Source organism: Symphalangus syndactylus, chromosome 17, assembly GCF_028878055.3.
Source record: "Symphalangus syndactylus isolate Jambi chromosome 17, NHGRI_mSymSyn1-v2.1_pri, whole genome shotgun sequence".
Taxonomy (NCBI): domain Eukaryota; kingdom Metazoa; phylum Chordata; class Mammalia; order Primates; family Hylobatidae; genus Symphalangus; species Symphalangus syndactylus.
Genome location: NC_072439.2, coordinates 37,028,268 through 37,096,762, shown reverse-complemented (window position 1 = coordinate 37,096,762; position 68,495 = coordinate 37,028,268). Strand labels below are relative to the sequence as shown.

General features: G+C 50.8%; 4 protein-coding genes across 8 annotated transcripts; 2 read left to right on the top strand and 2 right to left on the bottom strand.

Annotated features, from left to right (window-relative positions):
* Positions 1-397: 397 nt before the first annotated feature.
* On the top strand, positions 398-7,645 carry LOC129465487 (keratin, type II cuticular Hb6). Its single transcript, XM_055247600.2, has 9 exons — positions 398-766; positions 1,589-1,797; positions 2,615-2,675; positions 3,435-3,530; positions 3,743-3,907; positions 4,165-4,290; positions 4,562-4,782; positions 6,721-6,752; positions 6,892-7,645. Exons 1-9 carry the CDS (start codon positions 398-400, stop codon positions 7,071-7,073), a joined length of 1,461 nt encoding a protein of 486 aa, XP_055103575.1. The 3' UTR covers positions 7,074-7,645.
* Positions 7,646-12,802: 5,157 nt separating this feature from the next.
* Positions 12,803-19,902, bottom strand: KRT83 (keratin 83). The gene is made up of 9 exons (XM_055247514.1): positions 19,456-19,902; positions 17,650-17,858; positions 16,404-16,464; positions 16,175-16,270; positions 15,353-15,517; positions 14,962-15,087; positions 14,399-14,619; positions 13,818-13,849; positions 12,803-13,320 (listed from the first exon to the last, which is right to left on the bottom strand). Exons 1-9 carry the CDS (start codon positions 19,837-19,839, stop codon positions 13,133-13,135), a joined length of 1,482 nt encoding a protein of 493 aa, XP_055103489.1. The 5' UTR covers positions 19,840-19,902; the 3' UTR covers positions 12,803-13,132.
* Positions 19,903-40,063: 20,161 nt separating this feature from the next.
* Positions 40,064-53,386, top strand: LOC129466844 (keratin, type II cuticular Hb5-like). Of its 4 annotated transcripts, XM_055250832.2 has the most exons (10): positions 40,064-40,483; positions 43,083-43,291; positions 45,037-45,170; positions 45,246-45,279; positions 46,065-46,075; positions 46,655-46,821; positions 47,042-47,167; positions 48,806-49,026; positions 51,816-51,847; positions 52,580-53,386. In XM_055250832.2, exons 1-10 carry the CDS (start codon positions 40,064-40,066, stop codon positions 52,729-52,731), a joined length of 1,506 nt encoding a protein of 501 aa, XP_055106807.2. In that variant the 3' UTR covers positions 52,732-53,386. The 4 variants fall into 4 exon arrangements, with proteins under 4 accessions (XP_055106807.2, XP_063478371.1, XP_063478370.1 ...); XM_063622301.1 differs by lacking the exons at positions 45,246-45,279; positions 46,065-46,075 and having other exon boundaries at positions 45,037-45,107; positions 46,604-46,821; XM_063622300.1 differs by lacking the exons at positions 45,246-45,279; positions 46,065-46,075 and having other exon boundaries at positions 46,628-46,821.
* A 5,296-nt stretch (positions 53,387-58,682) lies between these two features.
* On the bottom strand, positions 58,683-66,205 carry KRT85 (keratin 85). Of its 2 annotated transcripts, XM_063622298.1 has the most exons (9): positions 65,710-66,205; positions 63,684-63,892; positions 63,028-63,088; positions 62,789-62,884; positions 61,972-62,136; positions 61,523-61,648; positions 60,920-61,140; positions 60,144-60,175; positions 58,683-59,723 (listed from the first exon to the last, which is right to left on the bottom strand). In XM_063622298.1, exons 1-9 carry the CDS (start codon positions 66,127-66,129, stop codon positions 59,530-59,532), a joined length of 1,524 nt encoding a protein of 507 aa, XP_063478368.1. In that variant the 5' UTR covers positions 66,130-66,205; the 3' UTR covers positions 58,683-59,529. The 2 variants fall into 2 exon arrangements, with proteins under 2 accessions (XP_063478368.1, XP_055103571.1); XM_055247596.2 differs by lacking the exons at positions 63,028-63,088; positions 63,684-63,892; positions 65,710-66,205 and adding an exon at positions 63,089-63,344.
* Positions 66,206-68,495: the final 2,290 nt, after the last annotated feature.

The following is a 68,495-nucleotide window of genomic DNA, read 5'->3' as shown; positions in this document are numbered from 1 at the left end:
AGAGCAGCAGCTCTGCGCCTTCCCTTCCATTCCAACCTGAGTCACTGCCCACTCCTTCGTCCAACGTCAGTTTCCTCAACTGTGTATTGGGAGGTTGAGGTGGGTGTGCGGGACATGAGTTGGTCCTTTGAAGAAGAAAACTGCAGTATAGGCAAAGGATCATAAACATCTGGCTGCTTTGGGGCACCAATTAAGCACATTAAGTGGGGAGCGACAGCAGCTAAACAACCCAAGCCCATAAAGCCTTCTAATTGCTCCGACCCACGTGGTCACAGTCTCCCCACTTATATAAAAGGCCTACAGAGGTGCAAGTAGTGAACGCCTGACGCCCCGACCACTGTGCTCTCCATTCGGACGTCTCCATCCTCAGAACCTCCTCTCTTCCCCAAAAAGCACCATGACTTGTGGATCTTACTGTGGTGGCCGTGCCTTCAGCTGCATCTCGGCCTGCGGGCCCCGGCCCGGCCGCTGCTGCATCACCGCCGCCCCCTACCGTGGCATCTCCTGCTACCGTGGCCTCACCGGGGGCTTCGGCAGCCACAGCGTATGCGGGGGCTTCCGGGCCGGCTCCTGCGGACGCAGCTTCGGCTACCGCTCCGGGGGCGTGTGCGGGCCCAGCCCCCCATGCATTACCACCGTGTCGGTCAACGAGAGCCTCCTCACGCCCCTCAACCTGGAGATCGACCCCAACGCGCAGTGTGTGAAGCAGGAGGAGAAGGAGCAGATCAAGTCCCTCAACAGCAGGTTCGCTGCCTTCATCGACAAGGTGGGTGTCCTGGATCACACCCTTCCTGAACCCCCACCACCTACACAGCCAGGGCTGGGCACTGAGGATGGAGTCAGAGACACAAAGACCTCTGCCTGCCTGAGATCCCAGTCTGATGGAAGAGGCACACAGACAGATGGACAGACACATGCACATACACATACATACACATACACACACATGCACTCAAGATGCAGACTCAGCTGACAGTTCAGATAGGGGGAGCTTGTGAAGGAAAAGTGTGGCCAGGCTGCTCTGGGGCACAAGCTAGACATCAGGGATTTCGGGGCGGGGGGCATGTGACCACTGCTGCTGAACTCAGAGGGGTTTGGGCAGCCCCAGGGTGACAGAGTAGGGTGCACTGACTTCCAGATGACACGGGAAGGGCTGGGAAAGCTGAGCTCCCTTCCAGATGGCCTGTGACACCCTATTCCTGGCACCATCCCCAGAAATCCCATCTGTGATCTGAACCTGAGTACTCTGCCTGTGAGGGTTGCTGATCACCTAGTTTCATAGTGAGGGGCTGAGCTTCCACTTGTGTTCATCTGCTTGGGGCGGCGGGGGGGGGGAGGGGGGGTCACTCAACTCCCCAGGGAGCAGGCACTGACACCACCCAGCCCTTGCTCCACTCCTGAGTGGGAAATCTAGACACAGATCATGACCAGGAAATCCAGAAATTGTCTGTCTCCCACTGCCCACCTCTACTCAATCTCAGACAAGCTCCAGATTTGGGGGTTCCCATTAAAGCACCTCCCTCACAAGCCCCCAGAGCTGGCTTTGGGGCACCAGAAACCATCTGCCCCTCCTCACCCCGAATGGCAGGTGCGCTTCCTGGAGCAGCAGAACAAGCTGCTGGAGACAAAGCTGCAGTTCTACCAGAACCGCCAGTGTTGCCAGAGCAACCTGGAGCCCCTGTTTGAGGGCTACATCGAGACTCTGCGGCGGGAGGCTGAGTGCGTGGAGGCTGACAGTGGGAGACTGGCCTCAGAGCTTAATCATGTGCAGGAGGTGCTGGAGGGCTACAAGAAGAAGTGAGTATGGGCAGGAGGGACGCTGGGCACAGGAATGGGGTTTAGGTTAAATACACTGGATTAGACAATAAGAACTCCCAGGTAGGGTGAGTGGCCATGACCACTAGATTGACCGAGGGTGGCGGGGTCTTTTCCTTTGTGGAATCTTTGCCCAGATACATGTGTAAGAGGAGGGCTGTGACTCCCATGACCTGTCTCTGTCCCACCTCAGCCTTCTCTTCCTTGAGCCACATCACCCAGCAGCTCTCCCCTGCGCTCGGTGGGGAGGAAGCCTCTGCAGAGTCCAGGCCTTCTCTCCTGACCCTCAGCCCCTATACCTGCCCTTTCAGATGTGTAGCACCTGTGAGATGTGAGCCCAGGGTCTCTCACGAGTGACAGGTCTTGGGCTCTGGGTGTCCCACTGCCTTGGGTTCTAAGTCCTGAGGGTCAGTGGGTCCAGGAGGCCCCATACCTGAGCTGGGATTGATACCAGTGAAGGGAGGCTGGGGCTACAGTCCCTGGGAGGCCATGCTGTTTACTCCCAGGATGGGGCTGGGGGCTGGGTCCTATTTGCCTCCTGGGGGACCTCAGAGCCCCTTTGGGAACAGGACTGGGAGGTCCCAGATGAGCCCTCTCCCTCCCCAGTTCAAAGTGGAGAGAGAATCCCAGACACACCCCACATCCAATCAGAAAGGACTCAGCTAGGCTGCCAGGCCAGGGTTGTGTGGAGGTGTTTCTAGTACTGTCCCCATGGCTGTGATGATGTGTGATGTGATAGTGGCTCTGCAGAGACTTGCCCTGCCCTGACCTCCCCTCTCTGCCCTCTGCTCTGTGTCAGGTATGAGGAGGAGGTTTCTCTGAGAGCAACAGCTGAGAACGAGTTTGTGGCTCTGAAAAAGGCAAGTGACACAGGATTGAGAAGCATAGATCTGTGGGATCTCAGAATGACAGGCTCTTCCTGGGGACATACAGGGGGTCTCAACCTCAGTGTGGGGTGCAATGACCTTTCCACAGCAGGTTAGGACTGCCCAGATGCAGGCCTTTGTATGGAGCATCCAGGGCCTTGTCAATGGGCAATGACCTGGGAATATCCACCAACACCTGCCCTGGGTGAGGGGATGGCTGCACTGTCCTCTGTGTGTCCTGCTGTGTTCCAGAGGTTGTGGTTTGTGATTGAGTTCCCTGGAGACATAGCAGATTCAATGTCTCTGCTGAGAGACAGTGCAGTCTGTCTAGCATTCTGGGGAGTCTGACCTTGAGGCAGAGACAATCCCAGGGTCTAAGGGAGGATGGAGAAGAACCAGGAGTAGCCCTTGGGCTCTTGGAGCACTGCTGGCGGACAGGAAAGGGTCAGGGTGTGAGAGCTGGGGGGTCAGTCTGGGCAGGCTTTCTGGAGCAGGAAAGGGGAGAAAAGAGAGATAAGAGGGTAAGGAACAGTGAAAGGCTGGTGAGCCATGCCCAAGACAAACACGGTTTGTCTTCAGAGGGGCAGAGGATGCCAGGTCACCCTGGGAAGAGCCAGAAGGTAAGGAGAGGGCATGGGAATGAGACACTCGGGACTCCTTTCCCCAGGCTTCATGGAATGGGTGGGAAGAGAGAGGAATCTAGAGGCTGGATCACCAGGGTCCTCTAAGTTCCAACACTCCCCACCTTTCCAGGATGTGGACTGCGCCTACCTCCGCAAATCAGACCTGGAGGCCAATGTGGAGGCCCTGATCCAGGAGATCGACTTCCTGAGGCAGCTGTATGAGGAGGTGCGGGCTCAGGGGCCAGGCAGAGACCTGGAAGCCAGCAGAGAGGAGAGATGGGGGTGGGAGTGTTGGACAGGATGTGGGTAGAGGTTGCAGTCCCTGAGGCTGTGTGAGGGGGCAGGGCTGGGGACCAGAGAAAGCCCGAGGAGATGGAGTCAGGACATGGTGAGTGGGGCTGTCTTCTCAACTAAAGTCACTGCCCTCACCTCCTGCAGGAGATCCGCGTTCTCCAATCCCACATCTCAGACACCTCCGTGGTTGTCAAGCTGGACAACAGCCGGGACCTGAACATGGACTGCATCGTCGCCGAGATTAAGGCACAGTATGACGACATTGTCACCCGCAGCCGGGCCGAGGCCGAGTCCTGGTACCGCAGCAAGGTGAGTGGCACAGGACGCCTGCCTGCTAGACATGGCAGTGGGAGGGATTTGAGATTATCTATTAAATAGGCTTCCTTTTCTGGGGATGCACTAGGGATGAGAAGAGATGGCTGCCAATCTGAGGTTGGGGTGGCAGGGCAGGACTGCCACATGTGGTTGTACAGGCTGAGCACCGTACAACCTGCAAATCATCCGTCGTGCCCTGAATGGATGGGAGGCCCCACCCTGAGCCTCACGAGCATCTCTACTTCCCCCAGTGTGAGGAGATGAAGGCCACGGTGATCAGGCACGGGGAGACTCTGCGCCGCACCAAGGAGGAGATCAACGAGCTGAATCGCATGATCCAGAGGCTGACGGCCGAGGTGGAGAATGCCAAGTGCCAGGTATGGCGCATCTGTGCCCAAGGTCAGAGAGACTGAGGGTCTAACCATTGTCACACAGCCTGTGTGTGCTCTATCTGGATCTCAGCATTCGTTCTCCAGCCACTTTGTCCATGTAGAGTCCCTGGTTGTGGTCTCTGTGAGTCCCAGGTGATGAAGGCAAGAGGCTCTGTTCTGGGATGCTCCCAGCTTGGTGGGGAGAATGGTCTCATCCAAGTAAGCATCAGAGAGACCCAGGGACTCTAATCTACCTTGTTCTCTCTGTTCTCTTCAGAATTCCAAGCTGGAGGCGGCGGTGGCCCAGTCTGAGCAGCAGGGTGAGGCGGCCCTCAGCGATGCCCGCTGCAAGCTGGCCGAGCTGGAGGGCGCCCTGCAGAAGGCCAAGCAGGACATGGCCTGCCTGATCAGGGAGTACCAGGAGGTGATGAACTCCAAGCTGGGCCTGGACATCGAGATCGCCACCTACAGGCGCCTGCTGGAGGGCGAGGAGCAGAGGTGGGTCCCATAGACCTTTCCCTTTCCCAGCCCTGCCAGGGTTCTCAGCGTGCTCTGTCCTCACACTCCTGGCAGCATTCAAGTTTTGTTTCTTAACCTCCTCACCCTGCAACCAGACAGGTAATTTGTGTAAGTCCTTTAAGTATGATCTAGCCCCGTTTGAGTCTCTCATATTCACCCAGGCACTGATCTGAGATTGCAGTCTTGTTCATCTCAGTTGAGATCCAGTAATCTGGCAGCAGGTATTTCTGTTACTGAAAAGCCTAATTAAGGCTTGGGGCCAGCTTGCCTGGGTAGTGCTTCTTCCCTTCCAGCTGTAGCTGCATGTGCCTCTCAGGACTCCTTCTTTTTCCTAGTCTGGCCCTGGCCCCATCGCCAGACCTGGGAGTTCAGACGTATCCCATAAGGATAGCTTCAGATAGATGACACTATCAACTCATGCTTTTCTATTACAGTGGCAATGAGCATCTCAAAGTAGTCTTCCATTGCGGCAGGTGGGAATGAGTTAGGCAGAGAGCAAAGACTTATCCCTTGGGGCAGTTATGCCTTGCTTTCAGGATTTTTGCTTGTTTGCCTGCTTCAGAGGTGGGGGGAGTGGAGAAGACCCATTGGTCACTCAGCCTTCCTATGTCTGGAGGGCAGCTCTACAGCTCCTGCTCCCAGAAGGACAACGCTCCCAGACTGTGAGCTCATTCTTTGCCCTTGGTTTCTTTCCCCTAGTTGGTCAGTTGGTCTCACTGGAAGCTCCTTTTTTTTTTTTGTGGACAGTCAGGCCCTTGACACTGGGGAGAGGAGGGTGAAGGTTGGGGATGGAGAGGGAGCATCTTGTGTATTTGGGAAATGGGGAACACAGGTTTGGGACCTAGAAATTAAAGTGACCACATGATGAGATTTCCACCAAACTCGAGTTGTTCCATTGGAAAGCTCAGAGGCAAGGGTCTGGCTGGGCCTGGGGAATTTCATAAGTGAAGAATTCTGGGAGGAGGAGTCTTCCAAGTCTGAATTTGGAAGTTGGAGAGACACATGGAGATGGCATTGGAATCTGAGTGGCCCACTCCTCCATCACACAGGGCTCTTGGAATGAACTCAGGAGCTTTGGTGTATGTTACCTAGGGAAACTGGGCATGGAATGATTTGATGGTGGCCGTGGCTTCTCTTATCTGAAGCTGATTTCACCAATCCTTGGCCAGTGTGCTTTCAGGGGAACTCCATTTGCTTCCCTTAGGGGAAGCTGTGTGGGAGGGAAATGCGGGCTGGGTAGAAATGAGTGTCTGGGGTGACAGCCCTGCCTTGTCATTGGATATGTCCTCCCTCTGGGCCTCAACCTTTCCATCTGCCAGATGAGAGGACGGTGGTGCGCAGTCTCTGAGCCTGTTCTAAAATCCCATTCGTTTATCCAACAGTTTTGTATTGAGCCAGGCATTGTTTTTAGGTAGTGCAGAAAGGAATAGACGAAAATGTCTACCCTCCTGATGCCTATAATCTAATGACACCAATCAGACCGGATTTCAGAAGTTAAATCTGCTCCCCTCAAATGCACCTGCGATTCAGTCAGGGCCAACTTCGAGGTAGTGGCAGCTAATAGCTCTTAAGGGCTATGAGCCAGGCACTAAGCACTGGGCGCCTCTTATTTGATTCAGTCCTAGCAAGAGATCTACGAAGTAGGTGTTCGTGATGAGGAAGCCTAGGCTGAGGTTGGTTGAAGCTGGGATTGCACAGCTCAGAAGCGGTGGAGAGGGAGGCGCTCACAGGCCTTCTGTCTCCAGACCCTCACGGTGACCCGAGTCGAGTCTACGCTGGCTCCTGGCCGAGAGCATTTCTTGCCCCTTCCCTTGGGCAAGTGCCCAGATGGAGGGCCACAGATGTCCCCCTCCACCTCAGTCACGGGGGCCCGGCGCCTTTTCCGCAGCACTGACCTGTCCCCTTCTCTCCCCGCAGGCTGTGTGAGGGCGTCGGCTCGGTGAATGTCTGTAAGTAGTGGGGTCCGTCCCCTCCTCCCGCTGGGCGGGTCTGGGAGCCTCTGGGGAAAGGGCGCATGGACTCGCAGCAAAGCCACTCACTCAGGTCGCGGCTGCGCCTGACGCGCGCCTCCGTTTCTTCACCCTGCAGGCGTCAGCAGCTCCCGCGGTGGCGTCGTCTGTGGCGATCTCTGCGCCTCCACTACTGCCCCTGTTGTCTCCACCAGAGTCAGTAGCGTCCCCAGCAACAGCAACGTGGTGGTGGGCACCACTAACGCCTGCGCCCCCTCCATCGGGGTTGGCGTCTGCGGCGGCAGCTGTAAGAGGTGCTAGGAGGCTGCGGCCTCCGCCAGTGCCAGTCGCCGTCACTCTCCACCCAGCCAGCACCCCGCGCCACCGGAACCCGCCGCCCGCGCCGGCCTTCCAATAGCCGCCGCCCGCTGCCTGCACTCTAAGTGCCCTCCCCACCGCTCCGCTCCGGGAGCCATCCCCGGTCGCAGGAGTCCGGGGAGGCCCGGGCGGCGCCGTGGTCTCTCTCTGTAGCCTTTCCTGGTAGTCAATTTGTTGTCCCGAGGATTCGTCCTTTTCTTCCGCCTGCCTTCTGTTTTTTGCCGTATGCATTGGTCTTGCCTGACCTCTTCCCCAAAGCTTGGAGGAACGGGGGAGGCCCGGGAATGTCCCTGTCTGCACGACCTGGGACTCTGCCCATGTGCTTCTGCCTGTGGAATGGAGACTCGGACCCTGGATGGTGGTTCTGTGACTCTGCGAGGGACAGGCCCACACGTGGGGAGAACATCTCCCTTCCGGGGCTGCCCGCAAGTGCTTCTGAAAAACTAATGACTCTGCTGCCTTCTCCTTTGTCTTTGTTTCACTCTGTGTTTCCAATAAACTCATTGTAGCGAATCAAGTCTAGTGTCTCAGAGTCTTGAAAATGCCAGGGCCTTCCTGTGATAGGGGCTCCCTGCCAGAGCGCCTCAGGACCTGTTGATCCACTATTTTTCAGTAGCTAAAAATGACCACAGTAGGTGATGCCCATCTGTACTTGAGCAGCCCAGGCCTTGGGGAAAACGAGAGAAGACTCACGGAGCCAGGGAATCTTATGGGGTCATGGGTTTTTCTAGACCAGGATTTCTCGACTTCAGCACTATTGACAGTGTGAGCTGGGTCATTCTTTGTTTTAGGGCTGTTGCGTGCATTTGGTAGGATGTTTAGTAGCATCCCTGGCCTCAATCCACTAGATGCCAAGGGTCCTCCACCACCCTCTTGTGACAACTAAAAATGTCTCTGGATGTGGCCATATGTTTTCTAGGGGTTCTCAACCAAGGTGATCACCCACCGCCCCCACCCCAGGGCCTTCCTGGTGGGGAAAGTGCATGGGGAAAAAGACGGGGTGAGAATAGAAGGAAGGTATGTGAGAGAGGGGAAGTATGTGAGAGAAGCACTGTGAGGGGAGGAAGAGCCTTGGGTTGAGAGTCAGGAGAACTGGGCTTCTCATTCCGAGCCTCAATGGCCATTTGCCACATGTGTGACTTTGGACAAATTGCTTCCATCCCCTGATCTTCAGCTGCCTTGGCTGTGGAATGGGGAGATTGGACAGTATTCCTAAGGTCCTTCTAGCTCCCTATGTGAGATCGTGTTTGAAAGGGCTATGTTAATGCCCTTTGAGTTTGAGTGCTGGTTCAGCCATTTACTAGTCTGTAACTGTGGACAAATCACTAAGTCTCACTGAGCTTTAGTTGCTTGAAATTTAGAATGGGATGATGATATCTACTGGGCCATAGGGAGGTGTTTCAGATCTCTATTACACACAACAAGTCACCCACATGGAGAGGCTTAAAACAGCAATACTTTATCATGCCTCAGGATTCTGTGGGTTTACTGAGTAGTTCTATTTTACATGATGCTGTTTGGAGGGTTAGAATGTCTGAAAGGCCCAATATGGCCAAAATCTCACAAGGCTGGACTTGGTGCTGGCCACCAGCTGGGAGTTCAGCTGACATGGTTGGCCAGGGTGTATCAGTCAGGGTCCAAACAGAAGACAATAATTTGAACAGAGAAAGTTTAACATAAAGCATTATTAACCATAACAGAGATTGGCCAGTAAAAAGCAAGAACTCTAAAGACCACAGGAGCTGCAGCCATAAGAAGCAGCCCCTACCCCCAGGCCTTTTCTCCAGCATCCAGTGACAATTTCTTCGCTAGGTCTTCAGCTTTCACTAATTGTCTCTTTGAGCACATTTAGGCTCTGCCTGATGCCTGGGCCCAAAGTCAACGACACAGGTTTTGAGTTTTGTTTCAGCAGCATCTCTCTGCCAGGTACCAACTTGCCCTCCACTTATCTATTGCTATGTAACAAGACATCCCCAAATTTAGTGGCTTAAAACAACAATATTTTTCATAGCTGTGTGAATTGCCTGGGTGATTCTTCTGCTTCATATCATTGACTGGGGCTCTGGCACTGCTGAAAGGTCCAGGATGGCTTCACTCGTACAGTTGGCATTTGGAGCTAGCTCTGGTCAAGAGCTCAGGAGCTGATGGCCGGGGCCTCTGTTCTTCCCTATGTGCTCCAGTCCCTTTAAGTCCTCCTGGGCGTAGAAGCTGCAGAAGGTGCTTTCCATCAGATTCTATTGGTCAAAGCAGTTATGGGGCCAGCCCAAGATCAAGGGGAGGAAAAACAGGCTCCACCTTTGATATGAGCAGTGCCATGCACAGAGAGGGAGGAGCTGTTGGGGGCTCATCTCTGAAGATAGCTACCACAGGAGGATTAAAAGAGACAACACAAATAAGTTTGGGGTATAGTGTGGCATATAACAGATATTAAACAATTAGTGTTTATGACTGCTCTTGTTGTTATTACTATTACCATGACATCATAAGAGTGCAGCATTCTCAGCCTCTGAATAGCAGAGGCAGAGGGGGCTGGTAGGAAATACTGGGAGTTGGAGGTTTGGCATCCTAGCTTTTGTCAGCAGGAGTGTGTGGCCAAGCTCCTTCAGCTTTTGGAGCCTTGGGTAGTTTACCCACTTAAAGGCAGGTGACAGCAGCAGCCCACTGAGTGAATGAGAGCTTCAGCTGGTGTGCAGAGAAGGGTGGATGTCACAGCACTGTTAGTCTGGGTACTGGCACTACCACACTCGCCCTACTTAGGCTTGTCAGCACAGAGGGATCCACCATCCAGCTAGCTCACATTCCTCAGCAGCCAGCAGGAAGCTTCCAGAGAAGGAGGCAGTTGGCTCTCTGTGAAGCATGGAAGGCCTCATGAATTGGCCCATAGCATCTACCTCTGCAAGAGGATGAGAAAAGTGCCTGGAAGGAAGGAGGAATGAGAAATGCCCTTGGGTGAAGAAAGCTTTCATGGAATGGAGTTGGAGCTGGGGTAGGAGGGGCTATGGAGGAGGAGGTAGGAAGGAAGTGCTCATTTTCAGCTTTTAGAGGCATTGGAGAGCAGCCCCCACTCTCCTTGGTGGCCTTCCTGATACATCAGAGCTCCTGGATGGCCCCATGCTCCTTTTCCAGCTCCATCTTTATCTCTCACTTACTGTTCCCATGTCTGGAGCACATCTCTCGTCCTGGCTAACTCCTTACTTCAGTTCACTTCTTGCTTTCAAATGTAAGCTTTGCAGGGACAAGCATCTTTAATTATTTTTTTTCACTTATAGGAACCCAAGCATGTGTAACAGTACCTGCTACACAGCAGGTGCTCAATAATGATTTGTTGTTGGAATAATGAGCTCCTGGTTTTCCTTTAGGTCTCAGCTTCAATATTACCTCCTTGAAGAAGTAATCAGTTTTGCCTGCTTAACAATCCTCCAGCTGTGCTTCTCTTTTTCTCCCAGCACCAAGGCTCAGGGCTCTTCATAGCCACCCCCTCCTTGGTGGAGAGGTGGTAGTGGTGGTGGAGAAGATGGGGCTCAGGGACTCAGGACCAGAGGCTCCAACAATCTTGTCTAGCCCCTTGAGCTGGTTGGGTGGAAGGAAGATGTGTCACTGCCAGAGGCATGGAGCCTCTGGGTTCCCCCAGGTGGCACGTCCATGACCTCCCGAGGCTGGCAGTCCTTACAGTATCCTCCTTAACCCCTGAGAAGGCAGTGTTAAACCCCAGAGCAGAAATCAGAGCCCCTTCCCAAGACGGGCAGAACTGAAAAGGCCCTTGGAGATCTCGCCTGTTGTCCAACCCCTCACTTGACAGGTGTTCAGGACATCTTGAACCAGAGTAGAGGAGAAAGGTGGGGGGCAATGGGAAATAGGAAGCAGTGAGAGGCAATGAGCGATCAGTCAGAGCTACACATACAGGGGATGGTACATTGTGTTTAAGTCTGGACTTTGTCTCGGGGACAGTGGTGACCCACTGAAAGCTCAGCCTTGTGTTTGACGAAGGTCTCTTTTGCTGCTGTGAGGTGGGGCATGGAAAGGAGAAGAGCAGGACTCCAGGCAAAATGGTGGTGGCTGGGTGTGCTGGCAGCAGTAAGGAGAGAGGAAAGAGGGGGACGGAGAGGTATTTAGGAGGCAGAAAAAGAAGTCCTTGGGGTTTAATGAATATTAAGGGTGCAGGCATGGATAAATCATAGGTTCTGGTCTGGGCAACTGTGTCGATGATCTTGGCAGGAGAGACTGGAGGAGACTCCGGTTGAGAGGGTGGGAAGCAATGAGTTAAGCTGGAAGGTGTGCTGAGTTCGAAGCATCTCTGAGACTGACAAGTGGAGGTGTCTTGTAGGAACTGGAGCTGGTGGGTCTAAGCCGAGGAGGGAGGGTAGGAGAATCATCAGGGCTCTGAAGCCCAGGTGGGGGATTTTAACCAGGGAGGACATTAACTGTGGGTGGTAGCTGAAGGCAAGAGACTGATGCGACTGCCTAGGGAGAGTGCAGAGAGGTGGGAAAAGGCCCTGGGGTAGTTGGATGCTTGAGGCAAGGTGCAGGGTGAGGTGTGAGCCAGTGAGCAGAGCTGCCTGGGAGGAGCTGAGAGCCTGGCCTGGGAGACAAGGAGGTGAAAGGTCCGAGACTCGGGAATTGGGAGGTGGGAGGGAGAGAAGGCACTGGGGAGCCCCTGGAGTTTGGGTGGAGGTTAAAAGGTCCTGGAGAGCCTGGAGATTCCAGGGGGAGCAAAGGAAGGGGGTGGGTCCTCCAAGGACATCCTGGTGAGATGGGTGGGAGAGGCCAGGGGCTGGGTGAAGAGGAGAAATGAAGAGGGCCAGCAAGGAAGGCAGTGCGCTACCCTGGAGGTGGGCTGCAGCTTTGCAAGGACTGTTCCAGGCCTGATTCCTCGAGGATGGGGTTAGGGACTTCTCAAAGTCTTCCAGAGCTCTCTAGAGCTTTCCAAGAGGAGAACAGGAGAGATTGGGCCAAGCAACGGGCAGAGGAGCCTCTTAGCCTTGGGGTTGAAGCTGTGAGGTATCTCGGATGAGGGCAGTGAGTGGGGCAGTTGAGGGAGTGAGTAGATGGTGTCCTCGTGTCAGCTGTGGAGAAGGCGGCCAGGTACTGAGGAGGTGTATGCATGGGGGAAGGGTGGGCCAGGGGCAGGTGCCAATGCTCTCATCTTTCCCTCTTTGGCGGGCAGCATGAGGAGGACGTGGCAATGGGGTGGGGTCCAGACTGACACAGGGCAGCCCCCAAGGGTGGCTGCTGGCACTTTTGGTGGTTGCTGCTGTGGTACCTATGTGGTAGGATGGCTGGGGAGCAGAGTGAGGATATGCTAGGAAGATAAAGTGGAGACTGTGTATGCAAGAAGGGGGCAAAACTCAAACACGAACACAAGCACACATACACGTGCACACATATAAACATGCGCATGCACATGCACTGCCTTCCGGCTGACCTCTGGCCTCCTTGGTCCCCTTCAGAGCCATCCAGACTGACAGGTGTGACAGGTAGAAGGTGCTGTGAGCACAGTCCCCACTGCCTGGCCAGGAGATGACAGAAGCATCTGGGGACAAGGCACTATGGGTGTCCAGGTGGAGAACAGGCCAGAATGACTCTAGTCTTCAGGCCGTATCATCAGGCTGGGGTGCTCACCACTTGGTGGGTGTGGGCAGGCCCCAAGAAAGCAAGACATTACAGCACACAAAGCAGGTCCCCAAGTTTATTGGAAAAGGGGAGACAAGAGGCCAGAGAGGCAGGGGGAACAGTCTCACAGTGCTCCTTCCAGGGAAGGAAGGCCCTTCTCCCCAGGAGGGGCTGAAGGCTGAGACGGGGGAAGGAATGGGTCTATTCCCCAGCCACAGGCCCCTTTCCAGTGGGATGAGAGGTGGGGAGGAGCCGCTGGTGGGAATGAGCCGATGGTGTATTCTCAGAACACAAGGGGAAAAGCCAGCAATGTGCTGCTGTCTTCAGCTGGTGGTGGGGCAGTGGCATGTCTGGCAGGCAGAAGGGGCTCCCCTGGCTCTCTTTTGGGACACTTAACACCTCCCCTGGCTGCAGGAGCCCCCTCCACAGGTGGTGTTCAGCTGGCCACAGGGCTTGCACAAGCCGGTGCTCACCACCAGGTTCCCGTTGCAGGGGGCGCTGCAGACGCTGCCCGTCACCGGCCTGGAGCCTGACACGCAGAGGTCCCCGCACACAACCCCACCCCGGGAGCTGCTGACACCTGTGGGAACAAGGACAGGGTCAAGAGACCCCTGCTGGTGGCCATCCCATCCAGCCGCCTTCCTTGGTCTGTCTGATGTGTCGACCATCCAGGGAAGGATGTGAAGAGCCCCCAGTTCTATTCTGAAGGTGTGGAGAGAACCCTAGCCTGGGAGCCAGCAGACCGGGGTTCTGGTCCTGGTTCTGCTTTGTGACTTTTGGAGTCCCTTCCTCTATCTGGGCCTCAACTTTCTCATCTATACAAGGTGAAGGTTATGAGTGACATCTGAGGTCCCTTCTTGCAATGACATCTTATTATTTTTTCCCCTCCCCAACACATTCATGCTGTGAGGTTCTTCCTGCGAGCTAACCTCAGTCTGTCTTGCTGCATGACCAACCTACCCTCTTTACTGGGGGAATTATTGGAAACACTCCTCCCAAAGTCTCTGCATATACTCATAGTCAAGAAGTCCTTTGTCTCCAGTCTACATTTTCCTTTTCAGGGCTCAAGATACTTACAGACATTCACAGCTTCAACACCTTCACACAGCCTGAGTGGGGAAAAAGTAAGGAAGGGGAAGATAAAAGAAGTCAGAATGAGGTCATCAAATTTCCCCTAAGTGCTGAAATGGGTCTTCTCAGGGCTATTTCTGACCTACATTTATTCCCTTGTGCAGCTTAGAAAAAGTTGCCTTTCTGGCAGTTGAAGCAATGTCAGGTCACACTATTTAGCAAGTAGAGTATGGTTGGATTTCAATTCTTATTTGTCTCTCAGCTGTCATTTGCCTTTGTGCAGTGAACAACCTGAACAACCATATCTGTCAGGTCTAGATAGGTTCAACTTTCAGAAGGGGAAGGCCCTCTTGGGAAGACAAAGTCAGGGGTGGAGTTTGGCCAGCAACCCTGCCCCAGAATAGGTGATGTCCTAGCAACCAGGCAGGGTATGGATCTTGGAAGAGTTGAGAATGAGACAACTTGAAGATATGGATCTGGGATCCATAGAGGCAACAATGTCACCTGGGGCCTGAGACTGAGATAGGGAAAAATCAAAGGTGGGCAGGTCTATGCAAGTGGAGTGCTTAGGGCTGGGTTGGACCCACCTCTGCTCCTCGCCCTCCAGCAGGCGCCTGTAGGTGGCGATCTCGATGTCCAGGCCTAGCTTGGAGTTCATCACCTCCTGGTATTCCCTGATCAGGCAGGCCATGTCCTGCTTCGCCTTCTGCAGGGCGCCCTCCAGCTCGGCCAGCTTGCAGCGGGCATCGCTGAGGGCCGCCTCACCCTGCTGCTCAGACTGGGCCACCGCAGCCTCTAGCTTGGAGTTCTGGGGGGTAGGGGGAATATGGAGAGGATAAAGTGAAGTTTAGTTTCCTGAAATCCCAGCCAGTATCCAATAGGATCATTCAACTTTTATCTTAAAATATTATCTCTCCAATTAGCTTCCTAACCTTCCTTCCCTCCTCACTTACACCGCACACACACACTCACACCCCAGATACACACACCTTGGCCAAGTCAATCAGAAATATTTCAGTAGATTTCTCATCTTACTCTGTCACCCGTGAGACTGCACTGGGAAGACTTTTCCAGAACCTAACTCAAATCCCTCTGCTGAGGGCTAACCCTAGTCTCTTCCTTCACTGAGGGGTGGGCCGGGCTCCCATACCTGGCACTTGGCGTTCTCCACCTCGGCCGTCAGCCTCTGGATCATGCGGTTCAGCTCGTTGATCTCCTCCTTGGTGCGGCGCAGAGTCTCCCCGTGCCTAATCACTGTGGCCTTCATCTCCTCGCACTGCAGGAAGCAGAGATGTTCATGAGGCTCAGGATGAGACATCCCATTCATTCAGGACAGCTCAGATGATTGCACAGATTGTGCAGTGCTCGGCCTGTGCAACCACACGTGGCAGTCCTGCCCTGCCACCCCAACCTGAGAGCTATTGGTTTTTCTCTTATCATCCTTAGGGATCAGAATCTCTAGACAAAGAAGCCTTTTCTACTAGATACCTCGCATCCCTCCCACTGCCATGTCTAGCAGGCAGGTGTCCTGTGCCGCTCACCTTGCTGCGATACCAGGACTCGGCCTCGGCCCGGCTACGGGTGGCAATGTCGTCATACTGTGCCTTGATCTCAGCAACAATGCAGTCCATGTTCAGGTCCCGGCTGTTGTCCAGCTTGACAACCACAGAGGTGTCTGAGATGTGGGATTGGAGAATGCGGATCTCCTGCAGGAGGTGGGGAAAGGAAGGACAACTCACTTATCTGGGCTTCTCCTAATCCCTGGATGCCTATCATCCTTTTGGCTCATAGGGAGCGAACCTCTCATGTTTGGAGAAACAAACCTGATGAAATCACATAACTTTCTGTACAAATAGGAAATCCCGTTAGAGGAAAACACAACCGCTTTTCAACTGCTTGCTTTTGGAATTATTCAGGCCCATGTGCAGCCAGCTTGGTCCAGATGCTTTCCAGGGGCTCAGACCCCGTATGGGGGGCCTCTTTCCATTCTCCTAGACCAACCCCATGAAGGAAGGCTATTGCTGCCAGAGAAAGCCCTGGGCCAGAGCAATGGGTTCAAGTCTGTCTGATGCTGTGTGGGGTCTATGCTGCAGTCCACTGGCTCAGGGGAAGGACGCAGGGCAGGTTCCCAAGGCACAGATGTCTGGGGTGCTCACTCTCCTGCCCCTTACTAAATTTGTTCCTTTTTGGTTTTCCATCCCTTTGCCTCCCTGTTCCTTCCCTCTCCTTGCTCCCTGCCAACCCTCCAGCCATGAACCTGGGTTCATATGTCAGCAGGCCTGGTTCATGCCTGTGGTTGTCTGGGCAGAGGGTCGGGGATCCCATGGGGGGATCTGTGCCCACCATGGCTGACAGCCCCTCACCTCCTCGTACAGCCGCCTCAGGAAGTCAATCTCCTGGATCAGGGCCTCCACGTTGGCCTCCAGGTCTGACTTGCGGAGGTAGGTGCTGTCCACATCCTGCGTGGGGTAGAAGGGGCTGTGAGGCCGGCTTTCCTCAGAGGGCTCTGAGGACCTGGCTGCCACGTGGCAGGACAAAGAGGATGGGTGGCGGGACTCAGGGCGGGCTCAGGGCCAGCTGGGCTTCACTCACCTTCTTTAGAGCCACAAACTCGTTCTCTGCTGTGGCTCGAAGTGCGACTTCTTCTTCATACCTGAGGTGAGCAGGGAGAACAGGACCTTGTCTGAACAGCTCTTGATCCTGGCCATGAGCATGTATGCAAAGGAGCCTCCTTCCTAGACCTCCCCCTGATCATCTCCTGCCCCCAAGTGAAATGGGTGGGGCTCTGGAGGAACCAGGCTGCTGGCCTGGGCCTACTGGGATGCACTGGAGAACCAGAGGGCCCACTCCCCTGTTTTTTGTTTTGTTTTGTTTTTGAGTCGAGTCTCGCTCTGTCGCCCAGGTTGGAGCGCAGTGGCGCGGTCTCGGCTCACTGCAAGCTTCACCTCCTAGGTTCATGCCGTTCTCCTACCTCAGCCTCCCGAGTAGCTGGGACTACAGATGCCCACCACCATGCCCGGGTAATTCACTCCCCCGTTTTGGTGGAGGTTGGGAGGACAGGATCTGGAAGCTGAGTGTGTGAATGTGTGCAGTTGGGGAGTGGGAGGTGCTGTTTTTCTCACCCAGGTCTCCATCTTTTCTTCCTTCAAGCCCTCCCCTACCCCCACTCAGCTGCAGGTGGTGGGATCCTCACTCTGTCTCTCCCCTCCTGGCCTGAGCTGTGGGAGGTAGCTCAGAGACAGGGAGGGAGGGGTATGCTGGGCCTGGGGAGTCCATGGAGAGAATGTTAATGAAGGAAGCTGGCCACCCCTCAAAAGCAGATTCCTTCTGAGGATCCAGTGCATATTCTTCATACCATATATCACACTTTGTAGCTGAAGGGCTAGATCTGTGGCTCTGTCATGCCTGCCTTCCAGCAGACTGCAGGCTTCACAAGGACCCGCACTGTGTGAATTGTGTGGCCCTGCGTCACTAGCACCAGCACGGTGTGCTGGCATGTGGTAGGTGATCAGATAGTGTTAGCTGAGTGAGAGAGCAAACTTAGGAAGACACATGTCCAGGACTTTGAGATCTGGTCTCAAAGGGACCAAGGAATACAAGTTTTTGTGAAAAATGGATGGAGAAAGGGAGAGAGCATTGTTTCCCTGATCTGCTGATGGAAAGACAAGCTGAACCTCCATCCCCCACACCCAAGGGACCCCTGTATCTCCAGCAGGGGGTACAGCTTCTTCTCCACTCTCAGGCAGAGATGCCAGCTGCAGACTGGATACTCCTCCGGGCTCAGGGAGCTGCCACCATGCTCTTTCCTGTGCCCAGAACCCCTCCTGCCCACACTCACTTCTTCTTGTAGCCCTCCAGCACCTCCTGCACGTGGTTGAGCTCTGAGGCCAGCCTCCCACTATCGGCCTCCACGCACTCGGCCTCCCGCCGCAGAGTCTCGATGTAGCCTTCGAACAGGGGCTCCAGGTTACTCTGGCAGCACTCGCGGTTTTGGTAGAACTGCAGCTTTGTCTCCAGCAGCTTGTTCTGCTGCTCCAGGAAGCGCACCTGCCACCCAGAGGCAGAGCCTAAGAACCTCTTCTTGTAGCATCAGAGGGCAAGAGGGGTTCCCAGCACCAGGGCCTGAAAGCCCCCAACTCTCTGACCCAGAGTCTTCCCTGGAAGGGGTTATGTCATCTCTCTCAAAAACGCCACCAGGGCTTAACCAGTTCACCACCTGGAAGTTCTTCCTGGGAGTTAATGTCTTCTAAGTCAGTTTACCTGGTGTCATGGAAAATGCTTGAAGAGCCCAGATTCTGCTGCCACTTGTTAACAATGTGCCCTTGGATAAAGCACTCACCCCTTCTGTAGAGTGGGGAGGTTAAGGCTCACCTTACTACGAGGATTAAAAGAACCCTTTAACAGAAAGTCAACCCACACTGAACAGCTACTGCTGTTCAATCACACCAAGGCAGGTGGACCTTTTTAGAAAGGCAAACTGTGAAAGTTGAAAAATAAAGCATGTGCCAATTATTCAAACCCTACAACAACGATGCAATTAGAATAATAGTCACCTGGAATATGAGAGTAGGAATGTCCTGTGCTCCAACCCCCTCATTTTACTGATGAAGAATTGGAGGCCAAGGAGATTCCCTGACTGCCTGAGAGCTCACAATGGCAGAGAAGAGCTCCAACTCCGATCTTCTGCTCTGCAGGGGCGTCTTCTCTCACTTTGACAATTATAGGAAATGTTCACATCCCTCTCCCAGCCATGAGGTTGGCCCACTACTCCACTCAGCTTCTTTTGTCTAATAACTTGGCCACACCCTTGGTAGGTCCTATCTTATGCTATCCTTGGTCTCTCATGCTATTAGAAATTCCACATTTTTTTTCCCGATCCTTTCTGGTGGGCATCTCTCTAGTGTGACTCCTTTCTTGAGGTTTTGGCTCTGGAGGGCTCTTGCCAACCCCAGAACATCTTCCTAGTCAGAGCCTTTTCTCCCAGTCTCTCACATCACTGCCACATGGTGGTTGCCTGGATTCAGTGGAGAAGGTGGCTGCGGACTCGAGTTGGACACTGACTCCACGGATGGTTTCGACCAAACCCAGACTGTGCACTGCCTGCCTCCCCATAAAGCCCGTGAAGTTGGGGACCATGTCTCTTGCTCACCCCTGGATCCTGAGCCCCAGGAGCAGTGGCTTAGACAAACTACTCTAGCCCCTGCTCAGTGGCCAAATCACTGTGTGGTATAGAAAGAGCTCTGTGCCATCCACGAGACCCACTTCCAGACAGTCTTTCAGCACCACACTTACTAGCCCTGACTTGATGGAGACAGCATCTCCTTGGCATTTAAGCAGTTATTTGGCTTCAAATGCCCTGAGCGCCCACACAGTGGTCCTTTGCTCACTAGGTGATAATATCACTCAATGTGGAAGGCTCTGCCCCTCGTTCTGCTTTTGTGTTTTCAGTTAATCTCCCCCATCAGTCTGGTAGCTCCCGGTCCTATTTTTGTCTTTCTGTCTGTGTCCTAGAAGTATGACTACTTTTCCCTTTGGCCTGGGAACTTCTGTGGGCAAGTTCTTGCTTTTGACTTCCCTGTCAGTGCCCAGCCTGGGTCCTGAACATAAGTAAGGGGTCAGGAAGGGTGTGATCCAGGACACCCACCTTGTCGATGAAGGCCGCGAACCTGCTGTTGAGGGACTTGATCTGCTCCTTCTCCTCCTGCTTCACGCACTGTGCGTTGGGGTCGATCTCCAGGTTGAGGGGCGTGAGGAGGCTCTCGTTGACCGACACGGTGGTGATGCATGGGGGGCTGGGTCCGCACACGCCCCCGGAGCGGTAGCCAAAGCTGCGTCCACAGGAGCCGGCCCGGAAGCCCCCGCATACGCTGTGGCTGCCAAAGCCCCCGGTGAGGCCGCGGTAGCAGGAGACGCCGCGGTAGGGGGCGGCGGTGATGCAGCAGCGGCCGGGCCGGGGCCCGCAGGCAGAGACACAGCTGAAGTTTCCAGGGCGGAACCCACAGCCCATGGAGCTGAAGCCACAGGTCATGATGGAGGTTAGGAGGTGTCTGAACAGTGGAGTAGATGGCGGAGGATGGAGACAAGGGCCTGTGCTCCCTGGCTGATGGCAGGCCCTTTTATGTGCCAGGAGCAGCTGGCATTAAAACAGGGAGCAAAGAGACAATAGCTGAATTTTATTGGCTTGGCATCACCCTGGCCTCTTAAGCTAGAACCCTGCTTGCCTCTTCAGTGTGGCTGCATCAACAATCCCGGCCATGGGCCCTGTTTCATCTTCAAAGCCCTTTATAAGCTTCCTCCTTGCTCCTGCCCCTCCCATTGGCACTGCTGTGGAGCGGGGAGAGGGGTTCCTGAAAGCATTAGTTGCATTCCGCGCTTCAAGCGAGGGGAATGGGTGCAGTGACCTGGGGTGAAACCTGTTCTCTGAACTCTGTTCTGAAAGGGGCAGAGCTGGGCTATGGGCCCTGGACCCATGGCCAAGCCCTGGGGTGGAGTGGCTGGCCTGTCCCAAGGAGGGGGCTGCCTCCCAGAAAACCTCTTGCTGTAGACTTTCCTGTCTTTATCTCAAAGGCAGGTTCCTTTCCTCGTTGTCAAGATTGGCCTCTCCTATCCTATTCCTGCCCAGAGCCTGGTCAGGGATGGGAGTGGGGGTAGAGATTTGGGGGTGGGAGGAGGGCATGTTCTTTGCACTTTGGGTATTCCTAGTGCAGGGACACCATCTGGGACATGGAAGAAACTGATTCTGAGAGTTCAGGACAGGGCCAGGGCTATGCTTCAGAGTTCCAGGCGTCATTGCTGATGGGATCGGGAGCGGGGAGTGTGGAATACCTCAGAGCTCCAGGGGCTCATGGAGGAGAGTGGGGACCTGGGCTTGAGGAGGATTGGGGTGGGGTAGTACAGGGTTGAGAGATGACCAGAAAAGAGTCCGGCTCTGATTTGCAGACTAGACTATGTGTATTCATTTATTCATTTATTCAGGAAATATTTATTTGGTGCCCACCAACTATGCACTAGCCACTGTGCTAGGTTCTGGAAATCCTACAAAGACCTGGGGTGCTTGGAAGTAGCATGCATGTGGGCGAGCCAACATTTGGCTAGGGGGAAAGATGAGAAGCCACAGGTGGGGGGAAGGCCCCCACAATGTCCAGGCTGATTGGTGTTCTTTAGGTTCCCAGCAGGGAAGCTCAGTGATGTGGTCTTGGGGTGTATGTACGCACCAGGAAGGAGGGAAGGTGCGGGAGGTGAGGGACGTCAGCAGGGTCCTTAAATGAGATCACTCTGTCACTTCAGAGAACACATTGGGTGAGAGAAGGGTGCTAGCTCATGTGGCTGTTCCTAAAGCCAAGCTCTCTTACTTTGGGCCCTTGTTCCTTTGGGTTAGGACAGGCAATGGCTTTGACGGATGGACAGTGGGACCGAGCCAGGAGGTTTGCCTTAACCCGAGGACCTGAGCCCCTCAACCCTTCCAAACACACATCTCTAGGCTGCTTTTGTCAGGAAAGGATGAGGAGAACTCCACTGATGAACCTGTGTCCTGACCCAGCCACAACCCAACACTGACCCAGTCTGGGCTAATAGTAACCCTCCTGTGACTCTCATTTTTGCCCTTCCCAGTCCCGCTCAGGGTGAGTGGGCCAGTTATATCCCAGAGTGGGGATCTGGGAATGATGGAAGAGGGGCCCATCTTCTGTGGGCCTGAGGGAAGGCAGGCGATGGTGCTGTTGAAGTCTCTTAGGGAGCTGGACATCTGCCATGGATCCAAAAAAAGGACTCTCCTAGCCCCTCTTCTTGGGTCCTGTGGACAGGCTTCCAGAGTCTTGTGTCTGGGGTGGGAACTCTGGGGGTGTGGGCTGTGTGATATGGGATCCTGGTGTGAAAGACACACCAGCGGGGCACAGCCTGAGGGTACCTGGGGGGCCTGGGTGTGGCTGACTGCAGCTGAGTGGCTAGTGGGATTTGGGGAGCATCTTTGAGGGAGGCTGGGCTGGCTGGTGCTGTCATGTTCAGTCTTCGTTGGGTCAAACATCTGCTAGACAGCCAAGAAAGACCAGGCTCTTCACCCACACTGGAACCAGTGAGCACCTGGAATGCTCTCCACACATATCCAATGATTATGGGGGATCTGTTTCTTGGTGAAATGCTGAGGACTGCAGGGCAGCGAACCCTCTGTGAAGCATTTCTCCATCACCATGCTGGAAACTGCGCTGCTGTCTTCTGACCTGGCTCATCTGTCTCAATCCAGCAGGATTGGATCATGTTGGACCTCTCCACCGAGGCGCTCTGTGTAGACACATGACCTCCCTGGGATGGGGGAGCCATGACCGTGCCCACCCCCGCCCTGATTGGAGCTGAAGATAACATGGACCCTGGAGAAAAAAAAGACACAATTCGAAGCCCAACTATGTCTCTTACTAGCTTTGTGCCATGGCACAGGCATTTTCCCCCAGGGTCCTTACTTGTGAAATATAAATGGCAATCCACAGCTTGCTGGAGGCTGGGAGGACCGAGCGAGTGCCTGGTCGGGGGAAGCACCACCCCCACCTCACTTTGTGCTAGCAGGGTGACTGGGTCTTGGTTGCAGGCACCTGGCAGGGCTTTGCAAAGGGACAGTGTACACAGCTAGTGAGATGCAGAGTACCATTCCTGGGTAAGCAGAAAGCAGTTTTACAAGGCAATCATTGCCGCCTCAGAAAGCCTTAATTAGAGCATCTATTTGTAAATGGCTCAGAACAAAGAGAACTGCAGACCAGGAGTCCCTTGAAAACAGACTTAGACAGGAAGCTGACAAAGAGACAGCAGCACCCAAATCCCCAGGCTACCTCCTCCCTCCTGGGCTCCAGGCTGTGATTGGTTCCCGCCCTAACCATGGGCCCATAAAGGGTCCGGCAGAGCCACAGGCTGTTTCAGTCACCAGGGCCTGTACTCTGTGCCTGCCCTTCACACCTGGTCTGGGTTGGCCTGGAGGAATGACCGCTTGCCCTGTTGATCTGGTCCTCAGATTCCTGCCTGCCTCTCTTGGGGTGCAACCCTCTGGCCTTATTCCTGTGTGTTTTTCTGGTGTCTGCCTGCCTGTCTGCTGGGTTTCTGATACCCTGATGCTTTGTCTTTTATCACTTCTTTCTTGCCTTAATATCCATGTTCCTTCATATTTTTTGTCCCTTCTTAATGGAGTTTTGATAAACAGCTCTGAGATGAACATTAGGAAACACATCTTTGGGCACATGTCTGGTAATTTCCTTAAAACAAATTCCTGGAGGTGAAATCATTGAGTCAAAGGGGACTGTTCTGATCTTCTCCAGGTGTGCCTGGCCACAGGTCTGTTGCTGACCTGGCTGTGGAAGTGACATTTCCATGGGAAGCCTGCTGCAGTGAAGTCGTTAGATCTGGGAGTCCTGGAAATATGGCTGCAGCTCTCATTTCGGTCACTGTGTATGTGTGATGAATTAGCTAATCTCTGTAAACCTTGTGTCTTCATCTGAAAAAGGAGGATTCTAATACTGGCCTTTTAGGCCTTCGTGGAGATGACCTGGGGTGGTGCATGTGAAGCCCATGGAAGGCATGCAATCCAGGAGTGCAGAAGGTGCACGTGGCTTCCTGCTCCAGGCAGGAAGAATTCTTTGATGCCTCCAGTTTTGCCTTCTGGCCTTAAACTCACAACACACCTCCAGAGCTGATAAGATGTGGCACCTTCACATACTCACTACTATTTACTATGTAAGTTCTCTGTACTGAAGAGGAGGGAGAGAGATTTAATACACAGCCCCTGTCCTCGAGGATCCAACAGTGTAGTTGGGCAGATTTGTAAGTATGCACAAGTTGTATTCTGGATGAAGCAGTTCTTCAAACCTCCTTTTCCTCGGAGTGGGAGCTTGCTTTGGGTTGGAGCAGTCAGAGGCTTTGTAGGAAAAGTCAGACTTGAGCTGGGATTTGAAGGGTAGAGGGATTTGGAAAGGTCAGAAGGGTGGAGGCAATATCAGGCAGTGAATGGAGGAGAGCACAGACGTGTTCACAGGGCAGTGGATACCATGGTTGAAGCTTAGAGGATGTCACACCTAAAGGATGAACTTGAGGCACATGCCAATGAAGACTGAGAGCAAGAAAAAGGTGTCCATTCTCAAGGCCATGCTGTGAAATGCTAGAATTCCTGGCCAAGAAAAGAAATGTCTGTAAGAATTGGGAGAGAAGAGATAGAACTGCCATTATTTTCAGACAATGGGATCAGCTGTGTAGAAAACCCAGCACAGTCAACCCACACAGGGTAGAAGGAACAGGAAAAGTTGAGCAGTGCTGCTAGTTACAAAGTCAACTTACAAAAATCAAAAGTGCTTTTCTTTATCAGTGACAGCTAATCAGAAAATATATAGAAAATATGGCTGGGCACAATGGCTCACGCCTGTAATCCCAGCATGTTGGGAGGCCGAGGCGTGCAGATCACTTGAGGTCAGGAGTTCGAGACCAAACTGGCCAACATGGTGAAACCCCGTCTCTACTAAAAATACAAAAAAATTAGCCGGGCACGTTTGTAGTTCCAGCAACTCGGGAGGCTGAGGCAGGAGAATCGCTTGAACCCGGGAGGTGAAGGTTGCAGTGAGCTGAGATCACGCCATTGCACTCCAGCCTGGGCGACAAGAGCTCAAAAAAGATGTCATTCCTAAGAGAGATTAAAAACAATAAAGTATGATATAACTTTGTAAAGTATGCACAAGATCTCTATGGAGAACAATATAAAACTCTATAATGAAAAAAAACAAGAAAATCTGATTAAATGGAATTATGCTATATTCAGGAATACTTTGACCTAGCATTCTAAAGTTATAAATTGCCCCTAAATTAGTTGGCAAATTCAATACAAACCCAACAAAAATTCCAGCTGGATTTATTTTGAGGAAGTTGATAAAATTAATTTTTTTCTGAAAGAGTAAAGCTTATTTATAGCAAAGCCAGTTATGAAAAAGGAAAGCAAAGAGGTGTCTGAGGACTAGAGATAAAATAGTAAATAGTAATAATACAGTGTGCAGCAATATGTAAATAGACTAATGGAGCGGCACAGACACTCACAACAGGCCCCTTCCCATCAGTAAAGCTTGGTATTTAATGAGGGTTGCAACAAGCAAAGGGCCATTTATTCAGTTGGTGAGATTTGTAAAAAATAGACACACCATATGGAAAACATAGAGCTGGAGTCTAGTTCATACCATGTCCCATGGGAAGCCTCGGATGAATTAAAGGCCAGGACAGATAAAGCTAAAAGGCAAGCAGAAGGCCATGTAGGAGAATGTCCTTACTTATGGGTGGGGAAAGATTTCTTAAGCAAACCTTAAAAATAAAGACCAGGTAAAAAATGGATCGACGACCAGGCGCGGTGGCTCACGCTTGTAATCCCAGCACTTTGGGAGGCCGAAGCGGGCGGATCACGAGGTCAGGAGATCGAGACCATGGTGAAACTCCGTCTCTACTAAAAATACAAAAAAATTAGCCAGGCGTAGTGGCGGGCGCCTGTAGTCCCAGCTACTCGGAGAGGCTGAGGCAGGAGAATGGCGTGAACCCGGGAGGCGGAGCTTGCAGTGAGCCAAGACTGCGCCACTGCACTCCAGCCCGGGCAACAGAGCGAGACTCTGTCTCAAAAAGAAAAAAAAAAAAGAAAAAAAATGGATTGACATGACCACATTAAAATGAAAAATTCCAGTTTAGTGAAAGACTACACAGAAAAAAAAAATTAGTTGGTAGTTGATAGCCTGGGAGAAGTTTTATTTATATAAATATATATATAAAAGTTACTTATACACGTGTGTGTGTGTGTGTGTGTGTGTGTGTGTGTGTGTGTGTCTATAAGAAACGTCTATATATATAAGGGATGCCTGCAAATCCAAAAGTAAAAGAAAGGAAATCCAGTAGAAAGCTAGTCAGGGATCTGAATAGACAGTTGATCAAAGGGAAAGCCCAAATGGCTAAAAGGAATATGAAGAAATGATGACTGCCCCCCAGTCCTTAGAAAGACGCAGATCAGGCCACAAGATACGTTTGTACCATCAGAATGGCAAGGATCAGGAAGGTGGATGTGGAGGGGTGGGAGGATGAGAACGCTCAGGCACTGTGGTTGGGAGTGTGGGGTGGTGTAGACATTCTGGAAAGCAACGTAGAGTTGTTCAGTGAATTCAGGCACGTGTAAATGTGTAAATGACCCAGCACTTGCACTCCTGAGAGAAATCTAACCCCACATATGAAAGCAGTCCTTATGCAAAGAACAGGCTATTCATTGTGGCATTATGTGTAGCAGAAGGAAGTTGGAGGCACCCTCCTGGCAGATGAGTTAGTGAGCTTTGCTAGGGCCAGCCTGAAAATCAGGCCCAGGAGCCTTCGGATGTCTTCTGCTGAGCCTTTGGTGCCTGGGGAGATGCGTCTTGAAAGTGGAACTTTTGGGAACTAAAGCTGCAAAGGCATATAACGGGCTGGAAGAGGGGAGACTGACTCATAAGATCTATTTAGAAAGTTAATGTCTGGGATGGTGGTAGTGGGTTGCCCAGGGAGCGGTACACAGCCAAGTGCTGAGCACATGTAGAGAAGCCCCTGAGAAAGTGAAAAAAATCCAGGCAGGGAAGAGCCAGGAAAGCCACACTCCATGCTGATCAGTGTAGGAGGGCTTCTTGTAGGAAAAGGGCTCTCCCAGGTGGCAGCACTGGGTACCTCCTGATGCCAGGCTAGGGTGCCCTCTGGTGGGAACATTGTGGCAATCCTGGCAGTCCAGGACATCTTTTCTAAGGCACCCTCTGCAGCACAGCTATGACTCACACGGCTTCTCTGAGCCACAGAACTCAGGGTTTTGGTCCATGAAATGGATGCATGTCATGCAGGTGTGATGAAGCTGGGTGAGCTCCAGCTCCGGGGTAATGACAAGCGTTTCTGGGCCAAGGTTTTCTTCCTGTTCATCTCTGACACTCCTCCCACAAGCCTTCTGAATGATTGGAGAGGGTAGCCCTGGTGGGCGTCGTGTTCCACCCCACCCTCCGTGCTGTACCACTCCTGCTGGATCCCTCCAGGAACAGGGAGGCTCTAGCCAGGCTGGGCAACCTGAAGTGGGACTTATGTTGAACCTGAAGCCAAGCCCCGTGCTTGAGCTTGTTGGTCACCCTCCGCCTGTCTGGTTACGCCCCACACGTTAACCCGGTCCCCCAAAAGCCTTGCTCAGCACCTCCCAAGTCCTCTCCACCCTGCACCCCACCCACTCCCATGAGATGCACACCCAGCCTGCTCTCCTCAGGAGCACTCACAGTGCAGGCTTTCAGGGACCTGGGTGCACGGGGCACCCCTCTGGGTGCCATCTGGGCCAGCAGTGTCCTCTGGAAGCAGTGAGGGGCTGGGACTGGCCACTCTTCCCCTCATGGGGTCTGAGCAGCAGGGGAAGGGTGGCCACTGCTCTGGATGCCGTGCTTCTGTGGGTGCTGCCTGAGGGTGCAGGAGCTCCTTAGAACAGATACAATGAGCTCTCCCTGCTTGGACTGCAGTCCCCAAGTAAGACAAATTTGGTGGTTAAAGCCACTAAATTTGAGGACTTAGTAACTGCTATAGTAAAGTGGAACAGACTTACCTGGATTCCGTAATTTGCAATCACTGTTGTGTATTGGCATCATTCCAGAAATTAAGACAATTGAAATTCATTGTAAGCTTTCAGTTTTAGCTCCATTTAAACCTCTTCTGTCTCCCCCCGCCACTAGGCCACCTCCCCACATGCCCAAACTAACATATTTATGGCTCTCATGGCCTGGTGGGATGGGGGTCTTTTCATCACACACTTCCACCTTCCTTCTCTTGAGATTTGCAGCATGTATTGAGTCAGGGGAGGAACTGTCAGGCAGGGCTCCCTGCCTAGGTGATAGCTTGTTAGGGCAGCAGGCTCCGTGGCTGCCTCTAAATTTAGGTGGTGGCCCACAAGACTGTTGTTGGAGGGTTGATTTCACAAGGTCCCCTACCCTGGTGCTGCTTTGCAACATATGGCCACATCTTGCCCTCCATGCTGCTGGATGGCCCTTCCATCTCAGTTGTCCTCTGAGACCATCTTTTGGGCCTATGGCTATGAGGGGTGGTGACCAGGTAGGTGTGTGCAGCTGTCTTAGAAGAGGAGGGATGCTGACAACCTCTTGTGCTCAGCTTTAGGCCTTGGCTGCAAATCAGGGAACACAGGAAAAATGCATCTGCTCTCCCCTTCCTCACACAATACCACAGCGAATAACCTAGTTTATTGTACATAGCCTTCCATAGGAGTTTAGGGCTACTTCTTCACCCTAGAAATCAGAAGAGCCTGTGTCTCCCTTCCCCATCAGACGCAGGAGACTCTAAGCTGCTCCCTCAGACACCCCCTTTCTTCAGCCTGGTCATGTACACTCTCTTCTCAGAACTCTGCATCCCAGAAACACTGCTTCTGCCTCCATGCTGCCTCAGGGGTAGCTGCACCCTCCCCCTTCTTGTCCTGGGTCAAAGCTCTTATTCTGCCCTGGGCTCTCTGTCCTCTCCCCCAGCTATCAGTCTCACTTAGTTTGGAAGCATCTTAGAAGCAGGGTTCTAATTCACAGACAGGGACCTTCTGCTGATCTAGAATTACAAGAGAAGGAGGTGTTACTTTATAAGGTACTAAATACATGAAGTTTCACTAAAAACTCTTCTGTGGGGACAAAAATATTTCTAAAGTGAATTACTGGCTTTCAGGCTGCATTAAGTGCATTGGATATAACATGAAGTTTACTTGGAGGCTCAGGGTCACAGGGACCGTGGTGCAGCCCCCATGGGCTCTCAGGGACCATCCTGTGCAAGCTTCTCCTTTTATGACCTGGGAATGACACTCTGTCCTTGCTGTGTTGCTGCCTCATCTTTGCATCAGCCAGCAGGATAGTGACTGTGGTGTAGCGCTTCACTGATTATGACGTTTTGCATCTGGCCTGTGCAATGACCCTGAGTTTTTCTTGCAAAGCAGAGACAGTGAGATGTGTAGAATAATTTGTAGCCACGCTAAATTAGGACCCCATAGTCTGTGCCATTTTCAAGTTCACATTGGCTTGAGATGCCTGTGAGACCCTAAGGTGGAGATAACAGTAGAAGTTACCATTTATTGAGCATGCAGTATAGTATATGTTACTCACTGTGCTAAATACATTGCACAATTATCTCATTTAATCCTCTCAACCAGCTCAGGAGGAGCTGTGGTCAATCATGATGCTTTTAATTGACTTATACTGTATACAGGGAGGGCCTGACATTGGGTGTACTCCCCAGAGAAGGGCATTTGGCTTGTGTTTGCCATTCTGTTGTCTTAAATGCTTATTCCTGACACAAAACTGTGCCTTGGATGGTGATATGGTTTGGCTGTGTCTCCACCCAAATCTCATCTTGAATTGCAGTTCCCATAACCCCCACATGTTGTGGGAGGAAGCCGGTGGGAGGAAGTTGAATCATGGGGGCAGTTTCCCCCATGCTGTTTTTGTGATAATGAGTGAGTTCTCATGAGATGTGATGGTTTTATAAGAGTCTGGCATTTCCCCCGCTTGCACTCATTCTCTTTCCTGCCGCCTTGTGAAGAGGTGCCTTCTGCCGTGATTGTAAGTTTCCGGCGGCCTCCCCAGCCATGTGGAACTGTGAGTCAACTAAACCCCTTTTCTTTGTAAATTACCCAGTGTGGGGTATTTCTTCACAACAGCGTGAGAATGGACTAATACAGATGGCAAGATGGCTTTAAGTTCAACCTCCAGGGAAGCAGAGTTCACTTAATACCAAGCTCTTAGTTGAAAGGCATTCGGCAGAGGTGTTCCTAATGCCAACCATCATCCTTGTTGTGGGGGGATGTGTGAGTCCTTGTCATTAAATGGGGAATAGTGGCAACTGAGGACTCCCCTCTGCCCAGGTGCTGTGCTGTCACATCCAGCTTCCTCTGGACAGTCAGCCAGAGTGATGTGGGCTTTAGGAGACTGGCCTTGGACAAGCTGGCTCTTGTACTGACCTGCTGGTGACCAACCCATTTAGCTGAGCCTTAGTGACCTCTGGAGTGAGAATACTACATCTTCTGGAGATTGTCGTTAGCCTGGCCACCAGATAGTTATAGGTCTCCCCATTTCCAGGCACACGGCAGGATTGCCTTTCCCTGCCCTTTGGTGTGACTGGCTCCAGCCAGTGAAGTGTGAGCAAAAGTGATAAATAGCCTAGCTTGTCCTAGGCTATTCCAGTCCTGATGCTGCACTGTCAGTGTGTGATCCCCAGACCTCTCTGTCCCTCTGCCACAGCAACTGGAAAAATTCCAGGGAGGGGCTGCTCCATCACGGCTGTTCCAGTGACCTGGAGTAAGTTTATTAAGAAGCAAAGCCCTTAGGCAACAATGGTGGATGTGGAGGATGAGTTAGAAGCAAAGCACTGCTGTTTTAAGCCACTGAGATTTTTGGGCTGTTTGTTGCCACTGAATAGTCTAGCTCATTCTAGCTGACACCCTCCCACACTGGGTTTGGGGAAGATTAAACGAACTGATGCCTGGAAAGCACTGAGCACATTCTGCCCATCACACATACTTCATACAAGTTAGTGTTTTCTGTGCTTCTCCATCTAATGTCCCATGGGCATTTCAACCTCAGCATACCAAAAACTGAGCTCAGACATTCATCCACAAATACCATGCCTGCATTTCCTCCTGCTCTCCATGCAGTGAGATTACACCACCTCCTAGTCTCTCTCACAAGCTGACAACCTGAGAACCATCATCTGGACCACTCCTTTTCTCTCCCCTTACATCCAATAAATTGATGGGCTTCTAGATACCTTTTGGTTCTTTCCATTTCCTCCAACACTGTCTTAGCTCAGGCCTATGTAATTTTTCATTTCATTTCATGTGTTGGCTTGCTAGCTGGGTTTCTTGCTTAATTTATTATGCTCCATAATCTGTTCTTCACTCCACTACTTAGTTGATCTGGCCAAGCCTCCAGTCTCTCCTTCTTCTCACCCATCCATCAATTCATTCATCCTGATCCACCCACTTCTTTGTGTCACTACCACACAGAAGAACTGAAAATTCTTCACTGTTGACAGGAGAAAGTCTAAACTCCTAGGGGTGGCACACAGACCTCTGTGTCCTGTCCTAGCCTGTTTCCAACCTCACTTCTCATCACGCTGCAGGGAAACACTCTGTTCCAACTATGCTCAACTGCACTTCTCTGAGGGTCATTCTTGATCATGCCTCTCTACCTTTCTATGCATTATTCCCTGGGTCTGGAAACTCAAGACTTGGTTCAGGGGCCATTTCCTTTCAACAGAGCCAGGCATCTTTGCACATCTCTATTAAGATGTTACAGTAGTCATCACACTGTACTGTAGGTGTTTGATTTTCCATCTTGTGCAGTAACTGTGAGACTCATGAGGGTAGAGCCTGGCTGTGGTCCATCTTGGTGTCACCAGTGTCTAGTGTGGTGACAAACAGGCCCTGGATAAACAATATGGATTGAATGGATGGATGAGTGGATGAGGTTGGGCCAAGGACTCATGGATGAGGAGGAAGATAGGCACTCAGTGACCACTGTGTCACCCCTATCGGCCACAGAGCATCAGCTTTCATGGCCATGATACCATCACCAGGCAAATTCAGGTAGCTACTAAGTAGAAGCTGACTGCCAAAGATGAATGCCAGGCAGGGCAGCTTGGTGGGCCATGAATGGGGCTCCCTTTGTAGTTTTGTTCTCTGTTGACAGGGACCTCCACTCCTGGTGGTTTCCCATCTGGGGAGTATGGCCAAAAATTGTCAGCTTTCCTTCAGGATCTGAGCATATCAGAAGATCCAAGCTGAGATCTATCTATCTGAGTTTTTTTGTTTCTGTTTTTTGGACACCCTCATAATGTTGCCGATGTTAGTAAAAAATCCAGCTATCCTTAAGCTGAAGGCAAAAGAGAAAGGCCATGTAGTGCATTCTTCTCTCAGTCCCTAGAATTGAAGATTCTTAGCTTTTCTTTGGCAATTTATCCAGCATCCTACAGCTCAAAGGCTTGCTGTATCTTGCAAGGTGAGGTAAAGAACCGCAACATCAGAACTTGGTTCCTGAATGACTATTTGGAATAAAGTTGCCCTACTGACAATTGTACACTCTCAGTAGTGTTAAGTGAGCAAAGAATAAACTTTTATTGTGTTTGAGCCATTCAGTGGTGTATAGAGCTGCGTGTGGGGCAGTGGGACTGTTCCACCCTACGTATAGACCATAAGGAGTAAGTTTTTTCCTACAGAATTTAACAACAATAATAAAATAGACTAAAAATTAGTCTTCATTATCACCAATCACCAGCAATTCTAAATAATGTCAATGACAATAAATTCTTCCCCATCAGAGCAGACTTCTTCCATCCTCCATTCCCCTTTGATGATTAATCACCTGGGCTATTACACATTTTTTTTTTAACAGCAGCTAGCTTTGTTTACACTACATGAATACAATAATGCATTTGGTTATCCAGGACATTCTGTCTGCCCTGCACTTAGGTCCTGCTGGGGAAAGTGTTCCCAGATGCGTATCTCTCTATAAAGCTGCCATGCTTTGTGCTGTGTGATCCTGGATACAAGATTAGCAAGATTAGACCAGAAACTGGGCCAGAGGTAAACATGACCAGCACAGATATCAGGGAGAAAGCCAGCCTTGATGGGAGATTCTGCCTAACAGGGGTGTTGCATATGAGATGCAGATCTACTAGCCCAACCCAGTTTTCTATCTTTGAGAATAAACAAGTACAGCCCCCTCAGAGAAAGCAGGGGGAGCTGCTCCTGAGAAGATAACACCGCACGTGGGCTATTGGAGATACCGTTGATACTGAACAATGTTAAGCCTTTTTCCATTAGTCTTTGCACACCGTGGAGAAGAAACTTGATGCTACTGCTGAGACAGATGCTTTTCTCCCTAATGTCCTCAGTTAGCCTTATCATATTCCCCCATCATCTAAATTGCTGAAACATGGGTCTTCCTTGAATTCTGAAAAAGCATGATGAATATAGGGAATTAGCAGGTAAACATGGAATGTTAACAAAAAGAGATAATTGTAAATTCATCAGTTGTTGGGATGGAACTCATGACTTAAGGACAGACTATGAAGAAGGCATTTGAAAATCTTATGAAATCAAGGAAGGAAGTATTTAAGTGATGATAAATACTTTTGCTTCTTTTTCTAAGCAAAACTGCACAGAAAACTACCTCACCAGAGAATGGAGATGATGCTTTAAAAACTACAGACTGCAAGGCTTTAAATATTGTTGAATGAACAATTTCCTGTATCAGAATACATGCCAGATACCTGAACACAGATGTTAGGAACAGAGCACCTGCAATTATTGAGGTCCCTCCCCAACAGTTTTATCTCCCAGAGGGCAGAGTAATCCATGAGACTAAGTGCTTTCCTGGTCCAAAAAGCTCTAATTGCTGATATGACAATAAATAAACCGAAGAGAAAGAGACCTTGTTCCTTGCTTTTCCATCACAGCAATAGAAGAACATTTTAAGAAAAGTATGTTTTACAATTAAATTTCAAGAAATTATTGGTATGACACATAGTAAGAGACCCTAGGAAGAAATATAAAATAAAATTCTGCAGGTATTTTCATAAATAATTTTAAAGAAAAAGGAAGGAGCTAGGCATGTAAAGAAATCAATGTTGCTAAAGAGAGAGATATTTGAACCCAGATTTTTTTTTTTTAGAGGGAGTTTCACTTTTGTTGCCCAGGCTGGAGTGCAATGGTGCAATCTCGGCTCATCGCAACCTCCGCCTCCTGGGTTCAAGCGATTTTCCTGCCTCAGCCTCCCGTAGCTGGGATTATAGGTATGCACCACCACCCTTGGCTAATTTTTTGTATTTTTAGTAGAGATGGGGTTTCTCCATGTTGGTCAGGCTGGTCTCAAACTCCTCACCTCAGGTGATCCACCCGCCTCGGCCTCCTGAAGTGCTGGGATTACAGGTGTGAGCCACTGCACCTGGCCTGAACCCAGATTTTAAAAGGCTACCTTTATAACAGCCTGAAGGCAGGCTATATAATATCAATTCCAAAGACAACAAAGTAAGTTGGCTTTTATTTTCTGTGAGTAATTCTTGAAACCAGAAGCAGCTCAGGGATGCACAGGTGAGGAATGGGGCACAAGGTGAGGAACAGGTCTATTGGTTGAGGAAGAGAGTGTGACATAAGCAATTAGAAGAAGCAAAGGAAAGAACTCAGGGCCTGATTTGCTTCTTTCTTCCTCATCAGAGTGAAAATGGTCACTCTTGAAAAGCAGGAGAATATCATGTGTTGAGCTAAAGGTCAAAGGCATGATATTGAGGCTTCATCTTGATGCCTTAGAGGCCTAGGGCTCAGATAATATCACACTCAGGGGGACCAAAAAAAGTGTAGAAATGATGGAGAACAACTACCAGAAATCTTGGGAGAGTGATGTCAGCAAGATAGTGGGTTAGTTCCAGCCTTTGATCTCCCCAGAGAAATACCAATTTTGCAATCTTCTATGGACAAAAATACCTTTATGAGAGCTCTAGAATCCAGGTAAGAGGTTATAGCACCTGTGTAGAGTAAAGAACTAAGAAAAGATGTAAGGTGAATTAAAAAAGGGTAAGAAGGATTTACCGATGTCACCCCTTCGCCAAGCTTACATAGCACAATGCAGAGAGAGAGCAAAGAGAAAGAGAGAGAGACAGAGGGAGAGAGAGATCCTCTCAGCCTGGGAGTTCTGTTGTGAAAAGGAAAGTGAAGTGAACTTCTAACTTTTCTACAAATCCTGGCATTAGGTCCATATACCGATAGACTCTGGCCCTTGGCATTAGGCCTATCTGTAGACCCTGGCACCAGGCCCAACTGAGGATCCTAGATCCTGGCACCAGGCCCACTCAGCTGCAGACCCTGGCACAAGGCCTATCTGCCCACAAACCCTGGCACTGGGCCTACCTATGGGCCTTGACACCAAACCTGCCAGTCTGTGGACCCCAGCACTAGCCCCACCCGAGGACCCCATCACTAAGTCTGTTTATGGATTCCAGACCCTAGCACCAGGCCCACTTGTCTGAGAACCCTGGCACTGAGCACACCCTCCTGTAGACTCTGGCACCAGGCCCACCCAGATTGCTGACTGGGGTGACTGCTGAAGGGCTTTCCCTGCCAAAGCCAGCCTAAAAAGACTGGAAGAGGTGACTGCTTCTTCAAATGCACAGACATCAATGTAAGGCTACAAAGATAATGAAAAATCAGAGAAACATGATGCCATCAAAGGAACAAAATAAAGCCCCAGTAACTGATCCTAATGAAATGAAGATCTACGATCTGCTTGACAAAGAATTCACAATAAGTTTTTTTTTTTTTTTTTTTTTTGAGACGGAGTCTTGCTCTGTCACCCAGGCTGGAGTGCAATGGCACAGTCTCAGCTCACTGCAACTTCCACCTCCTGGGTTCAAGTGATTCTCCTGCCTCAGCCTCCTGAGTAGCTGGGATTACAGGTGCCCACCACCACACCCAGCTTATTTTTGTATTTTCAGTAGAGACACGGTTTCATCATTTTGGTCAGGCTGGTCTTGAACTCCTGACCTCAGGTGATCCACCTGCCTCAGCCTCCCAAAGTGCTGGGATTACAGGTGTAAGCCACAGTGTCTGGCCCAAAATAATAGTTTTAAAGAAGTTCAGTGAATGACAAGAGAACACAGATAGACTAGGCAAAATTAGGAAAGCAACACATGAATAAAATGAGAAGTTCAACAAAGAGATAGAAATCACAAAAAAGAACCAAACAGAATTTCTGGAGCTGAAGAACAGTCACTGAACTGAAAAATTCAGTAGAGAGTTTCACCAACCTACCCAATCAAGCAGAAGAATGAATCAACAAACTCAAAGACAGGTCATTTGAAGTTAGCCAGTCAGAGGAACGAAAGAAAAAGAAAAAAAAAGAGTGACAAAAACCGTGGGATTTTTACAGGACACCATAAGCAAACCAATATATGCATCATAGGAGTTTTAGAGGGAAAATAGAAAATGTACGAAAGATTTATTGAAATAAATAGTGGCTGAAAATTTTCCAAATGTGGGGAGGGAAATGGAGATCCAGATTCATAAAGCCCAAAGGACCCTAAATAGTTGAATCTAGAGAGGTCTACACTGAGACACATTATAATTAAATTGTCAAAAGTCAAAGACAAAAAGAATTTTGAAAGTAGCAAGAGAAAAATGACTCATCACTTTCAAGGGAACTTTCCTCCTCACTGCCCAAGACTATTAGCAGATTTCTCAGCAGAAACTTTGCAAGCTAGAAAGAGTGGGATGATATATTCAAAGTTTGCAAAGTTTTTACTTTGCTCCAAGCAAAAGTTTTTACTTTGCCACCAACCAAAAAGTACTATATTTGGCAAAATTGTCCTTTAAAAATAAAGAAAAGATAAATACTTTCTCAGACAAACAAAAGCTGAGGGAGTTTGTCATCACCAGCCCTGCCTTATAAGTGCTAAAGGGAGTTCTTCAAATTGAAACAAGAGGATGCTAAACAGCAACATGAAAGCATAGAAACATATAAATCTTACTGGTAAGATAAATATATAGACAAATGCAGAATAATATAATATTGTATTGGTAATATGTAAGTCACTTTTAACTCTAGCATAAAAGTTAAGAGACTAAAGTATGAGGAATAACCTATGACCATAAAATTGGTTAATGGATACACAATATAAAAAGAAGTGAATCCTGACATAAAGTGCTGGGGAGAGGGAGTACAAGTATAGAGCTTTGCGTGTGATTGAAGTTATCAGCTCAAAATAGAACAGTACAACTATAAAAAGTGCTGGTTATAAAAGATGAATAAGTCCAAGAGATTTACTATATGGCATAGTGTGCATAGTTAAAAATATTGTATTGTATGCTTAAAAATTTGCTCAGCAAGTAGATCTTATGTTAAGTGTTCTTATCACATAATAAATAAATAAATAAATAAATAAATAAATAAATAAATAAATAAACAGGGTAGAAGGAAACTTTTGGAGGTGATGGATAGGTTTATCTCATAGATTATGGTGACTGTTTCACTGGTGTGTACACATCTTCAAACTCATTAAGTTGTATAGATTAAATGTATATAGCTTTTTGTATGACAATTATTCCTCAATCAGCCTCGGTTAAAAATCTAAGCACACACACAAAACAAACAAACAAAACAAAAAAGAAATCTTGGTACTTAGGGTACAAGACGGGGGCTCTGAGGTTGGATAGATAGTGATCTCTTGGTTCTTAATCCTGGAAAGAGGACAAATGCCAAGGTGACTCTCAAGGATTTCCAACAAAAAGGAGACCGCATGGCTTCCTTAGGAAATGTTGAAAGTCAGCCGGTCCAACCCTTCCTTGTACAGTTGAGACACTGGGGACCAGAGAGGGGAGGTGACTTGTGCCAGGCTGCACAAGTCAGCAAAGCCACGATGAGCATTTGGGGCACTCGCCTTGGCATTTGTCTCAGTGTGCTACTGCTTCTCTTTGTTGCAGAGACAAGTTTAACCTATCAGAAAGTGTGGAGGCGTTCTTGACTCTTCCCCTTGTCTCACATCTCAAATCCAGTAAGTCAAGAAATCTAGTTGGCTCTTTCCTCAAATTCTATCCATGGCTGGCCACCTCTCACGCCCTCCAGGGATTCTCATACCCTCCTCCCTGTCAGGAGCCTCTGCCATCTCCTAGGATTGACCCTTCTCCCTCCTTTCACTGTCACATTACCTACAGTCTGTTTCCCAGGCAGCTGTCAGAGTGATCATTTAAACAAGTCGGGTCTTGTCAGTCCTGTGCACAAAACCTTCCAAGGCTCTACACCACACTCTGTGTGGGAGCAGATGTCCTTACAACAACTCACTGGCCTTCCATGACCTGTGTGGAGAGCCCTCATCGCTGTATCTCTCTGACCATGCCCATACTCACTCCTTCACTCTCACTGCAAAAACCACACCAGCCTCCTTGCTCTTGGTGGGAACACCAGGCCTGTTTGTTTCCACTGTGGGTCTTTGCACAAGCTCTTTCCTCGGCACATGTGGCTTGCCCTTACCCCCCTTAAAACTTTTGTCCAAATGTCCCCTTCTCAGTGGAGCTTACTCTAACCACAGCCGAAATCGTACCCACTCTTTCTCCCAGCTCTCCTGATTCCCCTTAACCTGTTTCTTTCTTCTTTCTGTAACACTCATTGCCATCTAACATATAATTTATTTATCTAAGTTTACCATTTATCTCTCCCACTGTAATGTGAATCCACAAAAGTATGTGTTTTTGTCTATTTTATTTACTGGTATATTCCCAGTTCATCTAAAGGTGCCTGGTATATAGTGGGTGCTCAGTAAATGCTGGTTGACTGAAATAAACAAATAGAGACCAACACGAGACAGGTCCTCCAGAGCATCAGCTTTGAACTCTGGTTTCTATTTTGCTTCCCTTGTTTAGTGTGTCCACCATGGAGGAACCCTCTCACCTTCAGACACACTCAACTCTTCCCCATGGGTTAGGATTAGTGTGGGGGTTGTCCTTCCGTGGCCACCAAGCGGTGAGGTAGCCACATGGCCACAAGAACAAATGGCTGGAGGGCGTTGTTTCTTTACAGAATTCAATTTATAGGGCGCCTGCCCGGGCCTCCTCTGCTGTCTTGGTTCCCCTTGGAGCTCTGTGCTGCAGATGCAGAAACAAGGCCCTCATCTCAGACTGATGCTTCCTGGGGCTGGGATGGAACCTGCTCCCTCTGCATCCATCCTTACACTCTGCTCCTAGCATGTGACTCTGTCCTCTGTGTCTTTCTCTTGTGAGGAATGTGTGCATGCACGCATGTGTATGCATGTATATGTGTATTCGTGTGCACACATGTGAGAGAAAAAGACCAGAAAGACTCCTACTCTCTCCTGTGGTGTTTGGCTCTTTTCTAGTGCCCCTTCCCCAAGCCTGTTTCTCTGAGAGAGAATTCCAGAAGATTATATTTTATTCTTGTCTTCATGCACAGAGAGCTCTACTCAAGGGCCTGGGGCTGAGGCGGTTTGGCAAAATTGCCTCCAGACTGCTGCTGTGCTGTATAAAAAGGCAGGCACTTTCCCCATTAAACCCCATTTCCATCCTGTTCTTGGTGTGACATAGAAGGTGCCCTATAGTTTGGGGAGGCAGGGGAGGGCAGTCCCTGGCCAAGGGCCCTGCTTTGTGAAGGATCTCATGCACTGGTTAATTTCTCTAGGAATTAGGTTTGTGCTCTGCCTGGAGACTGCACCCCCGCCTCTGTTCTCCCTGAAGACGTTGCTATCCTCTGGGACCTGACTTTGGTCTTGCCTCCTCCGTGACCCTCTGGCCAGCTATAAGTGACCTTCCTAGGAAGGCTAAGTGCCCCTTACCTGGTCATCTTTCCTTCTCTGGCTGTGACTCTTCCCTGCCTCTGTCTCTTCAGTGAGGTCAGGTTCTTCAAAGGCAAACTGTCCACCTAGCTTTATTTCCCCCAGCCTGTAGTTGAGGGCCTGTTCTGGTGAGACCTTACCTGCCAAATGAAGGTGCCTGCTCCAGGCAGGCTCCTGAGGCCAATGACTGGGCCTGGCACATAGTGGAGGGTCAGTCAGTGTTTGTGGACTAGATAAAGATGCTCCGTAGATGTTGGCCGCTCCTTCCTGAGTCCAGTCCATTCATTTCAACCAAGGCTGCCTGGTGACCTGGTATGTACTAGTTGCCAGAGGGGATATAAAGGTGAATAGACATGACTTCTGCCTTCAAGGGGGGCAACACAAAGTCCAATGGCTGCCCTATAAGATGAATTGTAGCTAACGGCAATCATAGGGAAAGGCTTGAAGGGTCTGCCCCACAAGTGCCTAACCTGAAAGGATGGGCTTGGTGGGACCTTCGTGGGACATAGGACCCTTGGAGTTTCAAGAATGTGCTGGCCCAAGCCTCGACTTGCCTGGTGGGATGATGATTCCTGGTCCTCTCACAGGTTGGAGGGGAATTAGGGGCTTGATAGATGTGTCTAGGCCTGTGAGGTTGGAATGGCAGGGGCAGGTTTATTGGGAAGCAGGGTCTCTTTGATATGCCTATTAAAAAAGGCAGGTTTCAGTTTCCCTTGCGGTCTGCCTAGCGGGAGATTCTCATGCTCATAAATGGCATTAATAACATTCTCTGCCTTTATGTTGTCAGGAGGCCTGTCCCCTGCCCAATAAAAGGCAGGAGGAATAACAGGCCTCCCGTGTGAGACCATGTCATCCTTCAATCCTCAGTCCAGGGGACTGTTCCACAGAGCAGAGGCATGGCGAGTCAATCCTGCCACATCAGCTCTGGCTGCAGGGTCAAGAACTTTAGCTCCCACTCTGCCATTGTGCCCAAGCCTGGGTATCACAGCTGTGTCAGTGCCATGGCCCATCATGGGGGCAGTTCCGGGGCGATAGGCTACTGGCACCTCGGAGGCTTTGGCAGTCAGAGCCTGTGTATGGTGGCGTCTTCTCGGATTGCAGTGAGTTGTAGATGGCCCCTACACAGCAGGGGCAGGTTTGGCTACTGGGCAGGGGGCCTTTGCAGGCCCAGCCCACCCCATATCACATCTGTCACCATCAACGAGAGCCTCCTCACGCCCCCCAATCTAGAGATCGACCCCCATGCCCAGTGTGTGAAGCATGAGGAGAAGGAGCAGATCAAGTGTCTCAACAAGTTTGCTGCCTTCATTGGCAAGGTGGGTCTGTGAGCTGTTTCCTGGGACTGTGGCTTAGGAAGGGGACAGGGACTTGGAACTCGATGATGGGGTGGTTCAAATTCTGCTACTGACTAGCATGTGGCCTTGAGAACATGGCTGAATCAGTCTTGGTTTTCAAATGTTGCCATGTAAGTCAAATGCAAAATGAATCTGAAACCACCAGACAGAACAGGAGGGTTTGCTGCTGCCGCTCACAGGCAAGCAGCAAGCATGATGTGTGTGCGCCGTCCATCTTCCCGATCTCACCGGCACACAGTAGGACAGTGTGGGCAGAGCAGGTAGCTCTGCCTAGGCATGTCTGGCCTCCCTCTTAGAGGAGATTCCACCGTCCCTAGCATGGAGCAGGAGCCAGGATGCAGAGGGGTCAGAGGCTCCTTGTCTGCTCCTCCTTGGTGGGGACATCACAGGAAGGCTGTGAACCCTTAGGACTTCTGCCCGAGGCACTTTATACCCTGCAGCACATGCATGGATTAAAGGCAGTGACTTGAGAAACTTAAAGCATGGTCCAGGGAGAGACTGTTGAATTGACTTTTCTGATGCTGCAATTTCGCAGTCCTCCTGGTTGAGTGTATAGCTCTGGTTTCCTTTAACCTAATGATGCCCTCCCTAGGAGCTCACAGTCTTTGGGGGAGGACAGCCACCAAAGTTTAAAGGAGGAGAAGTTCATCTTCCAGGGCTGAATGGTGTGTATATCTAAACCCTGGGACTGCATAAGAAGGCACAAACCAGGGCGATGGTGGGTGGAAGTTCTGCTCTCAGATCAACGCTACATCCGAAGTGGGCATATCTGCACACAGAGGTGCTGGGCGTCCATTGTTAACATACCGCTGGCTGTCCCGATTACTCTTCCCTTCCATCAGCACAAAGAAGCTCACTGTAGAGTTAGGCAGGTTATTCATTGCACAAGGACACCTAGCAAGAGCAAGGGAGGTTGGAATCCAGCCCAGGCTTTGCTTGCAGAGCCATGTGCCCTGGCAGGGGGCTGGAGGCATCTTTTCCTAATTTGCTCAAAAGCACAGTGAGAGCCCTGAGAGTGCAGGCTCAAAGGGGTCTCTGCATGTGGCCTTTTGGACATCACCCATGAATGCTGCTGTCTCCGTTGAGAAGCGTCAGTTCTGGGTCTGGAGAGAGGAACTTATACCACTGCACCAGGCTGGCTTTCCCTTCCCTTGGGGTTGCTGATGGCCACCCTCTTCCCTCCAGCCTTCTTACTGCAGGCTCCAAACTGCACTGAGCTCCAGACTAAAGTGCATTGATATGGTGGGTTTAATCCTGCCAGAGGGCTGTCCCATGACCTGGGTCTGCACGTTAAAATCCAAGGCAGATGCCTTTTGGATAATCAGAGTTTTTGTTCCTTGTCCCTCAAGCACGGACAGTTGGACAGTTGAGGGCTTGTACCAGGCTTGTACTCCCAAGAGGTTAGGGTTGGAGAAGAAATCACCTGCTTTAGGGCTGGTAAATGCAAACTTCAGCGGGGGCTTGGCAGGTCACATGAATGAAGCCAAACTTGAGAGGCATGCCCACCTAGAGGGACAGTAGCTGCTGCTCACTCCAGCCACAGGCCTACCTAGCCTTGCCAGAACTTCTGGTATGTCAAGAGGGTCAGAGAGATCCAGATTCTTACTTGAAACCACTCAGTTATTAAATGTTGGCAACTAATCAGATCTCTATAAAACAGTGTGCAAGGCAAGTAAGACATGCCTGTGGGTCTGATAGGGCCTGGAGCTGCCAGTGTACCACTGCTAATGTATTTCTCCTGTCTTGTTTTACAATGCAATTCAGTGAGAATGAGGTGAAGTGGTCTGGTTGGTGGCAGAGTTAGAGTGAGAGGTCTCCTAATTCCTGGTCTGGGATCCCCTGTCCTGGGCTTCAGTGCCCCAGCACCAGAGTAAGGAAGAGTCATGGTATGTACGTTTAAAAATTGCTGTTGTACAAATGCCCGCAAACTTAGCAGCTTAAAACAACACAAATTTACTACCTCAAAGGCTGATGTTAAGGTGTCCGCAGGGCTGCATTTCTTTTTGGAGGCCCCAGGGGAGCATCTGTTTTCAGGGACATTTAGGCTTTGGGCAGAATTGAGGTCCTTGTGGTTGCAGGACTGAGGTCTCTGTTCTCTTGCTGGCTGGCTGCCGGAGGTTGTTCTCAGCTTCCAGAGGCTATCCACATTCCTTGGCTTGTGGCCCCCTCTTCCTCCATCTTCAAAGCCAGTAATAATGGGCTGAGTCCTTCTCATGTTTCAGATCCCTCTAGTGCAGGCACCTTTGGGGGGGATCATTATTTGCCGACTACGCATAGAATGAAATATTTCTGCAGGATGTTAATTTCATTCTGTGTAGAATAAACGAATGTTTATAAATAGTGTGCTCTTTCTGGGAGGTGGGGTGGGTGGAGAGAAGTTACTTGGGGACTACTTGTGACCTGCACTTTCAGACTTTGCCAATAATTTGGCCTCCTGGGGAAGGTCACAGGCTGCTGCAGGGCGGGGGCCATCCTCAAGGGCAGAAAGAGCTCTGGGGGACCAGGGAAAACCTGCCCTCAGGCTTTCCCCTCAGTCTCTTTCCTCCTTCCTGAATGGCAGGTACGCTTCCTGGAGCAGCAGAACAAACTGCTGGAGACCAAGCTGCAGTTCTACCAGAACCGCGAGTGCTGCAAGAGCAACCTGGAGCCCCTGTTCCAGGGCTACACTGCGACTCTGTGGCGGGAGGCTGAGTGCGTGGAGGCCGACAGCGGCAGGCTGGCCTCAGAGCTGAACTGCACGCAGGAGGCACTGGAGGGCTACAAGAAGAAGTGAGCGTGACAGGGCTGGGATGGTTCTAGGCAGTGGAGTTGGTCTTAGCTGAGATCACACAACTCCTCCAGAAGCCGAGACTGCTGAAGGCCAGTGTTGCCCTGACGAGCTATCAGACACTTCTGCTTTACCATCTGCTTTGTCTCGTGTCAGCTCGTAGTTCTTGCAGCCCTGTGCTGGGGGCCGGGAAAAGATTTATAGAGGAGAAGAGTTCCCTGTCTGGGAGGGATGGGACACACATCCAGGGTACAGACTGATGCAGAGATGAAGAGATAGGAGCAAATGAAACAGGAGGAGCAAGGCCAGCAGGGCTGGAGAGGAGGAGCCCGGAGCAGTCAGAGCTAGGACGGGGGGAAAGGGAAAGGCCCTGGAGAGATATCTGAAAATGAACTGGCTGAAGTCATTCCAAGTATCTGATGAACTTGGATTCTTCCTTTATTTATTCTGCAGATAAACCATCAGGTTCTCGTTCTGCAGGGCTCCACAATTCAAATACCAATGTAAATCTGGGTTTTCCTGAGTTGTTTAGCTTGTTCATTACCTAGTCTAAACTCACTGGGTCACTGTACTTACCTTATAGATACAGACAGAGTGAAGGGTGATTTTGACCTCAATCAATCCTGGTAATTCCAACCCTCCTTGGGATTCTTGGAAGTTCAGGTTTTACCATCTGGCTGGACCCAGCAGTGGGTCCTCACGTCCCTTGGGGTGAAGCAAATGTAGACACAATCCTCAGCGTGCAGGTGTCAAGTTCTGTCTCCCACTCTGGGGGTGTGCAGGCTGGTAATCATAGAGCTGAGTGCTTACTGTAGCCCCAAATGACCATGGAATTCAAAAGTTAGGAAAACAGGCCAGGCGCAGTGGCTCATGCCTGTAATCCCAGCACTTTGGGAGGCCGAGGTGGGTGGATCACCTGAGGTCAGGAGTTCAAGACCAGCCCGGCCAACATGGTGAAACCCCGTCTCTACTAATAATACAAAAAAATTTAGCTGGGTGTGGTGGTGGGTGCCTGTAATCCCAGGTACTCGGGAGGGTGAGGCAGGAGAACCGCTTGAACCCGAAAGGTGGAGGTTGCAGTGAGCTGAGATCACGCCACTGCACTCCAGCCTGGGCAAAAAGAGCGAAACTCCGTTTCAAAAAAAATAAATAAATAAAGTTATGAAAACCATGCTCTGGGCTCTGGGAACTCTGGTTTTCCTTGTGGGGGCAGGGCTGTTCCCGGGCTACAATCTCACAGGCAAGAGGAAGAGGGCTGGGCTGGTGGAGGAGGGTGGGGGAATGGCTTGAACAAGGGGTTGCTTCTAGGAATTCAAGTCCTTGGATGTTGGGGCAGGGGGAATAAAACCTCATGGGGGTGGCTTCATAGAGCTTTATGTTTTGTACAGTGTAGAATTTAAAGGCTCTGTGGAACATCTGTCTGTTTTTAAATAATTCCACAAATATTTACTGAGTGACTCACTGCACCTCAGGTGATTTAGACCAAGACGCAAAGAGATTAAATGTCTTGCCTCAGGTTTTGCAGCAACTTCAGTTAGGCTGGGATCAGATACCAGGGACCTGGACTTCAAGTCCAGTGTCCTTCCAATGGGTTCTTTGTGGCTAGGAAATAGAAGTCCAGAGAGGCCAAGCCTTTTCTCCAAACGCACAGAGAAAGGAGAAAACCAGGGAGTTTGGCACACCTGGGCGCTGGCCTGGCCAGGTCCTCAGTCCCAGGGGCCTTTCCACCTGGGTTGTTTCTCCTCAGGTATGAAGAAGAGCTGGCCCTCAGAGCCACAGCTGAGAACAAGTTCATGATGCTGAAGAAGGTGAGTGACTGTTCTCACACGGGAATAATTAAATCCTGGACACCGGACGCTCTGATGCTGCAGGCCCTGTCAGGTTCCCATTAGCCCAATTGGTGGTGGTAAGGCATTGGAGCCCCTGGCACAAGAAGGTGGGTTAGTTTGGTTGCAGAAGCCATCGTGGAGCCCATACAGGAATCCAGACAGTGCTGATGGAGCCTTCATAAAAAGAAAACCTCACCATGCTCCTGCTTGAGTTTTTGAAAACTACCGGATTGGCTGAAATGTTCAATTTTAATTCTGTCTTGCTTTCTTGCTGGCATTGCCTCCCGCTGTTATCCCAGACTAGGGATTGGTTCTCAGCTTGTTAATGATTTCAAAGTGTGACCGTCATTCAGTACAATTGGTGATGATGGAAAAGCCCGGAGGAATAAAACTGTGAATGGTTTCCCTTTTGTTTCATGTTGCTGAGTGAAAGTGCATGTGTATATTCTTTAACAAGTAATGTGCTTGCTTGCCAGCCTCCTTATTTGTGAGTGTCACAGAGTGGAGTGAAGGCTGGTGACAGATCTGCCAATAGAGGCTCGGCCTTGGTCTCAGGCAAGAGAGCCAGCTGTTTGAGTGCTGGTTGTTTCCTGACCTGGGCTCTGAGGACAACCTACAGAGAGGCTCTGTAACTGTCACATGCTTGTGCTCTGTGGGTCAGTCTGGCTGGGAGGCAGCAGCCTGACATTCTGGGCCATGGTATCAGGCTTCCTTCTTTGGCAAGGTCCTCAGCTCTGAAGGGGGTCAGACCTCTCTCCACTTCATTTCCCCAGAAGGTCTCATTTATGCAATGGGAGGTAACGTCATCGGCAGATAACAAAGGCTCTGTCCCTTCTGGGGGAGCCCTGAAGGTGAAGATGAGAAGTTTAGGTTAGACTTGTAAGTGCAGGGTGGCTGGGCAGGGGCAGGCCAGTGGCAGAGACAGTCACAAAATCCACCTTGTAAGGCTGTTGCAGGATTAAGTGAGTTTTAATAGAACATAGTAAGCCCCAGTGGGAGGAGGTGATTGTCATGAGATGATGGCCAGGCCGGGCTTCTGTGACCAGAGGGGATTTCTCTCTTGTTCCGGTGGAACTGGGTGATGCCCTTCCTTTAAGATGATTTGAAAGAATGTGGTGAATTCCCATGTCATGAAGTGGAGATCTGACAATTAATTTATTAATTCAGGTAGTGTAAAAACCCAAGCAGATAATCCAGGCCTCTACCTCTGGCCACCACAATCTGGTTGATTAGATTTGTGCATAGAGCTACAGCTGATCTGGATTATTCAGGCCCCAAGGCGGGGTGAGCCGGGGTGACAGTATACACATAAATCCAGCTCTGTTGATCCCTGTATTAGTAGAATTCCACGTTACTCATTGCTTTGAGGCCACGGGCCCAATTCCAGCCTTTTCCTCTTAGAGCTACAGTTTTTAAATTTTCCTGACTTGCTGGTAGTTTTCTAATTTCAGAGTTGGGATTTTTTTTTTTTTATTTCCTGAGGAGATAGGATCAGAAGGGGATTTGGAGTTGAGGGCACTGCTTGCTCTCTCCTACAGGAAATCCGCCTCCTTCAGTCACAAATCTCTGACACCTCCGTGGTGGTGAAGATCGACAACAGCTGGGAGCTCAACGTGGACTTGGTTGTGGCCGAGATCAAGGCTCAGTATGATGATATTGCCAGCTGCAGCCGGGCGGAAGCTAAGACCTGGTACCAAACCAAAGTAGTCTGGAGGGCACGGCTGCCCACTGAGACAAGAGGATAGCTGTGAGCCTCGAGTTTCCCTGGGAAACGCACTCCTGCCCTCTAGAGGGGCTGCCGCTAAGGTCCTCGGTAGAGCAGGGCCAGAAGGCGGGAGAGCTGCGGAACAGCAGGTTGGCTGACTGGGTCGGGGACAGCAGCCTCTAGCCATTGTTTCTGCATGTTTGCCTCTCAACCCGCAGTGTGAGGAGGTGAAGGCCACAGTGATTCAACAGGGTGAGAACCTCTGCAGAACCAGGGATGAGCTCAACGAGCTGAACTGCATGATCCAGAGGCTGACGGCAGAGGTGGAGAATGCCAAGCAGCAGGTTGGGGGGCGCTGAGACCCCACTCCATAAACCTGCCACTTCTTGTCTGCTTCCTGCTTCCCTCCTATCTTCAGGGACTGCTATCATTTGGAAAGGCATGTATTTGAACTGTGCCAGAGTACACTACTGTAATCAGCATGCAAGGGCTCCTGTTCCAACTCCCACTATTAACAAACTTCTGAATTCTTGTGGATCTGATAGGTGTAAACTGGCACTTAACTGTTATTTTAATTTTCATTTCTTTGGTTAAGTAATGATATGAAATCTTTCCTCATACACTTACTAGTTATTTGTATTCCCCTTCTAAGAGCTGTCTACTCATATATCTGCCCATTTTTCTATTGTGGTTCCCTTCTGTTTTCTTGGTGATTTGCAGTATTCCTTTGTCCATTCTATCTGGATTGTAAGCCTTTGTCAGTATACATGTTGCAACTAACTTTCTCTCAGTCTATCACTTGTCTGTTTGTCCTTTATTGAGCCCAAATCTTTAACCTGGATGTGCCCAAATCCATCTTAAGTTCTTCCTTTAATGGTTTAGACTTAGAAGGTTTTGAGGTAATAGAGGTAGCCTCTTAAATTTCTCCCCCCTATTAGTTTTATAGTTTTACCTCTTGCATTTAGGTCTGTGATCCATCTGAACTTTATTTTTTTTTTTTGTATACACAGTGAGTAGGGTTCTAAGTTTATTTTTCTACATATCATAAGAAAATAGATTATGTAATCCATCCTTTCGCCAGTGATTTGTAATACTACCTCCAGCATAACACTGAGCTCCCACACATGTCTGGCTTAATCTCTGTCTTCTGCTTTCTGAGTTGCTGTTCTTCATCACTGCACAGGATGTATCACTAGTAATTTGTTACGGTTAAGAGCTGAATAATGAAATATGTGAATGGTTTACTTTTTAGATGTGAAATTAGAGAAGATTCGAAGTTGTCCCATGATAACAGTGTTTTGGTTCATTTGCTTCTGATACGCTTTCTTAAGTTGGGTGAAGGGAGGGGCTGTAGTTAGCATGTCCGGAGTTGTTGCACGTGGGAGCTTCTTTCAGCAAGATGATCTCAGCAGGCCAAAGAGTGAGACCCTGCACAGTGGCCTTTGAATACCTGAGCTTGGTGCTAATTAACTGCATAGCTTAGGGCAAGTCACAGCCTTTTGGAGTCTTAATTTCTTCATTTGCATAATGGGAACAATAATGCCTGTAGTGACAAGCTTGCAGAATAACTTTGAAGGCACATGTAGCCTAAAACTTAAAGTGTAATAATAATAATAATAATAAAAACATCTATGAAAGTACCTTGTAAACAAACAACAGTATATACAAGTATAAGGTAATATCACTAATAATGATCATTCCTATTTCAGTGCTAACATTTCCTCCCTCTAATGGCTCACCTGCCAAACTCAAGTCAGTTTTATGAAAAAGTGTACAAAAATGAAGGAAAAAAAATCCAAATGGGCCCTGTCCCTGCCTAGTTAATTTTCCATTTATATGTATTTCTTTTAAATAGTGTTAAGTTCAAAAATTAACCGTTTTGAATGGAGATAAAATAGGATGACCAAGGCCACTGGAGACCCACCAGAGTCCCCACAACCTGCACCCTTTTCAAACTCCTTCCCTTCTGTCCATCCCCACAGCGCTGCAAGCTGGAGGCTGCGGTGGCCCAGTCTGAGCAGCAGGGTGAGGCAGCCCTCAGCAATGCCCGCTGCAAGCTGGCTGAGCTGGAGGGAGCGCTGCAGAAGGCCAAGCAGGACATGGCCTGCTTGCTCAAGCAGTACCAGGAGGTGATGAACTCCAAGCTGGGCCTGGACGTGGAGATCATCACTTATCGTAAACTGCTGGAGGGTGAGGAGATCCAGTGAGGACAGGGGCTCCAGGGTCCCTTCATGTCCCTACTCAGAGCTGGACTGAAATCTTCCAGGCAGAGAATGTTCAAACTGGGAAGGACTCTAGAAATCATGGACTCCAACCATGTCCCCATTTTGCAGTTAGGGAAACTGACATCAGAGAGGGGAAGGGGCTTGCCCAAGAGCACAGCCAGTTAATGGCTCAGCTAAAATGTACCTGTCTCTGGGCTGGCCACCAATGCTCTTCTCCCTCCTGCACGGCCCCTCAGGCTGGAACCTGGATCTCATTCCAAGGCCACTACTTGACCCTCTTGGCTGAAAGGATGTTTCTGCAATCAGCTTCAGTGGGTTCTTAAAGCTGGAATCATTCAGAAAATTAGTTAAAGGCCATTTGATTTGGGATGTGCAAAGAATCCTATCAACCTAGATAGGCTGGTGTTCAGGACCAGGGAATAGAAATGAGTGGCACAAGTTCTGTCCTTGCAAAGGAAGACAAGACAGACATACATCAGTCCTCCAGGGCCTGGGGTTAGTGGCCCAGGGAAGCTGTCAGAGAAGGAGGCTGCCTTCTCAACTGCTGAGGAGAAGCTATGCTGACAATTTGAGCCAAGAATTCAGGGCAGGTGAAGCCAGTGTGGGGCAAGAGTGATGTGTATTTACACCTGGGATGGTTGCATGGGCCTCTGGACGTGGGACGGCCACATCGTTAGAGTTTCTAGCTGGGTCCCTTCAGGGCGGGGAGGCTAGACTGGGTAGTAGAGTATAGAGGTGAAGAGCACAGGCCATGGGCCCACTTTGGGTTCAAATCCCAGCTCCGCCACTTATTAGCATGTGACCTCTTTATACCTCAGCGTCTTCAGCTGTAAAACAGAGACAGTCACAAAATCCACCTTGTAAGGCTGTTGCAGGATTAAGTGAGTTTTAATGGAACATAGTAAGCCCCAGTGGGAGGAGGTGATTGTCATGAGATGATGGCCAGGCCGGGCTGCCCCCATAAAGAGGGAACTCAAAGGCCTGGTTGGCTTTAGAAACCCTCCATGAAGCGGCACTGAGGGCAGCCCGGCCACGCTGCTGGACTTGCTCCATGCTTGACTCAAGCACACACACTTTTCTGTCAGCTTCCTTGGGGCTTTGGGTGAAGCCACCGGAGTTCTCTCTGCATTCGGATACTTACGCCCCCAACCAACTCACTAGCATTCAGTGAGCAGCTGGCACTTGCACTGATTTTCATTATGATACTAATAATTGATGGATTAATAACTCAATCAGAATTATTAGTACACATCCCCTATGCATGTGACTTTAAAGTCGATTTAGCATATTGTGCTATGTGTACTGTGGCCATTGACCTTTTAAGAGACTGCCTCCTCTTGGCATTTAAAATATTTAATTTAATTACATAAGTAATGCTCACTGCTGCCAATACAGAAAATAAGAAAACAAAAGCATTCAGAGCCACTCAACTCAGAGATAGCTGTCACCAGCACTGTGGTTCGACAGGCACCACCTCAGGCACTGTGGGTTCCTTGAAAGGGCACAGTCCTAAGGCTGTGGCAATGCCAGACTGAGTGGCAGGAAACCGAGCCAGATGCATACATCCTCACTCAAAAGATGAGTTAAGAAGTGTTTTGAGCTGGGCAAAATGAGGCAGGGTAGGGCTTTCCTGGGGATAAAGGTTTGAAGTGGGAAGCTACAAAAGGGGAGACAGAACAGAAAGTGCAGAGAGGTGTGAGGGAGGAGGGAGTGTTTATAAAAAGCCCACTGTAGTGGTAGAAATGTCTCATCATGAATAATATATACATATTTTTTGAGACAGAGTCTCACTCTGTCGCCCAGGCTAGAGTGTAGTGTTGCAATCTTGGCTCATTGCAGCCTTCTCTTCCCGGATTCGAGTGATTCTCCTGCCTCAGCCTCCGAAGTAGCTGGGACTACAAGTGCCTGCCACCATGCCTGGCTAATTTTTCTATTTTTAGTAGAAACAGGGTTTCGCCATGTTGGCCAGCCTAGTCTTGAATTCCTGGGCTCAAGTGATCCACCTCCCTCAGTCTCCCAAGGTGCTGGGATTACAGAAATGAGATATTTATAATATTGGTAGCAAACATATTGGATTTCCTTACTATGTGCCAGTATCCATTTTAGGCACTTTCCATGTAGAACTCAATAAATTTTACAATAATCCTTTCAGGCGGGTATTATCATCCCCATTTTATGCTGGGGAAATTGAGGCACAGAAAGGTTAAGCGACCTGCCCAAGGTCACCCAGCTAGTAAGTGGCACAGCCAGATTTAAGTCCAGGCAGCCTGGCTTGAGAGTCCAGGCTCTTAACCACACCATACTCTTCAGCCTCCCTCTGCATTGAATGAAATCAGGTAGATGTCTGGGGTACCATTTAAAATCATGGTATAAAAATGAATCTGTTTGAATAATAGGCAAGCTTTATTCCTGCTCAAAGACATCTAGCTAGGTAGCAGCAGCTTCCATCACCACTTTGGCTTTGCTGGCATTTCCAGCCAAGCGACCAGGAGGATGCCCCCCTCATCTCTACTTCCCAATTCACCAAATTTCCATGGCCTAAATTTCAAACGTGGCATAAAGTAGGCTTTTGGATCCTGTAAGCTAACATGCTCCTGTCTTTTTGGGATCCCAGCAAGCAGGACCAACACTGATGCTGTCTGCAGCAAGTGGGTGGCCTGCCCCTGCCTCTTAGGGCCCCTCTCCTCCTTCAGCATGGAGGAGAATAGGTTTGGTGCAAAAGAAGAGGAACTCAGCACTAACCATACACTCTCTCCTCTCCCTGCAGGATGTGTGAAGGCATGGGCTCAGTCAATATCTGTAAGTTGGGTGTGTGTGGGCATGGCTTTCTGGGGTGTCAGCATTCTTAGTATTAGATTGCATCTAACTGATGACCAAGCCTCTGTCTATGGAGTGGTAGACAAGGGACTCCTGAGCTGATGTCTCTGAGATCCAGACAAACTGATGACCTCAAATATTTGACCATACATGGATCCATCTGGAACATCCATGAAGTCTAAGTTAATGAATGGGGCAAATTCTGAACGCCTATTTGGTTCTGCAAAAATAGCTCAAGCCTTTTAGTTACACACAGAATACTACTCAAGTGGTAGCATGTTCTAGTAAGAAAAAAAGCTAGGTTTATACTCTGATCACGTGGGTCTTTGCAGGCAACTTGTAAATCTCTATCTAATAATCCAATGTACACACAGCCCCTGGGCCAGGTGTCTGATTCCCATCCCTCCATTCCCCTCACCTCTCTAGCAACCATATTTCTAGATGACTCCTCTAGTGTGATATATCAGTTTTTGCTCAAAGATTGTATGAACACATCTTAACATCAGCCTTGTCCAAGTAGAGTTTGGTGTGCAATTTGCCAACCATACTCCTGAAGAAGCAGATGGCAGTGGGTTCAGGTTTGCCTGTAGTTTAAAAAGATTCATGTTGCTGGTCCCTCAGAGAAGGAAGATAATTAATCATTGGTTCTAAAGGATTCTGGGTCATAATACGTCTGAGATGGAAGAGAATTCTGACCCGTGTCTCTGTCCACAGGTGTGAGCCGTTCCCAGGGTGGTGTGGTCTGCGGGGAACTGGACTCCACTGCCTCCCGTGGCTCAGGGGGTGTGGCCATCAGCAGTGGTGCACTGTGCTCCCCCTCTGCAGTGGGGGCCTGCTCCAGTGCTCGATCTGTGCGGTTTGCATAGAGGGGGTGGGACTCTGGACTGACGTGTTCTGATGGGGGCAGTGTGGGTTGGGGAGTGGAAATCTTTTCTCTTGCATGCCCGAATGTCAGTTCAGTAATTTCCCCTTACAGACAACCCAGAACTAACTCTCCTGTTTCCTTCTTATTGGAGTTAACGTTTACTTTTTCTGTGAAAACCCTGGGTTTGACATTATTTTCACTTCCATTGCTTCTCCCCTTCCCTGTGGTCCAGGAAAGAAATAGAAAGGCTTCTTTTGATATAAATTTCTCTGTCATTGTCTTCCCCAATTAACTTCAGGCCAGCAGATGTTTATTAAATCCTGACTATGTGCCAGATCCTCTTGGAACGGAGCCAGCTAGAGGGTGTGGAGTATGTGGGAACATCTCTGTGCCTTGCCCTCGGATAACAGGGGCTCCAGATGCTGCCTCAGCATGGAGGGGCGGTGGGGGTGTGGAGCGGGGCTCCTCACTTGCTCTGAGAGATTGTATATTCCCAGAGCCCCCCAACTATTCATGTGTCCAGATTGAAAGACTGACGGAGGCTAATCAGCTGGGTTTATACTGTTGGTTGCCTGGAAGTTCATTGTATTTGCATGATTCCTGTATGGTTCCTTCTTTCTTTTGGTGTGCTTGATTAAATATCAATGGCAAAAGGCTTTTTCTTAGTAACCAAGTTAATGCCTGCCTCCTTCATTGTCTTCCCAACCCACCCAAAGCCCTGACTGTCTTGGTGCATCTCACAATGTGGTCCACCGACCACCACTTGCATCAGAATCCCTGTGGGGTAGTTGCTAAATGTGCAGATCCTGGGCTCTATCTGGAACTCTCAGTCAAAAGTTCTAGGGATGAGCCCAGGAATCTGTATTTTAAGAAGATTCCAGGTGATTCCTAGAAGAACTAAAGCTTGACAACCACAGGTTTATGTGGGTAGAGGGAAGAGGAGGGTCAGATAATTCTGGCCATGGAAGTGACTGGCCCTCTGATTCTCACTGGATCGGTCTAGCCCCTTTGCATTTCTCCTTTGTCTACGCTAAAAGGTCAGAGCCATGGTCTGGGCCACACACATACCAGGGCAGGGTGGGGGCAAAGGTACAAAAGGGGTGAGGAAGGGAGCCTGTATTTGTTAAACACCTGCTAGGTGTCTGGCACATTATATATGTATTTCATTAATTTCTCACAGCAACCAGAATATTATCCTCATTTTACATATAAATAAATTAAGGCTCAAAGAAGTAGCTTTACTAAGTTACCCAGCTAGTCAAGAATTCAAACTCAGGTCTAGAGAATGCCGCTGTTCCTAAATGTTTCCACAGCATTTCCCTAATTGCTCCTCAGGCTAAACATTCTGGCTCATCAGATGCTCCTGGAGGAGTTCTGCCTGATGCTCCTTCACCAGCTGTCTGACACTTTGGAGATGAGATGGAAGGTGACACATGGGACCTCCTAGAAGCATTTGTAGAAACATCTCCCCATAGCTTCTGTTCTCCAAGAATCTCGGACGCATCGTACCATGGGACAGTTAATACAAGCCTCTTATATGGGAACCCAGGATCAAAGCTCAGATCCGTGGTTGGAAGGCGTTTGCCCTGATAACCTGGTCAGAGGCAATTGATTGGTGAACTATGTGTCTGGTCTACTCTTGAACTGACAGTTCCCTAGAAGTCCTACCTAGGGCTGTCTCACCTGTATGTGATGAATGGAGACAGGGGTTTCTGAGGGTCAACTTTCTATCACTTGTTGTACAGGAAGAACTATTTCTCTCACCTTATTTTATTTGGAATTTTTTTTTTTTTTAAGCCTGACTGTGTAGGAAACATTTTGCCGCAAGAATGCATATCTGATCTCATGACACAGAAAAGTCTTTAAAAAGGTTTTGTTTTGTTTTTTTTCTTTTCTTTTCCATGGTGCTCAGGCACACTGCCAAACCTTCTGGTACCAGCTCCGGATCCGCCAAGGCACCCCGGCCTAGGGGTGGTGTCTGGGGGAGCAGGGCCTGGCCTTTTGACTAACCGCGGGTTCGCTCCCCACATCCCACTCACTGCAGACGGGCGACCCCCGAGGGTCTTTAAAAAACCTCTGTGCCAGGACGCACTAGGCACCTAGACTTCAGAAAGGAGGGCACCGACCCCGGCCACGGTGCTATGGGCATGTCACGGGGCAGCCGTGAGCAGCCAACAACCCCCAAACACCTCTCCACTACCCCAAAACGGCGGGCAGGTCGCGCCCAGCTCGCCCTTCCGTCCCTCCCACTGGCCCCTCACCACTGGGTTGGAGGCTAAGGGCGGGACGCGGGGAGTCTCGGGCAGGGGCGAAGGAGGGCGGCCGGGGCCCAGGCGTGGAGGGCGGGCGCGTTTGAGAGAGGCACAGGCGGCGGGATCCCGTCGGACGGCAGAAGACTCGGCAACCAGTCCAGAGGCGCCGAGGAGCGAACCTTGCTTGCGCCAAGGACCCAAGGCCCCTGCGGACCTGATCCCAGGGGCTCCAGCCCGGCCCACGCGGTGCATCTGGAGATGTGCCCAGGGTACCCGGTGGCTGGACGTGACAGTGGGCAGGCAGGCAGGGCAGGGCACTGGGCGACCCGTGAGGAAAGCGAGGGTGGGGGTAGGAGGGGTGCGGCCCCTGACTCTCGTGGGTGGGGAGATGGGGGACAACGGTGGCCTCAGCGGAAGACAGAGCTAAAGTGGGGACCTGCAGAGAGGACCTGCAGGTCCCTTGTTACACTGTAAACTGTCCCCACCCGGGTGGCCTGCGGACCACCGAGGCTGAGGAAGTCCTGCTGGCCTGGACGGTGACTCGCCTTCCCATCCCGAGTCTCTCGCATCCAGAAGGCCAGCACTGCACAGGCGCCGTAATAGAGAAGAGCCTTTGAATGGTTCTCCTCGGCCACGCAGTTCTTCTGATGTCTTCAGACTTTGTTTCAGTGACCACAATGGCCAGGCAGTGACTTGACCTGGGCGGACGGAGGTCTATCCTAGTAGGGTGGTGCTTCCCTTGTCTCTGTCTCCCTGAACAAAGGGTCTTGCAGGGGCCTGCCCATCACAGTCCGGATCCCACCGAGTTTGAACAGCAGTAAAGCCAGGTTAAAAGGGTCACGAGAGTGACTCTGAGGAGGAAACAGGGTCTCAGGGGGCCTTCGCTGTCCTGGGGCATGGGACTGTGGACTGGGGAAGGGTCTGTGTTTCCTTCTGATGGTGGTGGAGGGTGGCTATTTGTCTATGAGTGCCTTGGGTATTTTCTTCATTTTTAATGCGTAAGCTTATCATGCCGTCCCTGCCTCACTCCACTCCCTGGCTGCTCCCCTGCCAACATGGGGGAGCCCCCGGTTTTTGAACAAAGCAGAAATGAGCAGGGCTTTCCAGGCATACCCAGGTTGGGGGTTGGGGGTTGGGGGAGGCAGGAAGGGGGCCTGAGGCTGTGTGAACTAAGCCTCTCTCATTGCTTGTTCTGCCTGGCACTTCCCTACACCCAAGGAGTGTGGCGCTTAGTGCCCATGTCGTTGCTGCTCTAATCTTCAATGAGCAAAGCACTTAGTACAGTCACCTCCTAATGCTCATGTTCCCAGAGAGAGACAGGGGTGTGAATAACCCAGACAAGGGGACATTAAGTCCCACACAGTCATGTCCGTGTCTACACAGAACATACTTGCTAATTTTCTTGATAATGTGGTTAATTTGTGTTCCTCACTATGCTTGGCTAATGTGAGTAGTAACACAAAATTCTATTTTCTGAGATCCCAAAGACTGAAGCAGGGAACAGTTAGAGACACGGGCTGGGGGAAGGAACTCTCTTGGGCGTAGGTGTTTGTGAGGATGGGTTGAAGCAGAGTGGGTTGAGAATTGGTGGTGGAGTGTTAGTGGTTTCAGGAGAAAGGAAAAGATGACAAATCCCAAGAGTACCTCTTTCTTTGAAAGGATTATTATCCATGCTTCTAATCCTCTGGAAGCTTTGTGTGTTTGTGGGGAAGGAGATCATTAACATTTACATAAGAATTGAATACAGACAACAGGTCTGATTTTCTCTGATGCTGGTGTTAGCTTGGTTTGTGATGTTTCTAAGCAGGAGGGAGCCCAGGGCAGAGATCTGGGATCACTCCAATGGCCCACTTTATTCTTTGGGCCTCTTGAACTTCTGGCTTTTCCTCGATCTCTCAATTTCAGGTCACTTGACTTCTTCAGAATTTTTTCTTTCTAATAAAATGTTAATCCCTAGTTACCCTTGGACTGTACTCTTTGCATTCCGAGGGGAATAGTTCTTTGATCAGGAGAGAGCTGCAGGAGCCCCAGCATCCTTTGAGCCAGAAGAGCTTGCTGTGGGTTTTTGCTGTTGGCTGCAAGGAGGGCTGGGGCAGAGGCTTACCTCCCGATAAGCAAAAGGCACCTCTGGCCAGCTGAATCTGTTGAATGGTATTTGCACACAAAGCACGGAATTTTGTTAAAAAATTCATTCCTATCTCCCAGGTCCTGGCTGTTTGACTTTTCAATCCACGGTGCCGTTATTTTTTGGGTATCAGATTTGCCATTTTTGTTTTGCTCAGCCCAGATCCATGGTAACATTAAGCTGTTTTCCGCAAGCATAGACTCACTGTAGCATCTCAGAACCACAGAAGGCAGCAGACCTGGTAAGGACTCTACCCACTCATCTCATAGACCCCAGACTGACATGCAAAGCATGAAAGCCTCTTCCTGCCCAAGGACTCACCGAGACCTGGCATTCTTGGCAGAATTGGGGCTCAAATTTCCATTTCCTGATGTTTCAGCCCCTGGGATTTAACGTTTCCTGTGGGTGAATGATGTCCCCTAAATTGGAAGTTGGCCTATTGTGATTGTCACCATGCCCTCAGGGCCTAAAGAGCTGGGAAAAAGGAGGCAGCAGGCAAGAGACCTGGAGGAGGCCCGCCAGGTGTCAGCCAGCAAACCTCAAACAGAGCAGCAGCCTGAGCACTCAGAAGCAGCCAGCAGCCTCCAGTGGGGCTACAGCCCTTTGGGCCTGAAGTGAGGATGCACAGGGCCCTAGCTTCTCCCCTCAGGGAAAGAGGCTGCAGGATGGGGCAGCAGGGGGCTTGCAGACGCCTGCCTGATGATGGTGACAGCTAATGGGGAGATGGAGCTGAGGGCAAGAGGACTGGATGTCTCTACCTCCTGCTGCACCAGCTACCTGCATTTCATCCAGCACATACCAGGCCTGGCATATCTTGGAGCCGCATCCTGGGACTCAGTGGAAGGTCAGAGCCAGGAGGAGATACTTCCGGTCCTTATGGAATTTCCAGCTTGATCCAGACACACCCATTGACATCCCTGGCCCAGATCCGCAGAGACAAAACCAGAGATTCTCAGGGTTCCAGACACTATATGATGGGGGCGGGGGAGAGCTGGGGAGTGTGGGGATGAGGGTGGTAGCTTTGGGGAGCAGAGGAGGGCCCTGAGCAAAGGCAAATGGGAGGAAGGATGTGGAATGGCCTATGTGTCCACAAGGAGTATGTAGGAGAGAGTGGCTCTGGGCTGCCTCAGAGGGTAGGCTTGTCTCCTTGGGGTGGAGTCCATGACTGGGAGCATGAGCACTGCATGGAGGGGTTGGACAGGACTGAGGAGTAGCTGGGGAAGGAGATGATGGAGGAAGCCTGCATTTGGCATAAGAAGCACACACACATGTGCCAGGAAGTGACTTGAGCCAGGCAGGAGAGGGTGAGAGCAGTGAGTTTGAGATGGAGTTCTGGATGCTGGGAGCACGCAGGGTGGGTCAGGGAGAAAGAGGTCATTAGTGGGGAGCTGGGCTGTAGTCCAGGCCTGAGGGGACTGAGGGCGACCGAGTGGAGTCAGACTGTGGAAGTGGACAGGAAGTAGCAGAGTTTCTGGGGGGTGACTGGGGAAACACTGCATAGGGCTGGGCTGGGGTTGGTCAGCTGGAGATGAGGCAAGAAGGGAGTCGAGAAGTTGTTCACAAGACCACACGCCCTTGCATCGCAGCGGCATTTATTGAAACACAGATTGAGACAACCTAGAAGGCAATGCACCCATAGATAGTCATAAGAAGGAGACCCAGGAAGTGGCTTAACTCTCTGTCTAACCAGCTCTGTATTGGACAGTCCCCACCTGCACCCAGCAAGGGGGCGTCTGGAGCAGCCATGGAGTCTTCTTTGAAATATACAAAGGTGCACTGAATAGCAAGACCTGTCCAAAGTGCCCTAACCAGGGGCTGTAGGCAAAAGGATGCCCCACAATAATGGGCTTCTCAACTGCGAGGTCACATGAGGAGCCTGGCTGGAACAGGTTAGCCCAGAAGCAGGAAGGCAGTCCGAGAGAGAAGCAAAACATGAACGGGAATGAATAGGCAAGTGCTTGCTGGGGAACCATTCTTCCCAGCCAGGAGGAGGGGGCTGCTGGGGAGGGACTTTCTCCCTGATTCTTGGGTTGTGGGTTGCCTGGCTGGATGGTTAGCATGGCGCCTCCACCCAGGAGGTGGAGCTTCCGTGCTGACCACCACGCTGGGGGACTGGTCTTGTCCCTGAGAGCTTGGGGAATAATGCAAATTGGCTACAGGTATTTTGGAGCTAAGTAGGAGTTACGTGAAGGGCTGGGAATGCCTCTGAAAACAGCTGCCAGGAGGACAACTAGGATGCATCTCCCTAGCATGAGAAGGCACAGGGAAGTGGCCCGAGGGTCTTTCCTTCTGTAGGTCTTTCCCTCTGTAGGAACATCCGGAAGATTCTGGAAGCAAGCACACATTTTCCATTCACATGCCATTCAGTGCAGTGATGCAGGCAGGCAGGCACTTGGCAGGAAGCCCTGGCTCCATGACTCTACTAGGCAAAGCGGACCGACCGGCTACTCCCGCAGCTGAAGCTGGAGGAGCGAGGCTGGCAGGGGGCACAGGAGTCAGGGGTCACCACCGTGATGCTGCCCCCTATGGCTGAGGGGCCAGAAGTGATCTGGCGCCCTGGGGTGGTGCTGTAGGAGAGGCCCCCACAGGAGACCCCACCACGGGAGCTGCTGACACCTGTGGAGAGAGGAGACATGGAGGGGTGAGCAGCTCCCTGCAATCTCACCCACCCTACAACAGGCCCCAGGGCACTGCAGGAGCTGCCTCCCTCTCCAAGGAATTGGTGGTCAACAATGCAGGCCCTGTCCCTGAGACGCACAGCCCATCTAGGGGACTGTGGCAGGAAGGAAGTGAGGACCCTTGGACTCCGGGGAGCAAAGCCGCCAGGCCACAGGTCCGTGGCCTATAGCTCACTGTCAACACTTGTGAAGAGCGCTCAGCTCTGCTTTCTCTAACACCTGTCATGGCCCCCACTGAGGAGCCAGGGGAGGGTGAAACAGTTGGGGGAACACTCGAGGCTCCATGGGTTAGGCCAATGAGTTCAGCTTTTCTATCAAAAAAGCCATTTTTCCAGGAGAATTTCAGGCAGCTACTCACAGACATTCACGGAGCCCACACCTTCACACAGCCTGTGGAGAAGGAAAACTCTGTTAGTTCCAGACACTGAGTTGGATTCCTTGAGACTGATGGTTGCTTGGGGACAGAGAGGGTCATCCTGTGTACAGAGCTTACCCCTGAGAGGCAAAAAGGGCTCCCCCAAATCTGCATTAAATGCTTTCTTTCTTTGATGGTTTTAACCATGAAGACAAGGCTTTCTGATTTTCAGCAGCAGTGGGTAAGATTATGAACAGTGCCCCTAGTTTGAGTGATGGTGGCCAGCTTGGATGGTGTCAATCAAGCTCACAGGAAGGAGAGCTGAATCAGATGCACAAGGGTGTGAAGGGGCCTTGTGATTGATGGAGAGCTAAATGCATGTAGAAGTGCATCATCGTCATAACACACAAGGCTGTGTGGCAGCAGCTTCAGTAGGAAGCTATTCAACAAGGATGGATTTGGGAGGCATGAGACTTGGGTGCAGGTCCCAGCTCTCCTGCTTATTAACTGCGTAGCCATGATAAAGGCACTGAATTCTGAGCCTGCTTCTTTATCTTTGGATGGGAAAAACCATACCTATCTTTTTGGATTGTGAGGATTATAAAATAAACACTTAGCACAGGTCTAGCACAGAAGCATTCAGTTACTATTATTATTATTATTGAAGCTATTGTATTAGCCATGGCCAGAGTTGTAGCTCACACTCAGCTCAAGGAAATTCACTCCTGGAGGACCACAGCCTCCACCTCTGAAACCCCACAAAGTCCTCTTAGCCCCACCTGTGTTCCTCGCCCTCCAGCAGGCGCCTGTAGGTGGCGATCTCGATGTCCAGGCCCAGCTTGGAGTTCATCACCTCCTGGTACTCCTTGAGCAGGCAGGCCATGTCCTGCTTGGCCTTCTGCAGGGCGCCTTCCAGCTCAGCCAGCTTGCAGCGGGCATCGCTGAGGGCCGCCTCACCCTGCTGCTCTGCCTCGGCCACGGCAGCCTCCAGCTTGGCACGCTATCAGGTGGAGATACGAGGGCCAGGATGAGAGAGAGAAGCCACAGCTTGGCTCACCCAAGCTGATGGAGCCAGGGCAGGGGGAGGAGGGTCCTGGAGAGAAGGTTGGCCCATGGCCAGGTAGTTAATGGGGCTGTGAACATGAGGGAGGAGATGGGTGGGCTTTTCATCATCTCTCCCTGATGGCAGTCACAGGGTGGCCAAGGAAGGGGCTGGATCCTCCTTTGGAAGTCAGTGACATGGTCTGATTGCTGTGAAATATGATAGAGCCCCTGCCTTCCCTCTGGGTCCGTGCTTCCTCATAGGCACACTGTGAGGCCTGATTAGGGCCAGGTGCTACAGCCTGCCCGTGCTGAGTATTTGAATCCTCCACAGACCCCACCTGGCACTTGGCATTCTCAATCTCAGCCGTCAGCCTCTGGATCATGCGGTTCAGCTCGTTGATCTCCTCCTTGGTGCGGCGCAGGGTCTCCCCATGCCTGATCACCGTGGCCTTCATCTCCTCACACTGGGGGAAGTAGAGATGGTCGTGAGGCTCAGGGTGGGGCCTCCCATCCATTCAGGACACCACAGATGACTGTACAGGTTGTACAGTGCTCAGCCTGTGCAACCACACATGGCAGTCCTGCCCTGCCACTTCAACCTGAGAACTATTGGCTTTTCTTGTACCGTCATCATGGATCAGAATCCCCAGGCAAGAGAAGCCTTTTCTAATAGATGCCTCACATCCCTCCCACTCCCATGCCCCCAGGCAAGAGAAGCCTTTTCTAATAGATGCCTCACATCCCTCCCACTCCCATGCTTAGCAGGCAGGTGTCCTGTGCCACTCACCTTGCTACGGTACCAGGACTCAGCCTCGGCCCGGCTGCGGCTGGCAACATCGTCATACTGAGCCTTGATCTCAGCGACGATGCAGTCCATGTTCAGGTCTCGGCTGTTGTCCATCTTGACTATGACCGAGGTGTCTGAGATGTGGGCTTGGAGAACGCGGATCTCCTGTGGGGCCAACAGCCAGTGCGTTTGCTTCTAGTGCCTGATCTGGGCCATGTGATCCACCCAAGGGGGCAATGTCCACTTCCCAGACTGGGCACTGGTCATGAAGGTTACATGACTCCTGCTCCTACCACCTTCATTCATGCACAGGCTCCTTACAAACAACAAAGCTGAAAGGGGCTGCAGAGGCCATCTGGGAACAGTGTCTGCCTTAAAAGTGGGAAAACTGAGGCCCAGAGGGTGAAAAAGATCTGATCCAAAGTCACCCAGCAGGGGAGCTGAGGTTTGGATGCCAGGATGAGTGATTAGTCTGTTAATGAGGACCATGCCCTATGTGCAAAGCCATCCTTACCCCCAGCACACATGCACACTCTCGTGCCCATCTCCAGACTGGCACTCACACAGGCAGCACACCAACACGCAGAGGTCACAGACACAGAGCAGCCCAAGAACATGTACACCCCATGCTCCTCACACACATGAACGTGGACGTGGCCTCTGTATTGTGGGCCCCTGGCACGTATGTGCAAGCTCTTTTCACACTTACATTGCACATTGGCAAACATAGGCACATACATGCATCCTTGCCTCACTGCTCCCCTGTCTCCAAAACACCCCTCCACCTACCCTGGCTGGGTGGCAGGTGCCCCCTTACCTCTTCATAGAGGCGCCTCAGGAAGCTAGACTCCTCCACCAGGGCCTCCACATTGGCCTCCAGGTCTGATTTCCGCAGGTAGGCGCAGTCCACATCCTGGCAGTGGGACAAACAGGAGGGGACATACATGTGAGAGGAGACCAAAGAAAGGTGCCTTTGGTCAGCATGGTGACCCTGCCCCTGGCTGGAGTTTGCACTGATGGGCCCCCCCTCTCCTTGCCCCATGACCAGCCCCTCACCTTCTTTAGAACAACAAACTCATTCTCTGCCGTGGCTCTCAGGGCCACCTCCTCTTCATACCTGGGTGTGGGAGAGAGAAGGGCTGGAGCTGAGAAACTGGACCTTGAATACCATCCCAACTCTTGGGCAAGTTCTTCTGGGGATTGAAAAGGGATTAATCTCCTCCAGATGTTGTCTTGGCCCCTCCAGGATCTATTTTGTGTATTATTCATGGGCTAGCCCTCGTCCTAGCCTGGCTTCATTCCACGGCAGTCCTTCTGCCTCTGAGATGGGGTTAGGGATGCACATTCCTTCCCCCAAGTCTAAAATCTTCTGTGCATCCTAGGTCCCAAGAGAGCTGGTTCCGTTGGCAGGGAGATCACAGATCCCATGTCATAAAGGTGAGCAGCGAAGGACAGGGACATAGAGAGTGCTAGAATTCCACTGGATTTCCTCTCTTCATTCCCCCAGAAGTAGCTCTAAGGCTCACAGGGGTGGAGTCTTAGAGGTGAATCCCAGGAATCTGAAGAAATCTAGGCCCCACTGGATATCTGCTCTGGGTTCCAGGCAGCCTGCTAGAGGAATCTGAAAGAAGCTGCGGCAAGAGGGCTATGGGCAGAGCCTCCCAGCGTTCTCTTTGAGTTTCCCCTGAGTCCCCCCAGCTTGCTGCACTCACTTCTTCTTGTAGCCCTCCAGCACCTCCTGCACATGGTTGAGCTCTGAGGCCAGCCTCCCGCTGTCGGCCTCCACACACTCAGCCTCCCGCCGCAGAGTCTCAATGTAGCCACTGAACAGTGGCTCCAGGTTGCTCTCGCAGCAGCGCTGGTTCTGGTAGAACTGCCACTTGGTCTCCAGCAGCTTGTTCTGCTGCTCCAGGAAGCGCACCTGCCATTCAGGTGGAGAGAAGACGGTCAGAGGGAGCCTGGGGGGAGGCACCTGGCCCCCCACAGTCTCTCTGCCCTCGGGTGCTGGCTGAATGGGCTGAGCCATAAAGCTGAGTGTCTGCGGCTCAAGAGGCCCATTCCCAGGCCCCCATGGAGGCAGCTGTGGGTGTGAGAGAAAGCAATCTGACTCAAAGCCAAAGGTCTGTTTCCAGGCCCAGTTTTGATACTTTAAAGAGCAAGTTGTTTAACCTCCTGGGGCTCAGTTTTCTCCTTTCCAAAATGGAGCGAATAGTGTCTGTCTTAGCACTGTTGTGAAGATTGAACAAGTTAATGCATATCAAGTGCTTAGAGCAGTCCCTGACATGTAGTAAATGCTCAGTCTATTTAACTATTATTATAATTACCAGTTGCCCTTCACTTGCTCATTTATGCAACAAACACTTATTAAATATTTACTACTTAGTGCCAAGGCCTGTGCTAAGATATACACATCCGTGTCTAATGTCTGTGTCTATGTCTATATCATCTAACTATACATTCCATTCAATTGTCACAGCCCTGTGGGATGTAGATATTACTTACCCCATGTTGCACATGGGGAAATTGAGACCCCCAAGGTGTGAAATGCCCAGCTCATGGTAAGCAGTAGTCTTGAGATAGGCAAGCTCTGCCTCCCCCTACCGCATGTCTGAGCTGCTCGTGTACACCCCCTCAGCTCCAAGTTGCTGTCTGATAAGTGGAGACGCTGATACCCACTCCAACCCGTCACTGTTAGGATGGACTCAGATCACTAAAGAAAGAGTGAAAGCGGGAAGGTCACTGCCTCTGCCCCCAAACCCTGATCCTAGGCCCCCAAAGCTGCTCCTTCTACTCTGCTAGAGGCCTGTGGACACAGGAGGAGCCTGTGAAGGAGGCTCCCAGCCTCCCCCCACAAAACTTTCTTGGGAGGCAGCCTCACAGCTATGCAGCGTTCTCCACACTCTGGCTGCATTAGGGGGCCTCCTCCTACCAGCCTGGCCAGCTCCCCGTCTGCGTTTCAGCCTGCTCTCATGAAGGGGCTGCCAGGCCTGGGTTGGCTGTCACACCTCCTCACCTACCACTGTCCTTGAAAAATAATGATAATAGCAGCTAACATGTATTGAGTGCTGACTATTTGCCATCATGTTTCATGCATGGACTCATTAATCCTCACAGGTGGATGAGGCAGTCCTGTTATCCAGCAGAGTAACCGCCTGGGGTCTCACACTGCTGAGTGATGCAGCAAGGACTTGGGAGAGGCAGCATGGCTGTGGGCATTACCCCAGCCCCTTCAAGGGCTGCCTGGCTAGGAGCCACAAGGTCTTTTGGTCTCCCGGTTATCTCCCACTCTTCCAGCACCTGCTGCCCAGTCTGCTTTTTCAGACCCAGTTCTGATAGTCCTATGTGATCTTGACTCAAGAAATACACACACGCTCACACACATTACACACTCACATGCCTACACACACACGTATGCTCACACACGTACACACACTCACACATATACACACTCACCACACACTAACATACATACACGCACACACACTGCTACACACACACACATGCACACACACATACGCACACTTTGGACCAGAGGCTCAATTTCTAGACCACACCTGGACCTCATTAAATGCTGCGGGAGTTAAGTGATGGAAACTGACCCTTCCCCCTGTATGGGTCTGCACGTCATTCCCTCTGCTGCCTCAAACCGGCAGCCATCCTGTCTCCTCAGCAGACTGGGACCTCCCCAAGGGAGGGCAGGGCTGGAGGCTTCTCTGGGCCATCTCAGGCCTCACCCACCTTGTCGATGAAGGCCGCGAACCTGCTGTTGAGGGACTTGATCTGCTCCTTCTCCTCCTGCTTCACGCACTGTGCGTTGGGGTCGATCTCCAGGTTGAGGGGCGTGAGAAGGCTCTCGTTGACCGACACGGTGGTGATGCATGGGGGGCTGGGTCCGCACACGCCCCCGGAGCGGTAGCCGAAGCTGCGTCCGCAGGAGCCGGCTCGGAAGCCACCTACAGCTATCCGGGGCCCACAGGAGCCCAGGTTGCAGAGGCTGCGGCTGCCGAAGCCCGTCAGCCCTCTGTAGCAGGACACCCCTCGGTAGGGGGCGGCGCTGATGCAGCAGCGGTTGCCAGTTTTGGGGGCCACAGCTGAGCAGGAGCTGAAGTTCCTGGTGACCCCGCATCCTGAGCTGATCCTGTAGGAGCGGCACGACATCGTGTGAGGCTGAGCAGAGTCTGAGAGGCAGAGGAAGGCGGTGCAGGCGGCAGAGTGCGAGGCTCAGGATCCTTCTGGTCTCTCTGATCCTCCCTGGTCCTTTTATTGGTGGGGAGAGCTGGGGTTGGCTGCATAAAAGGAGTGAAAAGCCATTTTATGTTGTTTATGGGCTTGGGCAGTTTGCCAGCAACTCCCCACGGACTCGTCTTAAAGGTGAGCTCAGCAGCGACTCTGGGGCTCCGTGAAGTCTTGAAGATATTATTAAGGAGACTGCGTTTGCAGTTTTCATCTTCAAAGCTCGTTTACATACATTAAGTAATTAATTTTCTCACAGTCTTTCTGTGAGATGGCCTCAACCCACACTTGGAGACGGATTTGAACTCCACAACAGCCTGGGGGTGGCTGGGTTTGGGATACAAGCAGGAGCCATTGTCTCAAGGGAGAGGTTGGAGGGTCCTGGGTTAGGTGACACTTGGGGGATCATTGCATCCATCTATCTGGTTCCACAGAGGACACATTCTCGAGTAAATCATTGCATTTCAGGGGCCAATAGGTCAGGTGAATCCCACCCTATCTAGGCAGCATTGCTTGGAAGGTGGTTCAGGACCAGAGCGGTCATTTTGACCATGCCCGTGCCAGGATAGAGGACTGGGGCAGATGATCTCTCGGAACCTTCTGGATTCCAGCCCAGAAGGCACTGGTCCAGAGCTTTCATTTCTCACCCAGCAAAAGTGCAAACCACACAACTCTCAGTGGCCACAATAATGGCCACTTGCAGATTATGGGGAGACTCCCTCTAGCCACTTTCTTCCGTTTGGTCAAAAGGATTGGAGAACTCAACCTTGGGATAACCTGGGGGCTATAAATTTGCTGTGGGCAACTTTCCTGTGCTCTTTAAGAAGGAACAGGTCATGTGAGTCTCCCTTCCCAGACCACCAGCTACAAGAGGTATTCCTTCTGTCGGCCAGCCCTTGAATTGTCATCCCTAGAGGAGTGTTTAGAGACTGCATTGCACAAAGCTGGAAGTGGGATAGTGGTTTATTCTTGTCTAAGGTTGCTATGACTTCTGGCTCCTGGGGGTTCTGGGAGCCCCACCCTTCTAGTTTCTGCTTCCCTGTGTGTCCTTGGGCCACTTATTAGGATAATGAGTGCTATTCTTTCAATGTCTATGGAGTACAAACCTTGGGGATGTGGGTCTGCCAGCAGGGAGATTAGCCTGACACCCAAGTGATAGGAACTTAAGGAAGAAGAGCCGATGAGCTTCCTCAGAGGGTGACTCCTCCTCCAGGAAGCCTTCCATAACCAAACACTGCCATCAGGCTGCTGTTCCCATAAGTCCTTCACGAAATGCCCTATGCTCTGTTCTGCATCTGCTCTAATCTCCACAGCCAGCTGACCTCACCCAGGACCTTCACCCAGGATCAGGCTGGTCGATTCCCACCTCACCTCCACACTCCACATTGTTCTTCAGGGCAGGGTAGAGAGACCTTGGCAGCTGGTGGGGGAAGAGCAGGTGGTCTCACCAGCCGACCCTAGAACATAATCATCCATGGAAAAGCAACTGGGTTTGGCAACCTGGGCAATGGAATCAAAGCTGGAAGACCTGGTTCAAGGGCCAGTTTGGATCCTTCTTAGCTGTATGGTTTTGGGGGAAGTTCTTAACCTCTCTGAGCCTCTGTTTCCTTAACTGTAATGTGGATTCATCCTTACCTTCCCGGGCTGTTGGGAGAGTGAAGAGGATGATACGTGAGGGAAAGCTCTGTGTAAAGGAAAGGGCTTGTTGCTTCCCATGAGAAACATTCCCACCTGCCTCACCCAGCAGAGAGGGCCTGCTCCTTGCCCTGCCACGGCCTTCACCTCCTCTGCACATTTATGACTCCTTCACCCTTTCGAGGCTGCTTTTAATGTTTTCTTTAGTCTGATTTCACTTGTATAGCAATTTTGGGTGGAGTCTGGGGACAGAGAGGAGGCTGTATGGGGGAGCTCAGTGTGGGGCCTATTGCTAGGGTACAGGGATGTTTGGACAGTGAGTTCACTGACTGACTGCCATGTAGACCTGGAGCTGGTGTGGTATGGGCCAAGAGGGATTCCTGGAGGAGGGTGGTGCCTGAGCGTGGCAGGTAGAGGGGCCTGAAAACCCAGAAACACCTGCCTCTCTCCACAACTCCCATAAGCCTCTGCCCTCCTCCAGGTTCTTAAAGATGATGAGATCAGAGACATTTCTGTTCCTTCTTGGGGGCAGGAGGTTTCGTCCTGGAGGGAGGCTCCTGTTTCAGCTGCACCCAACACACACCCCTTCCAACCCTCCACCCTAAATGGGAAGGGAAGGTGGGGCCAGGGGATTCAGGAGTCTGGGGGTAGTCCAC

Coding starts and splice junctions, on each gene's coding strand:
- LOC129465487 (XM_055247600.2), top strand. CDS start 398: ATGACTTGTGGATCTTACTGTGGTGGCCGTGCCTTCAGCTGCATCTCG. Junction 1,798..2,614: donor CTGGAGGGCTACAAGAAGAA/GTGAGTATGGGC, acceptor GCTCTGTGTCAG/GTATGAGGAGGAGGTTTCTC. Junction 4,783..6,720: donor CTGGAGGGCGAGGAGCAGAG/GTGGGTCCCATA, acceptor CTCTCCCCGCAG/GCTGTGTGAGGGCGTCGGCT.
- KRT85 (XM_063622298.1), bottom strand. CDS start 66,129: ATGTCGTGCCGCTCCTACAGGATCAGCTCAGGATGCGGGGTCACCAGG. Junction 62,885..63,027: donor AGTTTGTTGTTCTAAAGAAG/GTGAGGGGCTGG, acceptor TCCCACTGCCAG/GATGTGGACTGCGCCTACCT. Junction 60,176..60,919: donor CTGGAGGGCGAGGAACACAG/GTGGGGCTAAGA, acceptor CCTTCTCCACAG/GCTGTGTGAAGGTGTGGGCT.
- LOC129466844 (XM_063622299.1), top strand. CDS start 40,064: ATGGCGAGTCAATCCTGCCACATCAGCTCTGGCTGCAGGGTCAAGAAC. Junction 43,292..45,036: donor CTGGAGGGCTACAAGAAGAA/GTGAGCGTGACA, acceptor GTTTCTCCTCAG/GTATGAAGAAGAGCTGGCCC. Junction 46,822..47,041: donor AGACCTGGTACCAAACCAAA/GTAGTCTGGAGG, acceptor CTCAACCCGCAG/TGTGAGGAGGTGAAGGCCAC.
- KRT83 (XM_055247514.1), bottom strand. CDS start 19,839: ATGACCTGTGGCTTCAGCTCCATGGGCTGTGGGTTCCGCCCTGGAAAC. Junction 17,859..19,455: donor TCGCGGCCTTCATCGACAAG/GTGGGTGTCCTG, acceptor TCTGGGTGGCAG/GTGCGCTTCCTGGAGCAGCA. Junction 15,518..16,174: donor TGAGGCGGCTGTACGAGGAG/GTGAGGGGCTGT, acceptor CACCTCCTGCAG/GAGATCCGCATTCTCCAATC.